A 72,089-nucleotide genomic window follows, 5' to 3' on the forward strand; every position below is an offset into this window, starting at 1 on the left:
AATGTGTTTCCAAAAGATAATGCTGTCCGAACTTGTATTTATGGTTCATTATTTGAAAGCCTTCATTATTAGGGTGAGTACTGTAAATAAATGTTTTAAGGTCACACTTCACTACTGACGTTGGTTCCAGTACAAAAAAAAAAAAGTGTATACACATGTTTGAAAAGTTTAGGCTATGAGGCTAAGTATAATGCTCCCAGAATGCTCTCTGATTAGATGCAAATGAAGTGTCATTTAGTAAAATGTGTTGATGCATGCTAGTATTTCCCAAAAATATTTCTAATGGAAAATCAGTGTAACCATTTTCAACACGATTATGGGAAGCATGAAAATAAACAAACACTGACAAACCCAACTGATCTGACATATTTTTTATAAGTCTTTTAGTTTCATCAATGCGTGTCTTGTTTTGACATGGCTTTTCTAACACTTTATTGTTGTGGGAGCTACCAGGCCCTCAACATTGTAACAAACACTGGCAAAACCCCCCCAAAAGTTTTTGAACTCTAAAAGCACACGTTGCCACCAGCGGCATAACAAAGGCCCCGCAGCCACCCTCCAGGGGGGCCCTTCAGCACAGCACCTGCCCTGAGTGAGTCTGTCCATGTTCTTTGCAAAGGGGCACCCTCCAGTTTCGTTACATCACTGATTGCCACTGTAGTTCCTGACACTGAACAAAACTACTTTGTGTGGCAATATGCTCCTTGTGGAAGAGCAGAATGCGATCACTCACAGTAAAGCCAGCCGAAAGAGAGAGAAATAGAAGTTTAATAAAAACAAAATGTCTTTGTTAACACCAGACCTAATTAGGGACCAAGACCCACATGTAGATAGCTTTTTGCATGTCGCAAACAGCACATTGCGATGCACAAACCCAGTTTTGCGATTCGGTAACCTGGTTGCCGAATCGCAAAACGGGTTTGCGACTCGCAATTAGTAAGGGGTGTTCCCTTCCTAATTGCGACTCGCAGTGCAATGTAGGATTGTTTTGTGACCGCGGGCGCAAACCAATCGTAGTTTGCACCCATTTCAAATGGGTGCTAACACTTTCACAAAAGGGAAGGGATCCCCATGGGACCCCTTCCCCATTGTGAATGTCACTGTAAAAAAAATGTCAGAGCAGGCAGTGGTCCTGCGGACCACTGCCTGCTCTGAAAAAATGAAACGAAAACGTGTAATTTTTCGTTTTTGTTATGCATCTTGTTTTCCTTTAAGGAAAACGGGCTGCTTTACACACACAAAAAAATGCTTTATTGAAAAGCAGTCACAGACATGGTGGTCTGCTGTCTCCAGCAGGCCACCATCCCTGTGAGGGCCGCCATTCGCGAGGGGGTCGCAAATTGCGACCCACCTCATGATTATTTATGAGGTGGGCATTTGCGAAGCCCTTGCGAATCACAGATGGTGTCAGGGACACCATCCTACATTCGGATTTGCGACTCGCAATTTGCAGGTCGCAAATCTGAACCTACCTACATGTGGCCCCAAATTCTTAAAGAAAGTCACAAAAGTGCACCCATGGTACATGTCGTACCCCTATAAAATATTTGTGAACTGTATTTTAGCATGGGTAAATACGATGTGTAGATTTGCTCATGGAAAAATCTATTGAGCATTTGCAAGTTCATTTGCCCTCCAGCCACTTTCTTCCCAACCCTGGAAGAAGTTCTAATTCTGCCATTGTCAGGAGTAAATGTCCAACCTTTCTTATTATGGGAAAATATTAGAGAGAAGCTGGTAAAAATCTTTAAAACATGCAGGTTAGTAGGTTTGCAGACTCAAAGGCATTCCAGCCCTGGAACTATTGCTTACTGCTTCCTCCAGCCCCAGTATGCAGATCTGCAGAAAGGTGGCAAAATAAGGAAATTGCTAAAGTAGGGATTGAAACTGCAAGTATTCAAGCCCTACTATGGTAGTAGCCCTGGCATAATCAGAGAGGCTATTATCAGAGCACTTACATAATGAGATTGCTGCCATAATTTGTCGCCACACTACATGGCACCAAAGGGACAAGTAGATCTTTTTACAGGACAAGTAGATTTGAGAAGCAACCTGTCCCCTGGACAAGTAGATATTTTAATAAATTCCACACCCCTGTTATATATATATATATACAGCCTCAGATTGGCAAGGCAGGCAATTGGGCATCGGTCGATGGGCCTGTGCCTAAGGGCAGTCAATGGGCCTCTTTTTCGGTCCATTAAACAGTGCAACCTGCTTTGGCCATCTCAGACGCCACCAAGTGCACAACTTGAAAGTCTGTTATAATAGCTTTTACGAATAAAGTCGGGGAAGCCGGCTAATTGTCAGAGGCAGAATGACAATGGGCTGCTCTGGCTATCACAGCATGCCCCCTGACTCCCTCCAGGTGTGACAGAGCTGCTGATGGGAAACAGTTCCCACTTGCTTTGAGGAGATCTTGGGCATGGGAAAGGACCTGAGAGATGGGTGGTGGGGGGTTGGTGCGTGGCGGAAAGGGATCTCTGTAGTTTATTTTTGTCCCCTCCACTTCATCGAACAGGGGGGGGGATAAATTAGTCTCTGCTGTTATTCTTTGCCTGCCCCATATCAGTTCCTGCAGTCAACAGGAAGAGGTTGTGGCCTTAGCAGACTTTGATACTCGGAACCCAGGTTTGAAGCCGAGCATCAGGTCAACATCCTGTGATCCTGGGCAAATCACATAATCCAGCAGCGCCTCAAAGGAAATTAATTTGACCTTCTGTAATGGTATCTGGTGCTCTTGTAAAGCGCTCCAACATCCCGGTGTCAGGTTTTAGCTGTATAAAATGCCTGTATGTGAGGAAAGTGACACTGTGTATATTTTTTTGTCCTTACACACTAGCATCAATACATTTGCTGGGCTTTCCCCATGATGCTACCAGCAAATAAAACAAAAATTACAATGTGCCTTTCGCCAGTGTCTGAGCACTAGAGGGGCTCTCTTAAGTACTGTAAAAGTTCTGTGCATATCTAAAAAGCCCTAGGTGAGGGGAAAAGGCCTAAGGATGAACAGGTCTCTCAGAGGATCTTAGCATGAGATACAGTGGCAGCTGCTTTTAACAATACTCAGGGGGGAGGAGTCGCACTGAAGAGGGGGGCGTTCGCGCAGGGGTGGAATAATTAAAATTAAAAAAAAAAAGACACTTACCTTAAGAAGGCTGCCTCGGTGTTCCTCAATAACTCTCTGCTTCTGTGTGTCCTCTCTCCCCATCCAATCCAGACACTTATCTCATGCTGTTACTCAGCATGAGACAAGCGCCTAGATTGGTCTGAGCGGCCTTGAGTTGCCCCTCAGATGGACACTGGGGACTGTACTGCACTGGTTCTTCACTCCGGCTGTGATACACAACCTAGGTGAAGAGTTTTAAGTGTGCATGTCTGTTTGGCTGGTCTTGGACAGCCGGACAAACCGACGTAAGCTTAGAAGTGCACACTGCTACCCCCTGCTGCTGATGATAACGATCGCCCCGCCCCGCCCTCCCTACAAGGAGGAAGCAAAACATAAACCAATAATACAATAGCTGTCTTATTGTTTTATTTTTCTGCTGCCTTTCAGCAGTGGGGCAACGCTCCTCCGGAGGGGCCGTCCAGTGAGATATATTCCAAGAGCATGCATGAGAATAATGTGGAATAATTTTGTTTTCTCTCTTGACAAAAGTTACTGGCCCTATAAGCTTTAAAATATTTTTAGTACTGCAGATGTTTACCAGCATTAGCTCCACGCTCCTAACTACACAGTATTTTGTGAAAGGTTGCGATTGTGGGCCACTTTTTTTTTTTTACTGCCCAGGCCTAAATGTGGAATATATATATATATATATATATATATACATCCATGGGGGGAAAAATATCAAAAGAAGTTAAAGTAACATTGTAGTTGGGTAATTTTTCCAGTAACAAAACGTACGTTTTGAACTAAAAAAAAAAAAACACAGAAATTCACCAGTTATTGTTAGCAACGCTAACTATAACCTGCGCCCCCGCCATGCACTGCTTACTACTTACGACCTCACAAATGACATCCACTTAAAATAACAAAGGTCTGAAGGTGCTGAAGATCATGCCATTTTAAACTAAAAAAAAAACACTGAAATTCAACCATTTATAATTTACTGAGCTAACTAAAACTTGCGCCCCTACCCTGCACTGCTTATGACAGCACATATTACATCTTTCAAGATATCTTCAAAAGCATAACTGATTACATCATCCACTTTACTGTTCAATTTACTCTACAAACTAGTAGAGCCTTTGAAATCTGTAAAACAGAAAAGTACTAAATAGTGCAGAATTGTGGAAAGCATAAATTACATAAACATGTGTGCTTCTTTAAAATAATTACACTTAGCCCACTCCCTCTAGACACACTAGCCGCATTTGGTTGCCAAGCCCCTACCATGCATATCCTTTGTCATGTGCATAGGTTTTCACAGAGTCCCTTACCTCCTGACCCTCTAGCCCCATTAGGTGTCAAAGTTCCTACTATGCACATTCTTCAACCTGTGCACAGCTTTTCATGGAAAGCCCAGGCTCTCCAGACACCCGAGCCACATCAAGTAATTATGCCCCTTCAACACACAGCATTCACCCTGTGCAGCAGTCTTCACGGACAGGCCACTCCCTCTAGATAGCAAAGCTGTGCTAGGTGGCCATGCCCCTACTATGCACAGCCTTTAACCCGTACACAACTCTTTACACAGAGGCCACTCCCTCCAGATACCACCCAGGCCTCTACTATGCAAAGCTGTTGCCCTGTGCACACCTTTCACTGAGAGACCCTACTTACTCTCAACCTGTTAGGTGGTGAAGTCCCAACTACCCACCCCCTTTGTCCTGTAGACAACTCTTTAGAGACAGCCCACCCACTCGGAACATGCAGGGTTTATAAGGAGGCCAAGCATGGTCTGAATGTATACACTCATCAACAGTACAAAGGATATAGAAAAAAATTGCTGTAGAAGTAACTCACTAAATACCTTACTGTGTCAGAAGTGTAAAACAAAATGTCACAATCATTGGATGATTTCATCAGGGATGTCATCAATGTTGTCATTTGAGATGTCATCAATAGAAGGTACCTAAACATCCCACCTTATACTTTCATGGTGTGTGCTGGTCAAATGTTGCTCCAAGATTATATAGACTATTAGTTGCCTGTCTTGGAAAGACTTGTCTGTATCACACAAAATAGTTTTACAACCTGTTTGCCTAACAAAGACACAGGATAAAAATGGCCTGCCAGAAAGGAATTTGTGATCTTTTCTAGTAGTCTGATACATTTCAAATTGTTCAATCGGTGGAAAGATTCTTCATGAGGCTGGGCCAAAGTTGGAGAAGTCAATAAAGACAGATTTTAAGGTTGCAGCCTACCAGATGGTGCAGCTGTCTAGTTTCCTAAAGACATCTTGGGGACTTTCAGAAAGCTGACCTAGGAATTAAATCTGCCCGTTGATTACCATTGGCTTTGTGGTTTCTATTTGCTGGCCTTAATTGCTTTATGCTCTCCAGGTTCACTTTGTCCTTCCTGTTGCCTAAAAAACAGGTTTACTCTATTCTTCTACATACTCCCTTTCTGTTAATCTTATTCTTATCTGATCACATTTGGTGTGTATTCCAAGAGGTTTTTTTCTATCACACAACAACATTTAAATGAAATATGTAGGTATTTCAGAATAAGGAACACAAATGAAGCAAATTTGTTATTTCTGAATTGTATTGGAAATAAATACTTTGATACGATCAAAACAAATTACATTAGGTGATGCAATTTCCACAATTTTGTCAGCACACTGTATAATTTTATTAGCAAAACTGTATGTCTGTGCAAACGTAATGGTCATTCCAATTGAAAATGTGTTGTCTGTAATGGCAGTTCATTGCCATACCAAGCATACTCTGCTCTACGGCACTCCACACCACTTCAAGCTGCGCCTCTCTAGTCTAACTTGTACCACTCTACTCTATGCCAATGCACTGTACACCACTCCAGCGTAGGTCACATCAAACTTCTCTGCACAACTCTACTCCATTCCACTGTACTCTACACCACTCTGCACTCTAAGCCAATACATGCAACTCTATGCCTCTGCACTCTACGCTAATCCACTGTAATCTATTCTGCATCACTGCACTCTACACCATCACACTCTATGCAACTGCACTCTACCATGCACCACTCTACTCTAAAAAAAATGTACTCTACGCCACTGCACTTTACTCTTAGCCAATGCACTCTACTCTGCATCAATGTACTCTACACCACTACTCTATATGCCACTTGACTATACTCTGCATCACTCAACTCTATGCCACTCCACTCTGCGCTACACCACTGCACTCTACTGTGCATCCCTCTAATCTATGACACTGCATTCCATGATGCTAATGCTGGATTGTATGCTGCTGAATTAAATGCCACTGCACTCTATACCACTATACTCTGCAACAGTATACACCAATGCACTCTACACCAGTCCACTCCACTCTTATGCCACTGTCTTCTACGCCACTAGCTTTTAGCCATGCTGGTGTACAACATGGCAAAAACATATTGGGAAAGCCAATAGCTATTGCATAGGCAAGGCCTATTGGCTTTGCCAATGCTTGTTACAGATGGCTGTTCCATGATTCTTGTGTTTTGGCCACCTGGTTTGGGCACTTTTCATGTCTCTTTATTTTAGAGATTGGAAAAAAAGATAGTACAAGATCTGTTTCTGTACTGTTCAACTATCACATGGATACGGAGAACTACTGTTCATTCTGAGTACGTTAAGGTATGCCCTACAGACAGCAAGATTCCACTTGAGGAACACCATCTCCATAAACGTTTGTAGGTTGGGAAGACCCAAATATCTAGCAAAGTCCCACCGAAGTGTAGTATTTTAAAGCAGAAAGTGTTTTTTGAGCAGGAAACTCTGTGAAGACATTACACGTTTCAGCCTAAATTCTGATTTGTTTGTCCACAGGAGTATCACATGGATCATAATTGGGTTGAGTTTATGATAGCTTCACAGTTTTCTCCTCATAGGTGCTGGCAGGTCAAACTGGGCAAGATTTATCGGGAGATGTGGAAACAAACAAAAGGCAAAACGTTCTGCATCTGGTATGTCAAAAACGGATCCTTCATGCTATGCCCCATTACCAGGTTGAAATCTCAGAATAGGAGGCAATTACCGTACTATTTCGCCCAGGGTGACATTATTTAAAAGGTGTGGTAAATACACCACCCTCTTCTGCACAGAATGTGATCAGGACGTTATAGCACGAAGCAACCTAATACCGCATCGTTTGTCTCCGGCTAACACTGAGCTATAATGATATATTAAAATTATCACACACTATAGAATTTAATCTTGCAACACGCATTTCCTTCTCTTCAGCGCCTGCCTTTTAACAGCCTCGTACACCACACAATGGTTGCGTGGGGTGGATTAAAAGTGCCTTTGTTAGCCACAATCTAATCAGCACAAGAGCCTAAGTAAATCTACAAGAGTTTAATTTATGGCGAGAATGATGTTGCTTTTGCATTTTAGAAGGTTAATTATAACAACGGCCACAGCAGAAGTTCGACCCAATAAGAACGTCTAAATTAATTTCCGTTTTCGTAAAAACATATTTAGGAACAATCGTCTGCTACTAGTGCGTTCAGACTAAATAAATACATGTTCTGTAACCCTCATGGACATAAAATTACGTTTTCAACGGGCGTGCATTCTTTCAAGAACTAAATACAGTTAAAGATCGAAGATTAACCGCCACCACCACCCCAACCTTATTCGGCACCAGTTTAGGTGAAAGGGGTATTATCACACACTGCTCTATACTGTGATCTCACGGCGAGCAGCACAAGAGGGGTCGATTGAAGCGTTACACAGACGGTGAAGTCCGATGTCGTTTTATTGTTTCCAAAGACAGCCAGAGCTTGAAACAGTTAACACAAAATGGACTTTGTTGGCACCCCATACACAAAATGGACGCTTCGCTTTTCTCCACTCCGAGCGGAGGAGGCTCCCGACATGCACTGCGGCAGAGCAGCCAAACGGCAGAGACACCAACATTTAACCAGCTAACATCAACGAAGGACAACAGCTTAAACACGCCCCAATGTCAATGTGCGAGTCGGAATGACGGCCATTTCAAGATATTATATTTTTAAAAGAAAAATTGAAAAAGTCAGGATTACTGAAGTCACTTACTCTAGACGTGATATCCCGCACTATTAATTGTTTTTTGCAAAGCTTTATCGTTTTTAAATTACACTATTTGGACGCACTATATATTAACCAAAATAACTTTAATGGGTTCTTCTATGGTATTTCAATCTCACTGTGAGTGCTAGTGTAGGCATAACCCTATATTTCAAGACTTTTATGGGCGCAAAGATCAAGGGTAGAGTCTCTGGTCCAAAATGACCTATGCAACCGAGCCTTCCCCGTCAAGTGAACATGTGCCGTCTTCCTGTCAACAATGTTTCAAATCTCAAAGCCCAGTTTGGCGAGAGCGGCCATTTTAGAACGGAGCAGTCCGATAGTCCTTTGCACGGGGCGTGGCCTCGGTTCGACCCTCTGTTGTCTCTGCCTATTGTAGGCGCGCCTGCGCTGGGAGGGCGGCGGCCATTTTGTTTTGCTTTTGCCCGCGCTCTGATTCCATTCGCTCCAGCGGGCGGGAGATTGAATGAGCGGCGGAGCCACAGCCGGGTAGAGGAGTCCACAGCACGCCGCAGCGCACCCGTTGGAGCCTCCGAAGTTCCTCCGCACCCTACCAGGCAGGATGGCGAGCCGCAGCAGCACCCCGAGCCGCGGGGCCGGGCCCGGCACCCCGCTCTCACCTACTCGCATTACCCGCCTGCAGGAGAAAGAAGAGCTGCGGCACCTCAACGACCGCCTGGCCGTCTACATAGACCGCGTGCGCTCCCTGGAGCTGGAGAACGACCGGCTCATGGTTAAAATCTCGGAGAAGGAAGAGGTCACCACGCGCGAGGTGAGCGGGGCTGGGGCGGTACCAGGTTAGACTAAGGATCTATAATGGGGTGACTGCCCCTATAGAATACGTGCCTTTCACTGTTAAAGGCGAAGCTCCAAGGCTCGTGGATCTGATTTCTGCAATGCATGTTATTATATATCTATATCTGTGTACTGGTTCTATACTGTTGGGGAGACCAAGAATCCTCAATTTAGGGGCGTAGGCTGGGCATCCTCGGGGAGATATATTTGAGCAATGTTAATATAAATGGAACACATTATTAAGGACGTTCTTTGACGAGATCAGGTTTTTGGGGGAGTTGTCCCGAGTGATTACATTTAACTGGGGGTCCTCGTTTTGTTGTGTTTAAGAATCTGCCGAAGTGGGCGTGACTGGTGGGGTTCATGTCTATAAGTGTGGGGTTACTCTTTAGGGGGGCACCGTAATCTGATCCTCTTTTATGGTGCTTATAAGAACAGGCTCCGCAGAGAGATTATTAAATTTGAAGTCACCCGTGGTAACAGTAACGACTAATCCTAGAAGTGAGCGGTTCCTGTGTGCCTAGCTGCTGCTGATCTCGAAACGTGAAAAAAAGCCTAACGTTTTTTAAATTATTTGATTCACTATTGTCGTTAACGGAGTTACAAGTTGTATGGCAAAACATAACTTTGAGCTCTTCGGATTACACGTTCTGGTATCCCAGATGCTCGCTACATTGTCTTCAAAGTACATTGCACTATGGATACATTCAGATGAAGGTGGTAAGAATGAGATACTCAGGAAAGTGGGGACTATTTGCTGTTGCCATTGTTTTTCTGAGCCTTCCTATTAAACTAGAGTTCATTTGTTACACGAATCTAGGAGAAGTTACTGTATCAAGCTCTGATTTGCCTGCATTCCCTTTGGTCACGTGGGGGCACACCTACAACCCTTTTGTAAAATGCAATTGAAAGTGTATGCCCGGACGGTTCGCTCGGATTTGATTGGCTAGCCTTGATTCTTGGTTTAGGTTTTGATTGCCAAGTTGTGTAGTGCAATCGTGCGTATTTCAGTCATGTCTTTATGGCCTTCATTGCATTTCTCTACACGTCTGTTAGTTCTGACGTATGAGTTGAGGTGGCCTCGAAGATCGTATGCTTCTCTGAGATAGTATCATTTTCATTTTGTTAATGTACTTTTTCCGGTAAACGAGGGAGAAGCCCCACTTGCTGTTTTATTCGTCTGCATTTACCTGCGATTGAAAAATGCAATATTTTATTCTCTAAGACACCATCATTCTACATGTATCTCGAGTGGTTTGAGGGAACTTTAAATCCTGAACAGCCCGCTTGTACTTCGTGGAAGGATGGTGTGCTCTGAAGGAATGACTGCGATCCTCGGTTTTCATAATGAGGCAGTCTGCCAAAATTCGAAAGTGGTATGAGTGGGCGTGTTCGCATCTCTGCAGTTTCTTGGATGCAATACCGCATGTACAAAACCTTATGATTGATAGTAACGTTTCATCGGTCCTCAGAGTCGGAGAACATTATTTACTGAAGACGCGCGCGATTGTCACTCGCTTTTATACGTCTGGTTTGACAGATGTCCAAAACGCATTATTGTCAATTCTTTAAATGCACATGCTGGTATTTGGCTCCATCTAGAGAAGTATTACCCCCCTAACGTCACGATATTATTTGTAAAATTCCTTCCTGCAGGAAGTGCTCAGATTAGAACGCACAAGAGACCTTCACAAAGGAAAAGTGCGGTTTCTCAAATTCCCGTTTTTTTAAACTTCGTTTTTTAAAGTCAGTTCTTAATCTCCCACCAGTCTTCTAAAAACGGGGTTGTAAAAAAAGCCCCCATTTGTTCTTTTCTCTGCATTTGCAAAACCAATGGAGTAGACCTTAATGTGATAAACATCACTGTTTCAGTATTTAGCATTTTTAAGTGCCTATGTTGCTTTTTCACATTAAGTTCGTGGCTATTTATTGGCAGCGCCAATGTAAGTGTTAAGATACTGCTTACGTGCATTGCTGCCCTTTCTCGTCTACTTCCACCCATGTGATGGCAAACCACGATTACAGTGTGCGTCTCCAGTGTCTTTTGTGATACGTTTTCAACTCACGTACGGATTTGTTTCCGTTTTATAAGTTTCTGATTGAAGGCCTTACTAAGACAGCACTTAGCCATGGGATTGTAGCTTCCTCGTTTTCTAAGCTAATTAAACTATTTCAAAGCATCAGTCAGGCCCACAGCACAGATGACAATTCTGTGTTTTTTTTTTTTTTTTTTTTTTTACCATTGGTGTCTTTAACCGAGCATAAACAATGATATGCAGCCAGAAGCAAAATTACCCCGGCTGCTATTTACTGAAAATGCTTAAAGGTAAATGTAAGGAAAGAAGCTGAAAGCCCGCAATCTTGGTCTTTTTGATCTGAGAGTGGCCTGGTGCGAAAGGCTCCTCCAAGTTTAACTGTGAACTCCCAGTGGTGGTAGTTGTTAATCCTTCACTCCATGCCCGTCTTTTGTTGCCATCATTAACTGAAGACCACTTCATTAGTCGTTGCAGAACCCTTGTGGTTCCCTCAAAGTTTTCAATTTGCATCTTTTCCTTTGCTAATCGCCTTTACCGTCTTGGCCACTGTCATGGTAGTTTCTGGCTGCTTGACCACCGCCCAGCAGCTCACCCTTTTGTGTCATCCATTGAGGGGGCTCCAGATCGAAATTGTGAACTGTGAATCCGCTTGCAACAATCTCGGCTGGTCACATTGTCACTCGCTGAAAATCTAAATGTTTTGCATCATGTGGGAGATGTTACAATACAGTACGTTTTTCTGACGGAAGATAGTGTGATTAGTATTAGTACAAGTTCCGCATAGTGACACCTCCAAGCAGAGACTTTCCCGTCCTAGGGCATCTTTGAGGTATATCGGGAGGTCTGAACATGGGCAAACTGGTATGGCTTGGACAATGAAGATGCCATTTGGGTAGAGAGGAATGGATGATAAAAAGTCAACATCAAAAGTAAGATGTTACAAGTGGATAGTATGCACATCATTCTCCAGCCATCTTCTGTAGCAAGGGTTCATCTGGGGGAGTTGGTCAAGTGCTTCCGGACCCAACTGGTGAGGAGTTCACCTTTTTATGAATATCCTTATCAAAACATTTCTCCAGCATGGAGGAAGTGTGGTGTGCAGTGTCTTGTCCTGGTGAACGTCTCTTAACTGTTGCCAGTTTCGTGCACCACTTGGTTCTTTCTCAGCTGTGCTAGTTATTATAGTCTAAATTGAAATCACTTATGGTTGTCGTATGAAAATTTCTTTAGCTCTAGATCGCCATCTACAGCCTTGCTGCATGTGTTCAGTTGGATACATTTTTTAAATGTTATTATTAATCAGTTGGTCTCAACGCACTTTGTTAGGATGCTTGGAGGAACAGGGAAGTCACTGAAGCCTTTCTCTGCCCGTGTCTTCATTCTTCTGACCCGGATGCCACACACTGGAACCCTAGCGTTAGTACCGTGACGTGCTCTACTTTGGTCTTTCAGTTCCAAGGGGCTTAGAGTGCACCATGTAGGGCTCACCCCTGCTCAAGGCTTGGTGTCGGCACCGCGAATGACTCCTAAGAAATTCATTCCATATTCAGTGCCAGAGTAGTTATCTGTCGCCCCTCTGTGTCCATGGCAGCAGGCCCCCTGGGGCCTGAATGGTGTTCATTTATACATGCGACAGATAGGCACCTATCCGAATTGGAGATTAAAAAAATACCTCTCCTGGGAAGGTGGTTTAGCATCTGTGCTCCTTCAAAAAGTACATTTTTACAAGTGTAACTCAGTTAAAAGCTCAACCCACCAGGAGTCGCTTTGACATCCGCTTGCCTCTTCACTCTACTACGCCTCCCTCCCTAAAAAAAAAATGATCACGGAGTGTCAAAAGCATGTCAACTATTTGACCTTCGGAATACATATATATTTTAAAACAGCAACGCCAGAATTATTTTAGGAATGCAGATTGTACCTTCTTTCTACAAAGCGTTTAGAGCAGCAATGTCCAAAGAATTCAATTTCTTTTACCTGCAGGGGTACACTTTGCAGTATAGCGAGCGACACCGTCTGGAGTACCATCAGGTCATTTGTAAAACACCTGTGCACACAGTGGCCTTTCTCTGTTTCCAGGTGACTGGAGGCAGCCTGCCACCGTCATTACCTGCTCTGAATCAACGGCCAATGAAACAGACCAGACAAAAATGGAAGCACAGGTTAGCTGTTGACTTCATGCAGTCATCAAGGCATAGGCACTGCCTGGTGGTAGCAAAAGCAGACAAAGGACTCCTGCTAACTTGCGCCTCTCCATCTTCTGCGGTTCTTCCTATTTGTCAATTCTTTGCATAGAATCCTTGTCTTGTCAGCAGGGTCGGAACTTTCATTTTGTAACGCTGTTCATACAATCAAACCCTACAGTTTCCCATATTGTCTACGAGAATGCCACTTTCCCTGTAGGGTGATGGCTCCTGCAGTTCTTAATGGAAGATAGAATTTACTTTTCAGTGCGAGCCAAGCCGCCAAACGCAGTCCACCTTTTTACTTGTGTGTCCTTTATTCACATCCCCTAATGCTTGTTAGTGTGGTCAGAGGGCTGCTGTATTATAAAATGTTTGTGTATCACTTGCTAGTCGTCTCAGTTTCTGTTCTAGTGATTTACTCTGGTTAGTTTTGTGTATTGATTTCAATACTTTTAGGACTTCAGGCACGTACATCAGTTTTTTTTTTTTAAAGGACATTAGTCATCAATATTTGTTTTTATCCCCTTTTAGGTATCTGGAGTCAAAGCCTTGTATGAGGGTGAACTGGCCGATGCTCGACGAGTCCTAGATGAGACTGCTAGGGAGAGAGCCAAGCTTCAGATTGAACTTGGGAAATTCAAGTCTGACCTGGACGAGATAACTAAAAAGTAAGTACATTCAGATATTAGGACAAAGTCCTGGCCATACGTCAGGGTGAGAGAGACCAGTGTTTGCAGGATAATTTCCATTGTAGCTGTGGTAAGGGTGGCCGGAAAGAGAAGTGTGAGTCTTCGCATGCTAAAATGAATGTTGTGCCAGCTTTATCTATTGAGCCTCTCTTTGCCGGAGTCTCGACATTGCCATTAGATGTGCCCAACAGAGCCATTTATCCAGACCTTCTACTGCTTGTCTCTAAATTTCTATTTTGGTAAGTCGCGTACCATAGAGTATCCATCTGGGTACGTGGACTCCGCCTGCACTAGGGATTGTCATTCTGATTGTGTTCCATCTTTCGATCCACATGCCAATTTATTCATTGGTAAAGAGGCCTATGGCTTACCAGGATTACATCAGTGACTTTGCCTCTGCATGCTGCCTCGCACATCCTCTTACATTGTTTTTAATCTAAGTTTTAACTTCCTTTGAAACTGCTTGTTACGCTTGGGAAAAGTAAACACCTGACTAGCTCTTGTGTAAAGAAATGGCTCCCTGTTGCAGTTACCCCCCCACTTTTTGCCTGATACTGATGCTGACTTGACTGAGAAGAGTGCTGGGACCCTGCTAACCAGGCCCCAGCACCAGTGTTCCTTCACCTAAAATGTACCATTGTATCCACAATTGGCACACCCTGGCATTCAGATAAGTCCCTTGTAACTGGTACTTCTAGTACCAAGGGCCCTGATGCCAAGGAAGGTCTCTAAGGGCTGCAGCATGTCTTATGCCACCCTGGAGACCTCTCACTCAGCACAGACACACTGCTTGCCAGCTTGTGTGTGCTAGTGAGGACAAAACAAGTAAGTCGACATGGCACTCCCCTCAGGGTGCCATGCCAGCCTCTCACTGCCTATGCAGTATAGGTAAGACACCCCTCTAGCAGGCCTTACAGCCCTAAGGCAGGGTGCACTATACCATAGGTGAGGGTACCAGTGCATGAGCATGGTACCCCTACAGTGTCTAAACAAAACCTTAGACATTGTAAGTGCAGGGTAGCCATAAGAGTATATGGTCTGGGAGTCTGTCAAACACGAACTCCACAGCACCATAATGGCTACACTGAAAACTGGGAAGTTTGGTATCAAACTTCTCAGCACAATAAATGCACACTGATGCCAGTGTACATTTTATTGTAAAATACACCACAGAGGGCACCTTAGAGGTGCCCCCTGAAACTTAACCGACTATCTGTGTAGGCTGACTAGTTTTAGCAGCCTGCCACAAACCGAGACATGTTGCTGGCCCCATGGGGAGAGTGCCTTTGTCACTCTGAGGCCAGTAACAAAGCCTGCACTGGGTGGAGATACTAACACCTCTCCCAGGCAGGAATTGTCACACCTGGCGGTAAGCCTCAAAGGCTCACCTCCTTTGTGCCAACCCAGCAGGACACTCCAGCTAGTGGAGTTGCCCGCCCCCTCCGGCCAGGCCCCACTTTTGGCGGCAAGGCCGGAGAAAATAATGAGAAAAACAAGGAGGAGTCACTGGCCAGTCAGGACAGCCCCTAAGGTGTCCTGAGCTGAAGTGACTCTAACTTTTAGAAATCCTCCATCTTGCAGATGGAGGATTCCCCCAATAGGGTTAGGATTGTGACCCCCACCCCTTGGGAGGAGGCACAAAGAGGGTGTACCCACCCTCAGGGCTAGTAGCCATTGGCTACTAACCCCCCAGACCTAAACACGCCCTTAAATTTAGTATTTAAGGGCTACCCTGAACCCTAGAAAATTAGATTCCTGCAACTACAAGAAGAAGGACTGCCTAGCTGAAAACCCCTGCAGCGGAAGACCAGAAGACGACAACTGCCTTGGCTCCAGAAACTCACCGGCCTGTCTCCTGCCTTCCAAAGATCCTGCTCCAGCGACGCCTTCCAAAGGGACCAGCGACCTCGACATCCTCTGAGGACTGCCCCTGCTTCGAAAAGACAAGAAACTCCCGAGGACAGCGGACCTGCTCCAAGAAAAGCTGCAACTTTGTTTCCAGCAGCTTTAAAGAACCCTGCAAGCTCCCCGCAAGAAGCGTGAGACTTGCAACACTGCACCCGGCGACCCCGACTCGGCTGGTGGAGATCCGACACCTCAGGAGGGACCCCAGGACTACTCTGATACTGTGAGTACCAAAACCTGTCCCCCCTGAGCCCCCACAGCGCCGCCTGCAGAGGGAATCCCGAGGCTTCCCCTGACCGCGACTCTTTGAACCTAAAGTCCCGACGCCTGGGAGAGACCCTGCACCCGCAGCCCCCAGGACCTGAAGGACCGGACTTTCACTGGAGAAGTGACCCCCAGGAGTCCCTCTCCCTTGCCCAAGTGGAGGTTTCCCCGAGGAACCCCCCCCTTGCCTGCCTGCAGCGCTGAAGAGATCCCGAGATCTCTCATAGACTAACATTGCGAACCCGACGCTTGTTTCTACACTGCACCCGGCCGCCCCCGCGTCGCTGAGGGTGAAATTTCTGTGTGGACTTGTGTCCCCCCCGGTGCCCTACAAAACCCCCCTGGTCTGCCCTCCGAAGACGCGGGTACTTACCTGCAAGCAGACCGGAACCGGGGCACCCCCTTCTCTCCATTCTAGCCTATGCGTTTTGGGCACCACTTTGAACTCTGCACCTGACCGGCCCTGAGCTGCTGGTGTGGTGACTTTGGGGTTGCTCTGAACCCCCAACGGTGGGCTACCTTGGACCAAGAACTAAGCCCTGTAAGTGTCTTACTTACCTGGTTAACCTAACAAATACTTACCTCCCCTAGGAACTGTGAAAATTGCACTGTGTCCACTTTTAAAACAGCTATTTGTGAATAACTTGAAAAGTATACATGCAATTTTGATGATTTGAAGTTCCTAAAGTACTTACCTGCAATACCTTTCGAATGAGATATTACATGTAGAATTTGAACCTGCGGTTCTTAAAATAAACTAAGAAAAGATATTTTTCTATACAAAAACCTATTGGCTGGATTTGTCTCTGAGTGTGTGTACCTCATTTATTGTCTATGTGTATGTACAACAAATGCTTAACACTACTCCTTGGATAAGCCTACTGCTCGACCACACTACCACAAAATAGAGCATTAGTATTATCTATTTTTACCACTATTTTACCTCTAAGGGGAACCCTTGGACTCTGTGCATGCTATTCCTTACTTTGAAATAGCACATACAGAGCCAACTTCCTACATTGGTGGATCAGCGGTGGGGTACAAGACTTTGCATTTGCTGGACTACTCAGCCAATACCTGATCACACGACAAATTCCAAAATTGTCATTAGAAATTCATTTTTGCAATTTGAAAAGTTTTCTAAATTCTTAAAAGACCTGCTAGGGCCTTGTGTTAGATCCTGTTTAGCATTTCTTTTAGAGTTTAAAAGTTTGTAAAAGTTTGAATTAGATTCTAGAACCAGTTGTAGATTCTTAAAAAGTATTCCAACTTTTAGAAGCAAAATGTCTAGCACAGATGTGACTGTGGTGGAACTCGACACCACACCTTACCTCCATCTTAAGATGAGGGAGCTAAGGTCACTCTGTAAAATAAAGAAAATAACAATGGGCCCCAAACCTACCAAAATACAGCTCCAGGAGCTTTTGGCAGAGTTTGAAAAGGCCAACCCCTCTGAGGGTAGCAACTCAGAGGAAGAGGATAGTGACTTGGAGGAAAATTCCCCCCTACCAGTCCTATCTAGGGAGAACAGGGTCCCTCAAACCCTGACTCCAAAAATAATAGTCAGAGATGCTGGTTCCCTCACAGGAGAGACCAACACCTCTGAAATCACTGAGGATAACTCCAGTGAAGATGACCCCCTGTTAGCCAGGATGGTCAAAAGATTGGCTTTGGAAAAGCAGCTCCTAGCCATAGAAAGGGAAAGAAAAGAGATGGGCCTAGGTCCCATCGATGGTGGCAGCAACTTAAATAGGGTCAGAGATTCTCCTGACATCCTAAAAATCCCCAAAGGGATTGTAACAAAATATGAAGATGGTGATGACATCACCAAATGGTTCACAGCTTTTGAGAGGGCTTGTGTAACCAGAAAAGTAAACAGATCTCACTGGGGTGCTCTCCTTTGGGAAATGTTCACTGGAAAGTGTAGGGATAGACTCCTCACACTCTCTGGAAAAGATGCAGAATCTTATGACCTCATGAAGGGTACCCTGATTGAGGGCTTTGGATTCTCCACTGAGGAGTATAGAATTAGATTCAGGGGGGCTTAAAAATCCTCGAGCCAGACCTGGGTTGATTTTGTAGACTACTCAGTAAAAACACTAGATGGTTGGTTAACTGGAAATGAAGTGTGTGACTGTTGGGCTTTATAATTTGTTTATGAAAGAACACATTTTAAGTAACTGCTTCAATGAAAAGTTGCATCAGTATCTGGTAGACCTAGGTCCAATTTCTCCCCAAGAATTGGGAAAGAAGGCAGACCACTGGGTCAAGACTAGGGTAACCAAAACTTCCACTGGGGGTGACCAAAAGAAAGGGGTTACAAAAACTCCCCAGGAGAAAGTGGGTGACACTAGAAACAAAGAAAAAGAGTCCTCTGTAGGCCCCCAAAAACCAGAACAGGTGGGTGGGCCCCAAGACACAACCCAAAACAAAGGTGGGTACCAGGGTAAGAACTGGGATGCCACTAAAGCATGGTGCCACAACTGTAAACAGTCTGGGCACCACACCAAGGACACTTCTTGTCCCAAAAACAAACCCCAGAACAAAATTCCAGGGGTAACCAGTGTAGCCATGGGAGATGACTCCTCAGATGAGGAGGTCTTCATAGCCTTCAACTGGAAACAGGGCCCAACAGGTGAGTTGGAGATTCCAGAGGGAAGTAGACACTTCCACCACCTACTGGTGAATGGAATCCCAACCACTGCCCTGAGAGACACTTGTGCCAGTCACACTATTGTGCATGACAGGCTGGTGCTCTCAAACCAGTACATCCCAGGTGAGACTGCCAGGGTAAGAGTTAGCCTAGACAGGGTCACTAAGAGGCCTGTGGCTTTAGTGCCCATAGAAGTGGGTGGCACTCTTAGCTGGAGAAGGGTAGTAGTCAGTACAGACCTCCCCCTTGATTGTCTCCTTGGAAATGACTACCCAGAGGTTAGTCAGAGCCCAAGAGAGGAACTGGTCCAGTGCCAGTCCTCTCCCAAGGATTCTGGAAATCCTGCCTCTGCAGTAAATGCAAGCAGGCCCCAGAAGAAGAAGAAAAGAAAACAGAGTAGGAGGGGTGGACAACCTTTAGCCAAGGTTACAGCAAGCCAGGGAGATTCTGCTCCAGTAGGGGAGAACTCCAAAAATGGCCCTGATAAAGTCCAACCTGACCCACCAGAAGTCCTGGCTAGTCAGGCAACTGTTAAACCTGAGTGGGTGGCTCCTCAGCTAACAGAAGAAAGAGTGGAAGAAGGGTGTTTACTACAAAATGTGGTAACCCCCCACTCTAATACAGCAGACAGGCACCCTGAACCCAAAGAAGCCTGTAACTTAGCCCCTTCCCTTATAGGTGAAGAGCTAAAGGTGTGGTTCTGGGCACTGACAGCTGTCAGTGGCCTCTGCTGGGTGTTAGCCTTTATGGCTGCACTATCCTTGGCATGGTGGTCAGACCCCATGCCAAATAGCAAGTTAGGCCCCCTGACCCTGTTGGTCATGGTGGGGTTACTCCAGCTCTGGGTAACCTCTTTGGGTAAGCTAGGGATGACCCTGGCTAAGATAAGATTAGCAGAGGTGGATACCTCTAAACCCAAAATAAAAAGAATGGGTGGAGACATTGAAGAGGCAGACAAGAGGCAATTCAGACTAGGTCCTATCACTGTGGAAGTGGGTCAGTTCCCCAAAGGGAATGACCTGAACAGAAGGATGTAAGGCAGAGTAGGCCCTGCAACTAACCAGCCTATTTCTCCTACTCTTCCTCGCCTGACAGACTAGGAAGACTCTCCCAGCTTGGGCTGAGTCTCCTGGCCTGTGGGCTGGGGGGGGCTTGTGTAAAGAAATGGCTCCCTGTTGCAGTTACCCCCCCACTTTTTGCCTGATACTGATGCTGACTTGACTGAGAAGAGTGCTGGGACCCTGCTAACCAGGCCCCAGCACCAGTGTTCTTTCCCTAACCTGTACTTTTGTATCCACAATTGGCAGACCCTGGCATCCAGATAAGTCCCTTGTAACTGGTACTTCTAGTACCAAGGGCCCTGATGCCAAGGAAGGTCTCTAAGGGCTGCAGCATGTCTTATGCCACCCTGGAGACCTCTCACTCAGCACAGACACACTGCTTGCCAGCTTGTGTGTGCTAGTGAGGACAAAACGAGTAAGTCGACATGGCACTCCCCTCAGGGTGCCATGCCAGCCTCTCACTGCCTATGCAGTATAGGTAAGACACCCCTCTAGCAGGCCTTACAGCCCTAAGGCAGGGTGCACTATACCATAGGTGAGGGTACCAGTGCATGAGCATGGTACCTCTACAGTGTCTAAACAAAACCTTAGACATTGTAAGTGCAGGGTAGCCATAAGAGTATATGGTCTGGGAGTCTGTCAAACACGAACTCCACAGCACCATAATGGCTACACTGAAAACTGGGAAGTTTGGTATCAAACTTCTCAGCACAATAAATGCACACTGATGCCAGTGTACATTTTATTGTAAAATACACCACAGAGGGCACCTTAGAGGTGCCCCCTGAAACTTAACCGACTATCTGTGTAGGCTGACTAGTTTTAGCAGCCTGCCACAAACCGAGACATGTTGCTGGCCCCATGGGGAGAGTGCCTTTGTCACTCTGAGGCCAGTAACAAAGCCTGCACTGGGTGGAGATACTAACACCTCTCCCAGGCAGGAATTGTCACACCTGGCGGTGAGCCTCAAAGGCTCACCTCCTTTGTGCCAACCCAGCAGGACACTCCAGCTAGTGGAGTTGCCCGCCCCCTCCGGCCAGGCCCCACTTTTGGCGGCAAGGCCGGAGAAAATAATGAGAAAAACAAGGAGTCGTCACTGGCCAGTCAGGACAGCCCCTAAGGTGTCCTGAGCTGAAGTGACTCTAACTTTTAGAAATCCTCCATCTTGCAGATGGAGGATTCCCCCAATAGGGTTAGGATTGTGACCCCCACCCCTTGGGAGGAGGCACAAAGAGGGTGTACCCACCCTCAGGGCTAGTAGCCATTGGCTACTAACCCCCCAGACCTAAACACGCCCTTAAATTTAGTATTTAAGGGCTACCCTGAACCCTAGAAAATTAGATTCCTGCAACTACAAGAAGAAGGACTGCCTAGCTGAAAACCCCTGCAGCGGAAGACCAGAAGACGACAACTGCCTTGGCTCCAGAAACTCACCGGCCTGTCTCCTGCCTTCCAAAGATCCTGCTCCAGCGACGCCTTCCAAAGGGACCAGCGACCTCGACATCCTCTGAGGACTGCCCCTGCTTCGAAAAGACAAGAAACTCCCGAGGACAGCGGACCTGCTCCAAGAAAAGCTGCAACTTTGTTTCCAGCAGCTTTAAAGAACCCTGCAAGCTCCCCGCAAGAAGCGTGAGACTTGCAACACTGCACCCGGCGACCCCGACTCGGCTGGTGGAGATCCGACACCTCAGGAGGGACCCCAGGACTACTCTGATACTGTGAGTACCAAAACCTGTCCCCCCTGAGCCCCCACAGCGCCGCCTGCAGAGGGAATCCCGAGGCTTCCCCTGACCGCGACTCTTTGAACCTAAAGTCCCGACGCCTGGGAGAGACCCTGCACCCGCAGCCCCCAGGACCTGAAGGACCGGACTTTCACTGGAGAAGTGACCCCCAGGAGTCCCTCTCCCTTGCCCAAGTGGAGGTTTCCCCGAGGAACCCCCCCCTTGCCTGCCTGCAGCGCTGAAGAGATCCCGAGATCTCTCATAGACTAACATTGCGAACCCGACGCTTGTTTCTACACTGCACCCGGCCGCCCCCGCGTCGCTGAGGGTGAAATTTCTGTGTGGACTTGTGTCCCCCCCCGGTGCCCTACAAAACCCCCCTGGTCTGCCCTCCGAAGACGCGGGTACTTACCTGCAAGCAGACCGGAACCGGGGCACCCCCTTCTCTCCATTCTAGCCTATGCGTTTTGGGCACCACTTTGAACTCTGCACCTGACCGGCCCTGAGCTGCTGGTGTGGTGACTTTGGGGTTGCTCTGAACCCCCAACGGTGGGCTACCTTGGACCAAGAACTAAGCCCTGTAAGTGTCTTACTTACCTGGTTAACCTAACAAATACTTACCTCCCCTAGGAACTGTGAAAATTGCACTGTGTCCACTTTTAAAACAGCTATTTGTGAATAACTTGAAAAGTATACATGCAATTTTGATGATTTGAAGTTCCTAAAGTACTTACCTGCAATACCTTTCGAATGAGATATTACATGTAGAATTTGAACCTGCGGTTCTTAAAATAAACTAAGAAAAGATATTTTTCTATACAAAAACCTATTGGCTGGATTTGTCTCTGAGTGTGTGTACCTCATTTATTGTCTATGTGTATGTACAACAAATGCTTAACACTACTCCTTGGATAAGCCTACTGCTCGACCACACTACCACAAAATAGAGCATTAGTATTATCTATTTTTACCACTATTTTACCTCTAAGGGGAACCCTTGGACTCTGTGCATGCTATTCCTTACTTTGAAATAGCACATACAGAGCCAACTTCCTACATCTTGCTTTTAGGTTTTTATGCATTTTGGCCATGGTGCTTTGCAGGTAGCTGCTTTTACCTGTTTGCAGGTTGCCCTCCTGAAAGTTGTTTAAGCTTATTTTGCTTCAGACCCTTTACCTGGCATCTGAAAGAATTACTTAGCCGAAGCCTCAAGCCCCCTGTGGCTGGGTTGCCTCTGTGCTACTTATATTTTTGCGGTCTCCACACCTTTTGCACAGGTGGTTCATTTGCTCAGTTGTATAGTGTGTGCAGCTGTTGAGTGATCGAATAATGCTGAACAGGTGCAGAGGGTTTGTGCAAATCAGATACAGTCAATGCTAAAAAGAAGCAACAGCTGAAAACAGCTACTTGCCAGTTGCAAATGAAGCACTTTCAGTTGGATTATGGAACTAAGTGGGAAAGAATGTAGGAGTCGGGAAAACAGCCACTGATGTCAGCGCTGCAGCTGACTGTGCTTTTCATTGAGATTTTCTGTTTCAGAGTGAAGTATAACTAGTAGAAAACATGTGATTGGAACTGCTTGTCAGAGGTCAGCAATATCCCAGTTAATAATGCCTTCTCCTCTGCACACGCTTTTCTCTCCGCTCCCATTAGACGGTTCAAACTTGTTGCTTACTGTGTCAATGCTATTACATTAATGCTAGGCTTTTTTAAACTTTCTGAAGGAACCTTAGTGGCAAGCCGGACTATACGTTTATTTGTTTGATTCTGTAGCGCATGGTAGCGATTGCTGCTGACCAACAGAGATCCTGTTCTAGATTAGCGAACTTGTGTTTTGTCAGCTCTTCAGGTGCCAGAGACCAAAGGTAAGATATCTGCTCTGTGTTGGCCCCTCTCTGTACGATGCAATCTACGAGGCTCTGCATTTACCCTCGTGGATCTGGGCAGGTTATTACTGGTTTCTTAAGATGCTGGGCCTTATCACAGTCTGTCCAGGCCTGTCATACTGTCCCAGCGATAGCAGCGGTGCTTCACTGCTGTCTCTTACAGGTGTTTTTTGCTAGATTCTTTTTATAAGCCTTTTCAGCCCTGTGTAGTGTAAAATCCCTTCAAAATACTTCTAATTCACTGCATTAAAAGACAAATGACATTAACCTTAGGAGTCCCTTCGGAGTCCCCGAAGGTACAAACCCTCTTTAAGTTTAAGCATAATGTTGAGATTGTACAAGTCTACACAACCCACAACAAATGCCAGCATTGATGTCCTCGTTTCTTGAGGAATCGATATTTTATTCTGTTCATGCACATTGAGATTCATTGCTCAAGGCCGTGCAGTTCTTTGTTTGATTTGTGAATACCAATGCACAGACAGTATCACAGATGATTCTAGCTATTATGGCTTATTTCCTACTTTTGAAGACTCAAGCTATCTAGTTGTGATGTTCCAACGATAGTTGCAGGCTGATTATCAGATGTAAAAAACCCAAGACTATTCTAATCAGATGGCTTTCTGTTGGTTTCATAGGACGAGTCTGGATGAGTCACGGAGGATAAGCTTACTCGTTGAGCTAAGATGAAGGTCCTGACCTTAAATAACATGGCTACCTTCTTACCCTTTGTTATTTTATCTGTGTGTGTCGTTTCAGTTGACTATTGTAACTATATACCCATTCACTTCCAAGTAAAGTGAATCATAGCCAGTGTTGTATTTCAGAACTAAAAGGATTTTTTAAGCATGAAGTATAGAAACATTGGCTTTGATTACAGCTTTCTCTATACATATATTAGCAGAGCTATTTGGAATACCCTACGATGAAAATACCAAAGTATTAAAATTGTAAAACCTAATGCTCTACATCTCATTCGGTCAGAACTGCTCACCTTCACCCTTTGGCAAACTGTGCTCTTGACATGCTTAAGATAAAAATGGAAACCCTCAGAATGGTCCTTGATCCCCATGTACCTCACGGTGGAACCTTATGCATATAAGGGCTTCTGGCCTGCTATAAATTGTGGCTTCAAGTCACAACTTTCTTGCTTCTCTGCGGTTTCGTATGTTTGTGACCGTTCAGTTTTTCATTACGCCTTTGGCGTTTTCAGAATCCCGGATACTTGCTCCTGTGATGTGTAACTTGATTGTTAATGCGGTCATGCCCTTTACAGTGTGTTTAATGGGTGGAGGTAACACGTTTATGATCAAATTATAGTTGTATTCTTTAGTAGATATATGCAGTGGTGGTCTTATTTGCTAGGATACGATTCTCATATGGCACCTTAGTTGCGCACAACCCCCCTGGTCTGTAAAACACATGCTTACCCCGGCACGCATTTAATGCATAATATGTGAAGAGCAGACTTCTAGTGTTATCACTTTTAAAATCTTGCTATATTAAAGATTCTACTGCTTGATAGCCCTGGTCAAATGTAGTTGTAAATCAGTGTAATGCTTTCTAAGAGTGGGGGCAGAAGAGAAAGTTAAAAGAAGGGCAGGTCATGTCACATGCTGGCTGCATTCTCTTTTATTGGATTGGTTTTTAACCTCATTACATGGCTTAATTTGTCTTGTTTCCTTAATGGAAAACAGATCCTGGCAATTGGCTGTGACTAGTTGAAATAGGGCTTATGAGGTTTAGTTTACGTTTAGACTTCGAAGATAAATAAAATAAGTTTCTAAATGATTCTGTTTTTCGAGCTGAGGCTACACAGCTGATTAGAATGCCTAATCGTGTTAAAAATGCACACCCACTTCAACCACATTCTAGGATAACTGGAATTGTAGGGAAGAAGCACATGCCTGAGGTGATGCCAAGCCCCCGATTCTCCGATTTGTACTGGAGATTAGTGAGAAAAATAATCTGTGTCATGCTTGTCTGCTTCTCCCATAACGTAGTTGTTCCTATTACAAGTAGCTCTTCTCTTTCCTTAAATGTTATTGATTTAAGGCTCTCTAGGAACATATCTCAGTGGACAGAAGATGCTTAGTTAGGCCTTTATTTTCCATGGTGTTGTATAGTTTTAGTGGAACCCATAGCTTAATGTGCTGGCCTGTTTATGTTCAATATGAAAACAAATATTTTCAATTGGAAAAACTATTTTTGATCTTCCTTTTGTAATGTAGCAAAATACATTTAGCTGAGGAGATGCAATAGAAAGTAGTATTTTGTTTTGAAGAATGATAGAGCGCTGCTAATCCTTTTTCTTTTTAATTCCTTAGTTATAAGAAGAAAGAGTCTGATCTGGCCGGAGCTCTCGCCCGCATTAAAGATCTTGAAGCGCTCTTCCACCGGAGTGAAGCTGAACTCAATACTGCCCTTAATGAGAAACGGACTTTGGAAGGAGATGTTGCTGACCTACAGGCTCAGCTTGCTAAGGTGTGTTTAAGTATGCACACTTTTGTTCTGTGCTTGTAAGAATGTCAACTTATTTTAGAGGCAACACAATCTTTTCTTCATGAGTTGCTTGGCTGAAGTGCGTGTTACATGTTTCTAGCACGTGCTACTGAGCTCTGTATATATGTATACACACACGGGTACTCACATCAAGACAAACATTTTTCAGTCTTGGAGTGCTACATAATTTATTTTTAAAAAAGGAAGTAGGAAACTAGGTAGTTCACAAGTTTTAGAGGGAGACCAACCAGCTCCTTCATATGTTGCGCCTCACAACACCACTGACAGTCTAAATCCACCCACCTCAAATGTCTGGTTTTCCAGCTGTTTTTAAGCATAGTTTTACCATCGTGCCATCAACACTGCATACAAAAAGGACAACATTCTAGCTTTGGATTGGTAAAATACCACCCATGGCAACTGGAAATGAAAGAATGAATGAAAGCAGCCTCTGATGTTTCACTTTTAGAGCTCTTCGGAGCTAATGCTTTGTCCAGACGCAAAGGCGCACATGGTATGTCAAGACATTACTCTTTCAGGCTTAAAGTGCTGCACAAATTATGCAAAAACTAAGCAGGGAGCTCTGGGTAGGCTGCTCCTTCAACCATGCTCACATATTGGAGCACCATCGTGGTGTTATTTTACAAAGTGTACTACTAGTGCCATCCAAATAACCAACACAAAAATTCTATATAATTAAGGAGCAGAGCAGCAAATTGAGTCATGGCAAAAATATTTGCACAACTGGAATACAGTAGACGAGTGAGTAATTCAAACAGAACAAACTCTGTTCATATATGAAAACGCCCCATTCTACCAGGCGCACAGCAGTGGCTAGCTGTACTAAGGATTTGAATGTTTCAAGTGCATTTATAAATATAGACTTGCCTCCACCCCAACAATGGCACCCACCATAAGATTGCAATATTTAACAGCTAACTTCACATTTTTGCGTCACATCTTTCAATTTTGTCTCCTTAATATTTTACTAATTTCTAGAAAGCTTTATTGAACCAATAGGTGTTATATCATGTTTTACACTTGGCTGAAATGTGCTCTGACTATGAAGTTGTTAATTTGTGTGCAGCACAGTTGCATTGCTTGGTGGATACAGTCAGTGTAATACTATCTTTTAAATGTATGCAGGTTGAAGATGCACTTGCTGTGGCCAAGAAGCAGTTGGAAAAGGAAACTCTTATGCGGGTGGACTTTGAAAATCGCTGTCAGAGTTTGCAGGAAGAACTGGACTTCCAAAAGAATGTCTATGCCGAGGTACTGAAACAGTTCATGCCCCAGCTGCTCTCAAGGGTCAATGCTTTGCTTGAGTTTGTGATTTCCTGACGCCTGGGCTTCTCAGCTATGTACACGTTTGCACTGCACTACACTATAGGATGTAATGTATGTCCTCGATAGCTGAAGCTTTTTTAAGTATCCAAGTAGAACTGTATTCCAACTGCTCTTGAGTTCAACTGTCAAGTACACAACTTATATGTACCAATGGAGTCTTGATACATACCAGCTGCCAAATAAAACAAGGAGACACAAACATAAACCATTTACCAATATCATCAAAGGATTTTTGAAGGGCACGCCCACGAGCCAGTGGTAGTGAGGAGCGTGAGGTGGGCGTTGATACATACCAACACGTTGAAGAAGCAGCGCTTGTGCGCTGCTATGCTCGACCTAAAAAGGGGACCAGTCTCTAACAGCTCCCGGTTATTTCCTTTCCTCTTTAGGAATCCCGCGAGACCAGAAAGCGACAAGAACGGCGCATGGTTGAGGTAGACACTGGCCGGAGCTTTGATTATGAATCTAAGCTTGCTCTGGCTCTCGAGGAATTGAGAAACCAGCATGATGAGCAAGTACGGATGTACAAGGCCGAACTGGAGCAGACTTTCCAGGCTAAAGTAAGACTGATTGCACTACTACTGTACTTTGAGTTTTCTAATACTTTTAATGTACAAAAACTATTCAATTTTCACTTTGGATTTTTTTGTGTAATCTTTAGGGTGGGAGATGAGGCTCTTATGGGGTTGTGTCCATGACATTCTTAGTATTAGTCAAATCCACATTTATCAGACGCTGTTGGAGGTATTGGACACAGATTATGTGGATAAGAAGACTATCTAGTTGGTGCTTTCTTCCAAATGCACATGTTTTGAACAACTTAATGTCTCATGCAAGGATCAGTCTTCACGACAGACATACTTTTACTTGTAAATGGTGAACTTGAAGTAGTATGCAGTTCCTTTCAAAGTGAATTTAAAATGTTTAAACTGTTAGATTACTAGCACTTTATCTGACAGTCTAAACAGATCAGTGTGATCTTGAGCCCCTCTAGTAACATTATCAGGACTTGTTTATTTGTAGTAGGTTTTGCAATGTGAATGTAATAAAATACATTAAATGTATTTCCCAGCGCATACTTATGAATTAACACTTCCACTTCTAGAATTAGAAAGTCAAAACAATCTCCTGTGGCCACTTATTTGTATGAAACCCACTGGTGGTGGGCAGTCCAACCACAGAACAACATCTAACAGTATATTAACAAAAAGCAACCTACTAAAAATTGAGGGCCCTAAACTCTTGACATAGGAAAGAGGTCGACTATGGAGCATCTTCTGCTTCCAAGCTTCATATTGTTACTCACCCCCCACCCCTTCCCAAAAATAAAGCAGTGAATTTTTTTTTATGCGTCCACATTCTTTTGCCCTCAATTTGCCCTCTGTGAATGGCCGCACAGAATGTAGGTATCATAAACAGAAGTACTTTAGCTATGTCTCTCACTCTTGCATAAGGCCATTGGTGTTTTTGGGCTGCACTGTTTTTCCCTGGTGCAACCCGTTTTTGTTATTTATTATTTTTTTTTTTATATAAAAGCTCATTAGTTCTCTTTGGAAATGATATTGTCAATACAGAATTGCCCTGGATTGCGTGCTGCTATTGTCTTCAACACCGGCAACCGTTACAGATGCAGTGAACTGTAGACATATAGTGATATACCCGATGCGTTGAAGATCTTTTTCCTTAAACCTTTATATGCTTGGTAAGCAAAAGTTTGAAAGGAGTCACAATTTCTTCCAAACAAAGTTGCAGACAGAGCTTGGATGTTCATGATCACTTAATGTTATAACAGGGCATTTTTTTCTTGCATTTTAAAAAGGCCTAGTTATTGCAATATGCATAAGGGTTCATATCTGTGAAAACAACTGAACAAAAGAGACTTGTATTGATATTACTAAATAAGTAAACTTGTAAGCTTTGATTTGTGTTCAGGGCATCTGAAAGATATCTTGTTCGTTTAGTGGCCCTTACATAGCATATATTTCTGTTCAGGCAACAAAGCTAATTTTCGGACTATCTCGTGGATAATTTTATTTAATATTTATAGAGAACGTTTTCCCCAAGGGCAATAATAGCTTTAGAGAAAGTGAATGTAGGGAAGTACCCCTCTTCCTTTCATGGTTACCCCCATTTTCTGCCAGTTGTCAGTGTGTTTGACTCTGTTCACTGGGATCATGCTAAACAGGATCCCAGGAGCCACTTGTATGCTTTGAAGGGGACATTTGGTGCCCTCTGTGCATAAACCAGACCACACCAGTTCAGGGGCCGCAGTCCCTGCTCTGGCGTGAAACTGGACACTGGAAAGGGGATTTCACCCCCCCTGTCTATCACCACCCCAGGTGTGGTGCCCAGAGCTCCTCCAGAGGGTCCCTAGGTTCTGCCATGTTGAATCCCAGACTGGCAAGGACCACTAGAAACATCTGAGTGGTGATGCAGGTGATATCAGAGTCCCCTCCTGATAGGTGGTGACCTGGCTAGGTGACCAGTCCCCTTTTCAGGGTTATTTAGGGTCTCTCTCTCGGGTGGGTCCTCAGATTCGGCTTGCAAGATTCCAGCAGGACTCCTCTGCAACCTTACTTAGACTTCTAGCCACTGGAACCGTGACTGGACCCTCTAGGAACCGACAATCTGCATCCACGAAGAAGGCACTGGCAACATTGTTTCCGCAGCTCCTTCCAGGTTCTGCAACATTTCCCCCGGCTGTGCATCCTCTGAGGGCGGCAAGTCTTCAGTCGGCACGAAAAGGAAAGGAGGAATCTTCCTTGGCGTGAAGGAGTCACTCACCTCCATCCGCAGGCACCTACTGCAATAGCGACCAGTTGCGTGGATCTCCTCTCATCCTGAACTGCGTGTATCCTGCATCGCAGGTGTTGGCCTGGAGTACTCCTCTCTGCCAGCTGTCAAACTTTAATGGAGGTAAGCCCTTGCCTTCCCACGCAGGACAGTACCCGTGCACCACATCTCTTGCAGATGCCAAGGCTTGTTTGCATCTTCTCCAAGGGAACTTCAGGCTACGTGCAGCTCCAGCCCTCTGCGTGGTTCTCCTGCGGCATGGGGCCCTTCTGTGTGCTGCGTGGGCTCCTTCTGTAACTTCTGTGTCCCCGTCCTGTGGGTGCTGCCTTTGCTCCTGTGGGCTCTGTGTCACTGAGGATCTCCTCTGATTCCCCCTCCTTGGTTGAGTCCTCCTGGCCCTAGTTGGTCCCCCGCAGTACCACTTTCTCTCAACTGCAATATTTGCCTTGGCTTGTTGGTGGAATTCCTGCACCGACAACAGACTGCAATTCAAAGACCCTAGGACTTTATGAAGGAAAGCTGTCCTCTGCCTTCAAAGTGTTAGAAAACCATGTGGAGGACACCATGGTGATCTGTTAATTTGGAGTGTTTCATCACTTGAAAACCTCAAGAATTTACGCATTGGCAGAGGGGATAGAAAGTTACCCTATTGAAGGGAGGCAGCTATACTGTTACTGTTGTTTACGGCTACCAGGAAGCACAGTCTCCTTGCCATTGAGCTTCAACCCCTTTGCTGCCAGGCCTTTCCCCCTCCTGTGCCGAGCCTTTTTTTGGCTATTTGGGGCAGTTTGCATTTAGGCCCTCATAACTTTTTCTCCACATAAGCTACCCATGCCAAATTTGCGTCCTTACTTTTTCCAGCATCCTAGGGATTCTAGAGGTACCCAGACTTGTGGGTTCCCCTGAAGGAGACCAAGAAATTAGCCAAAATACAGTGAAAAGTTATTTATTTATTTTTTTCCCCCTGAAAATGGCATCAACAAAAGGTTTTGGGTGCTAAAATCACAATCTTCCCAGTTTTCACGAACAGTCAGACTTGTATTAGAAAACTCAATTTTTCAACACAATTTTGCCATTTTACTGAGAAATACCCAATTTTTACTATTGTTTGTGCTTTCAGTCTCCTTCCAGTTAGTGACAAATGGGTGTGAAACCAATGCTGGATCCCAGAAAGTTAATTCTGAATTCAGCAAGGGGTAAATTGTGTAGATCCTACAAGTGTTTCCTACAGAAAATAACAGCTGAAATAAAAGAATATTGAAATTGAGGTGAAAAAAAACAGCAATTTTTCTCCCCGAAAACTGTAACTTTTCCTGCGATGTCAGATTTTTTTAAAGCAATATGTTACATCTGCTGGGCTCTTCTGGTAGAGAAAGACAAGGGGCAATAACACTTGTTTTGCTATTCTGTACTCCCCAGAGTCTCCCAATAAAAATGGTACATCACTTGTGTGGGTAGGCCTAATGATCAAGACAGGAAACACAACCTGAACACATCACATTTTTACATTGAAATCTGATGTAACAAGACACCTAGGCTAATCCAAGATGGGGTGACTTGTGGGGTTACAACCAGGTTCTGTTACTCAGAATCCTTTGCAAACCTCAATTTGTCCAAAAAACACTTTTCCTCATTCCGGTGACTGAAAGGTCTGGCATCTGAGAGGAGCCACCCAGCTTTCCCCCCAAGTCTCCAGATTAAAAAAATGGTACCTCACTTGTGTGGCCTAGTGCCCGCGACAGGAAATGCCCCAAAACACAACTAGGACTGCATTTCTGGTCCTGGGCTCAGCAACCATATAGGGAAGCCTACTAAACCCAGACATTTCTGAAAAGTAGACACCAAGGGGAGTCCAAGGAGGTGTGACTTGCGTGGTTCCCCCAGTGTCTTCATACCCAGAATCCTCAGCAAACCTCAAATTTAGCTTAAAAAAAACAACACATTTTTCCCACATTCTTTGTGAGATCACTGCACCTGGACAAATTTCCTACCACCCAATGTTCCCCTCAGTCTCCCGGTAAAACCACCTCACTTGTGTAGGTGGGCCAAGTGCTTTTGACAGGGAAGAGCCAAAAACATGTCGAAATTGAAGGGGAACCAAAGCGGGTCCAAAAGGGAAGTTTGAAAAAAAACATTTTCAGGCTGAAAAAACCAGTGCAGCAGAATATTTATCAGTATAGATGAGGCAATGCTGGGTGGTAGGAATTTTGTGGATTCCTGCAGATTCCGGAAGGTTCCATCACAAAAATGTGGGGGAAATGTGTGATTTCCTGCAAAGTAGGAGGCTTGCAGGGCATTGTGGGTAAGGAAATGGTGCGGGGGGTGCATGTGAAGTGTAGCCCTCACTGTTCCAAGTGGGACGATTTTGAGTTAGTTAAGCTCTCATGGCCCAAATGTAAAACCAAAACCCACGATAATCAAATGTCCTCTCGCTGACATAAGATGTTTTAGTGTGTGGGGAGAGCTGAAAGACTGTTTCCCCCCTCGGTTGGGGTGGGGGCATAACCAGGCCCATACTGGTTGGTAGCCACCACCCCACTATTTTTCCCAATCAGGGATAATTGCCCCATCTGCAGAACAACTTTGGCCCCATTTATTTGGGGTGGGGGTATGGCCATATCCCCATCCTCTTATTTAAATAAATAAATAAAATATATATATATATATATTTCTCATTCTCTCTGGTGGTACAACAGTGGCCTAAATAAATTGAAGCCCACAGTGGGACCCGAGCTCATGTGCCAGGACGTAATGGTTACGTCCTCTGCACAGGAGCACTGTGCCGGTGGACAGAACCATTACGTCCTCGGCACAGAAGGGGTTAAAATAATCTTAGCTGTCCCATGTTCGGGTGTTTAATAAGCTTGCATTTGCGTTCGAGGGTGATTGTTGAGCGCCTTTTACCACTGGGGAAAAAGAGTTTAGTGTCACCTTATCCATAATTGGGTAGTGGTATGATTTTCAAAATACGAGTTAAGTTTATTTTGGGTTGTTTGAGCAGTATTGTTAATCATTTTGCTTGATGTAATGGATTTATTCTTAAAACGTGGACTATGACCCACACATCAGCAACCTCATTTAAGAAAGAATTGTATACAGGAAAACTGTGAGCTTGACACTAATAGTGATTTTTTAAAAACTTTTTTTTAAAGCTGGCAAATGCCAAACTTAGTTCTGACCATAATGACCAGATGGCCGGCGCTGCCCGTGAAGAAGTGAAGGAAGCCCGAATGAGGATAGAAAGTCTCAGCCACCAGCTCTCGGGCCTGCAGAAACAGGTATTGTCACACTCTGGGTTTAGATGAAGTGTCTTAACTGTTCTAAGTTTTATCTGAAATAATTGTAGGGTATTTTTAAGGTCGCCAGGATGAAGATAAACGTTAGCTCTTGTTATGTGAACGGGTAAAAATAGGCCCTGCACCAATGGTGGAGAAATATGCAGGTGCAGAGTCAAAAATAGGCACTTACTGCGGAGTGGGTGAGCAGCTAAATCGTGCATGGTAATGTGAAGATAAATTGTGCAGATGTGACCCAAACGTTTTTTTTTCTTTTCTTTCATGTAGGCTAGTGTTGCTGAAGATCGCATCAGAGAATTGGAAGAAATGTTGACCAGTGAACGAGATAAGTACCGGAAGATACTCGATGGAAAAGAACGAGAAATGACCGATATGAGAGAACAGATGCAGCAGCAGCTAAACGAATACCAGGACTTGCTTGATGTGAAGTTGGCCTTGGACATGGAGATCAGTGCTTACCGGAAGCTCCTGGAAGGAGAGGAAGAACGGTTGGTGGACACATTGAACTTTTAAATAATTTAATACCCGTCACTCGTTGCTTGTTCTTGTTTAGGCCCATTTTCGCCTGTAGTTTGTAGTGCGTTGCATTTTTGTATTTCTATTGTATATAAAAGTTTTAATTTGTTCTTTTTTTTCATACATTTTTGGGAGTCTCATCCTGAAGATTTTGTTTTCTGTTCAGATTTGGTCATAATAGTTTGGTAACAGATTCCTTACTTAAAATTTGATGATGCAGCTTTATCTTCTGAACCTTCACGTACAACCTAATCCAAGGACCAGCCTTCTGTGACCATATTAGTGATGGACAGCATATTTCAGAATAAAATATCCGAACTATAATTTTTGGGTAAACCATGTGTCCTGCCATAGATTGGAACCACTGCAGCTATTGGGATTGATTTGATGTTGCAACATTAAAATATAATGTTAAAGTTCTATCAATTTTGTTTTAGCTTAAAATTGTCCCCAAGCCCATCTTCACGTGTGACAGTCTCTCGGGCTACCTCCAGCAGCAGCAGCTCAACTGCTGTCCGTTCTTCCCGGACCAAAAGGAAACGTATAGAGACGGAAGAACTTTCAGGGAGTGGACTACATTCTGGCGTCGGAATTGGGGGTGGTGAAGCTGCTTTTACTGCAACAAGTGTCAGTGGTACTGGTGCAAGTGTTGGTGCAAGTGGAGGCAGCAGTAGCTTCCATATGTCACAGCAAGCAAAAGCCATTGGGAGCATCAGCATTGAAGAAGTGGATCTGGAGGGGAAATACGTGGAGCTGAAAAATAACTCCGAGAAGGTAAGTTGCGATTGGTGTACATTGGAAACGTACTTTGGCTTACCATCTCTTTAAACTCCTGATGTGTAGTGGATAATTAAGATTCGATTTTTTTCACTTTGGAGTGAATATTTATGATGGCTGAACACGAATAATTGTAGATAATATGCAGACTACCTCGAAGACCCAAAGTAGCACCAAGACTTAAATCCCACCAGAGTTCTGCTGCTGAGAGGCTGGAAGGACAGAGAACTACTTGTCTAACCATGATTGTTGCAAATTGAACTTTCGCAGTAGCACCACGCTAGCTGGAATGTCCTGTGATTGCCTTGGCAGCTGAAGCAAAAATCTTGGTGGTCGTAAAGGATGACACATCTTTTTGTAATATTGGATTATAGCCAGTCTTATGTTGTTGGGTGGGTGTTTTCATATTTTGAAGCATGTTTTGGTGCTTAGGTTGATGTTTGTGTTTTTTTGACAGCTTATGTATTGTGCAGAGTTGACTAGCACCACTGAATCCTGTAACTGGGACAATAACAATGTGGAGAATGGGTTCAGATGCCCCATGCTGATCTAGCAATAATTCTTGGCCAATTGCGGTAGCCTTATTTGAATTATCTGTGCTATTACCGGTCATGGCAAACAAATGAACAGCATGGGATGGATGGAGCTGCTTGTTCCAGTATGTAAACACTGGTCTTTCCTGCGGGTAGCATTCCATTCAGAAGTCTTAGTTTGTCTGGTGAACTCCACACCCTCGCATAATTTTGGAACTTGAGCAGCCTCGAATGCTTGACTGCTACCGTAGCTTGAGCAGAATTGCACCCCGAGACTTACTAACGATCAATGCTACTTTGAGTTTCTTCCACTTCGGTGCAGCCTGTATTTGTCGTTATAATTCTTGTTGGATTTCTTTTTTTGGCTTATCTTCGACTTCTGTCTAGTTGTAACAGTTCAGAGGTGACACACAAACCTAAAGAAAGTAGCATAATAGGCTACCTACTGGCACTTTAAATTATTATAACTTATTGGTTTAAGCATTTTATGATCTGTCCGCATTAGTCATTCTGAGCCCCCTTTTTTACTGGCTCTTGAGTGCTTTGATTTACTACTACCCCAGATTAAATGTTTATTTTTATTTTAGGATCAGTCTCTTGGTAACTGGAGACTGAAGAGACAGATTGGAGATGATGAAGAAGAAATATCGTACAAATTTACACCCAAATATACTCTAAAGGCTGGGCAGACTGTGAAGGTATGGTGCTAAGTTTTGAAAAAAAAAAATATATATATATATATTTTTTAAATGTGTTATTATTTTAATTTGTCAGCATGCTTTTCATTCGAAAGTTTACAATAATCCGGTGTCTCTTCCTTTTGTTGTATTGCAGCTTAGAATGTAGTCAGTTCATCAAAGAACGTGATGTTTTACTTTTTTTTTGGCTGGTTCATCTCCAATGATTTCTGCTTACAATTGTCACTGACTTGATATACATGTTGCCTTATGGCATGTTACCCTTCCAATGTCCTAGGAGACTGCTTATTAGAAAACAAATTACATAAGTAGGTGATAAGAATTATGGAAAAAAACAAAGGGTGAAGTCTTGGGCTTTTTTCTAAACAGTGGTTCAAAGGCTGCAGAGTGAAGCTCATAAGAGACCTTATTCTAGGCTAAAGCTGCCAACAAAAACAAGCATTTACAATGTAATGGGTCTCACGTTTGCTTGAGTGTGCTGTTCGTGTTGTAAATTCCTAACTTTCCAATTTCAGTTTATGTGGCAAGTAAAGTAAAACAGTTGACGTAAGCAAGTCAATTCAAAAGGCCATGGCCACCGTGAGCGCAAGTGGTATTGGCTCCCTGTATGAAAGCCTGGAAAGGTTCGCAGCTGGAATGAAAGGCAAATCGAAACCGGAGGAGGAGCCATCACACGCTGTAACAGGAGGATGCATGACGTAGTGTGATAGCCAACCAAAATATTAACTTAGTGCAATCACCTGGGAGGGAACTCTGCACACAAAGGAGGGACATTTCACGAAAAGCACCAATAAAAGTGAAGCATTTAAAACAGGCGCAACAAAGAATGAATAGCAAGAGAGGGCGTGGTTAAAAGCCCACAGAGATTACAACACGCCAGAGCGCTTGCGCCCTAAAAAGAGCAGCAGCCCTTTCTGGTTAGCCTTGCTCTAGGAACCTCAGCCAAAGCCTCATTGGACGAGTGCAGCTTTCTCACTGGAAAGTAAAGATTATTTTTGGCTTTGAGATATTGAGGTCCAGAGTGGAAAATAATCTGTCAGAACCAGAGCTTGGTTGGCAATCTGCTTAACCTGGGCCGGTGAAGAGAGCTAAAACAGGGGGATACTGCTGCTCTGAAAGAGAGTTTAAGAATGTGCAGAATGAGGCCACCCATCTTAATCTGGAGTGTCTGAATCAAATAGCCTTGGGTGCCCAAATAAAGAACATTGTCATAACACAGCTTAGATGTAATTAAGGTAATGGTTGTCTTCCTAGCTGAAAAGGGACGAAAGTGCAGGAATTTATTCAGTGTCAGAAAGCGGACTGAAGCATTTACCTACCACAGACACTTGTGGCTGAAAAGAAACTTGGTTGTTGTATTTGACCAAGGGATTTTAACAACTTCTGACTGAGGGGGGGGCTCCATGAGGCCAACACTCAGCCCACTTGTCGGAAAGAATGACCCATATAGGAGGGATCTCTTGTCCATATTGCACATCAGGTGATTACAGGACATCAATTCAAAAACAGCTGAGACGCAGACTGTAAAAGACGGAATCCACATCTCCTCCACTGATAGAAGAAGTGTGTCAGCATAGGAAATTACCTTGACTCCAATGGCTCCACAGGCTTTGCTAGATAAACATTAAAAAGAGTGAAGCTGAGTGGAGGTCCTTGCGGCACACCAACTGAAAGAATCTTAGGGTCTAACGGAAAAATCTTTTGATACAGTGCATTTTCAAAATGGGGTTCAAAAACCAAATTGTTGGAGCTATTAAAGCCAGTTTTGAGTGGTTACATCCAACAGGGAATTATGATGGCGCCTGTGAGGGGCTGTAATAAATGTAAAATACTGGTTTGCTAAACCTGATGCCTATTCCCTGTTCGCACGGTGTACGTGGTTCTTACCTTCAGAGTAGTAAAATATTGTTGGGTGTAGGTGGTCCTAGAGCTCACAATCGTTATAAACCTACAAGCATCTACTTTTGCCTTCCTACCAATCTTTTCTCAAATACATTTTGGTAAACTGCTGAGTGACAAACCCATGCTAATCTAGGAACAGGGCCTTGCTGGAAATTTCGTGGAGATACACCGGGGGTCATTCTTCATCACACCACTCAAATTCCTTCAGTCTTTTGCCCTCTGTACCCACAGCAGCACTTTCGCCTCGCTCCAGCTGATGCGCCCAGTTAAGTTTTAACTATAGGACCAGCTTTTCAAATGGCTTTGACCGTCTTAATAATCCACTTATCACCTTTCAGGTCAAATAGAAATAGCATAGTTTAAAGTTACAGTGTAATGTTCACTTCCAAATGTATCATGACTAAATCCATATCATGTACATTAAAAGCACCTAGAAAAACCTGTTATGCCAAGCATCTCCCTTGGAGACTTTCTGCAGTATTCGAGGATCCTTGGGGGTCCGCAACTGTCTTAAATATAAAAACTGATACATTAAATTTATATACAGACAAAAGCAAAATTCGATATTTTAAAACTTTATATTTTTGAATTAAATATTCCAATATTTGAGCACTTGTTTGGTGCACACTTTTTTGTATGTGTATTGTTTTGAGATTCATATAATAGAAATTGCTTAGACTGGGAGTCCTAATTTCAAATTGATTCAGTGAGGTTCCACAGTAGTCAAAAATCGCTGTTTTAGAACATACCATTTATGCATTAAAATGTTCATATCCGCTACACTAAAGTGGAAAATGCATTCTTACTGTGAAACTGAAATACAGTGACTGATAGTTGGACTGAAAAGTTACGTTTCAGGATATGAAATAGTTTAAAGCGTTTGTAGGATGCTTCCCTCTTGCAACTGCAAAGAATCCCTTTATTCCTCAAATCATGTCTAGTGGAGACTGTCAGCATTACCCTGCCGTGTACTTGGGTGCATTTTGGTATTTTATCTTGGTTGCTTTCATATGCGAAAGTGCTTTTGTAGGTCAGATTGAGGGGTTTCGAAGAAGGATATTAAGGAGAAAGTGGCTTGAGATGGATCTGCTTTGACTTTCTGTAATTTGACCATTTTACTACTGCACTTTCACTGTCTTTGCTTACAACAACCTATGTATAAGTTTAAGCCCGCTACCCCCAGTTCACTCCAAAATAGTTTGTAATCTATTTTTTTTCACCGTACTCACTAGAATCTGCATTTGATCTAATATAATCTTGTTTGGGAGCTTAGTTGATGGTTAACCTGTGCTATTTGCAGAAAGATGAAAGGTGTTAAACGTTCTTTGCTTTACAGTCCTTCTGTCTGTGTGTGTTTTGGGGGGGGGGGGGGTAATATAGAGCCTGGATTGTTATGTTGATATAGTTAGGTACAAGATAAATGAGTGCTATTCTTGCCCATGAGGTGGTGGCATAATTAGATTTTGTAAATGCTGGACCACCTACTGAACGGCATGCCATGTATTGACATGTTTATAATCGAAATTGCGTGTTACTGATTTTTAGTTTTTTTTTTTTTTTTTTTTTCAGATTTATGGTGCGGATGCAGGCGTTACACATAGTCCACCTTCAGTTCTTGTATGGAAAGGCCAAAGTAACTGGGGCACAGGGTCCAATATCAGGACGTTTCTTGTTAATGCTGACGGAGAGGTAAGTAATTATGCTGAGTCTTCATTTATATGATGAGAATTCTGCACTTTTTTTTTTATGTGGTGTCTTTATACGTCACTGTGTTCTACACCGCGCTCTTAAAATTAGCCTAAAGGTGAAACTAGTTAGCGGTGCCTTCAGAGCAGTATACTCTCTCATGTGCATACTTTCCGGTTATTTAGGAAGTTGCTGTAAGAATTGTGTCAAAAGCCACTGAAAACGGAGAAGAGGAGGAAGATGAAGATGAAGCAGATTTCGGCGATGAGGACCTCTTCCACCAGCAGGTGACTTAAAATTCTATAGCAATAGTTATTGAATTAGCCGTAGGAAAACACTATCACAGCTGTGAATATGGTTTGATTTTGGTTGCTCCCTTCAACTCATGAACATGAGCTGGATACTTTTAAATACAGTTCTGTCCAGTGAATGATGCATTGGGCATTAAGTGTGGCCACATACTGGCGAAGTTCTGAGCTTCTTCTCTGTGTTGCTTAGAAAATATGTATTGCCTAAAATCCACTGGGGTAATGATGGTCTGATCATTAAGGAGTTAAATATTTTTAAAAGTCTCCTTTCAAGGCAGACGTTTGACTAAATTGTGATGGTGCTTGGACCTGTTGATCACGCTTTTTCATGGGTTCTTGAGCACTGTATAGGTGATGAATGTTTACTTAGGCTGTTGGGAAGCAATAATTGTACATCTGGCATCTGAGTTGTGATAATGTGGAGTGTCTAGTGAGGTGTGATCAATCCTTGAGTTCACAATGTTTGGACGTGGATGGAGATTTGTGATGAATGCGAAACTGTCTTTTCTGTACTTGTTTTTGAGTTTTGAAAGATTATGTAAGTCTGTTAGCTGTCAAATAGCCTAGAGGCTCAGGTGTCTGCTGTTTGGGAGGCTTACAGGAAACAATCATTGGGATAGTGCAGGAAAATTATAATTTGAGTTTTTTTTTATTTATTTTTATCAAGGGTTATTCAGTTGGGAATGGGTTCAATATAGGACCAGTTTCTGTCTTTGACCACTTGATTCTAACTTGGCTGTGTTTTTAATTTCTAATGAGTATTACATTTTACCTTCCAGCTTTTAATGATTGTCGCTTTCTTTTATGGGTTACTTTTAAGGTTGTGTTGAGGGTATCATTTTCTCTAGATTATGGATCTTTAGCACTGCTATGTAGATTCAGTACCCTTTTAAGGTTCTTTGCAGAGAATTACACACAATATACCCATGGATGCTATATGCTGTTTCTCGAGAGCTTTTGACAAGCTCGCCAGTTCTCTAGTTCTAGTCAAGATATCAGTGTTGCAGTGAATGTGTCAGACCTTGAGCTACTTGATATTAATGTGGACTTTCCATGAGGGGGATATTTGCTGACATTGACAGGTGTCAGGCATGATAAACTACTTAAAGTGGATTTGTAAGCTTTAGATATGAACTAACGCCAAATACAACATCCTACCTTTAGTCTGCCACACCTTTGGAATACATAGCAGGAACCTTTCTGCTACAAGATTTTGGCTTTCAGATCTTCCTCAGAAATCCCCAACGAGCCAGTATAGAAAAAATCATTTCTGAGATGGATTCTGGTCCCCCCCTCAGAATTTTTCACAATTATTTTAGAAAGATGGCAATATTTAAATAGGTCTAAACCTATTTAAACATTGCAGTTAAGTACTGTTACCTTTTTAAAACTGCAATAACATGCTTCTGCTTAAAACAAAGGCATGTTATTTGTATAATAATTCTTTTGACCAGAGTTTAGCCCCCCCCCCCCCCCCCCTCCTCCCGGGATCACTTGAGGCCCCCCAGTTTGAAGACCTGCATTAGCATAATGTGTTAGTGATACTATACTTGAAGTATTTTCTTATTGTTTTTGACGTAAACCTTTTTTCTTTTTTCTTTTAGGGTGATCCTAGAACAACATCGAGAGGCTGTTCTGTGATGTAAAAAAGTGTTATATATGATTTTATTTTTTATTTTTGCGGACTTTGATTTGTTTGCATTTTTCCTTCGGAGCCACTGAAAACTATTTTTGTATGTCTTTTTTTCCTTTATAATTTTACTCATGTTACATTTTTGTAGAACACATTTTTAATTCAAGAAAACTGCCAGAACTTTTAAATAGCTTCCATCTTCCCTCCTGAAAACACTATTGGAAGGTAAATCACATTTTTTTTTTTATATAGATACTGTTCCAGTAATACTTCCTTTTAGGAAAGGAACGAATGAGATCTCATGGAGTGCAGAATAAATCTTAGCCTCAGTTGTGCTTTGGATAAGGAGATAGATTTGATCAGATGTGCTTAGAATTGAAAATAGCAGATGCATAAGGTGCACATCTCTACAAATCTTAATTTTGGAGACTGAACCTCGAGATGATTCTCGTGAATGTGCAAGTTCTCTTGGTCTGCTTTGTGCCTTGTTCTCAGGTTGAGTCCACATCGAACTAAAAAGGAACCAGTCTGCTTATGCTGTTTCTGCTGCACTCTGATCTTTTAGGTTTTTGTTTGTGGTAAGATCAGTAACATCTGATTACCATTTAGAAAACCTGAACAAGAGACTTCTGCCAAATGTGGCTGCTTTAGAATTCCATGCCCTAGCTATGGAAATTCTAAGCATGCAGGTCAAATTGCAATATATTTTCCAAACCACATTCTGATTCAGTACATATATACCGAGAACACTGGCATCCCCTATTATCCAGGCACCCAAGTTGTAATGGATAATTCGTTCAAGTAACTTATTTTAGACAACTTGCAACAAACCCTTATCAAAACCATAGAACTTATGTGTTCTGGGCTAGTCTCCGACCAACACCTATCTGAAAGCGGCTGTTAAGCCACAGATTCTTGCAGAGAGATTTTAAGTCCTTTTCTTTAAAATTCACCTCTCCAGAAAAAGCTGTAGATATAGGCTTCGCTGCTCCTAGAATCTGGCTGTAAACAGCCATAGTTCTACCATCGCTCCTGATGGTGCTATGTTGTACATTTTGGAGATTGTGTGCATGTTTTTTTTTTTGTTTGTTTTTTTGGGTGGCATTTGGAACGTTGCTTCAATGAAAGGTTAGACTGAAATTATCTAGATAGTCCATTTTCAGAGCTTAAATAATGTCTGCTGACATGCTGGTAGGGTGGAAACATAATAGTGCAAAAATGGCTGTCAAGTAATAAGAAATGTCAAATGAGTTGATGGTGCTCAATATCTCAAGAAGCAGAATTTTGGGATCCGTTAAAGAAAAGCAGTAGCAAACTCAAAACAAAGTAATTTCTTGCAAGTCAAAAAAAGTTTAATTGTGGCGATTATATTGTCAATCGGCCCTCTTTTTTGCACTACACTTCTCACCCTGCTTGGGTAAATTGCTCGAAATGTTGTATAATCATGCAACTGTATGTATGTAAAATATATCCAACTGAAATTATGTTTCTCAGAGATTCAATTGATTAGCCTGATATGAGAATCTGTGATTAAGATGCTATTTTTTATAATACACCTTCCAACTGCTGTACACAAGTTTTCCTTGCTAACGTACCATGTTAAAACATCATATGTGAAAATATTTATAACCTATATTTTTTTAACATTTTTTAAAATCTGTGCCAGTAAACTGGTTCAATTGTGTGCTTTTCTGAGGAATGTATGGTCAAAATTCAGAAATTGAGAAACACTTGATTGCTTCATTTTGATACTTTCATTCTGCAACATGCTCGTTTTGTGTCAGCTTAGTTTCAAATGGCTCGAGTTGAGAAATATGCTTTACCATTAGAAGCATCGAGTTAGTCAAATATTTCTTCTAATTCTCAAACCATCACATGAGCAAAGGAGAAGTAAAACAACGTTTTGCAGCTCTAATTTCGTACAAACCTTATTGATCAGACCCCAATTTTCCTGGTTGAATTTAGGAGACTTTACTATAATCCTTATTGTTTTTCTTTTGGGCGCTAATGTGGCTCTTGTTAGTAATTTTGAATCCGTTTCTGTTGTAGGAGAAAATAGGTTCAATTTTAGATTGTAAGATCATTCTTCATTACCTTCACAGATGCAATTCTTTGTCAGGTGTTTGAAGCATTACTACAATCTAGGTCCTGATGATGCCATTTCACATTAATGAGATGAAAAGTAGGCTTGGTTTAGATGGTAATTCGATTATATCCTGAGCCGACCGTCAAAATAAGTGCAGCCATCTAATATTGGCAGGTGCTATCTAAATAATGGGACGTCCAAAAAACTGACAGACTGCATTGTTTAAAAAATGTGCCCTGTTTGCACATTCTTAAATCCTAGACTCACAATGGGGCGAGACAGTAATTTGTTTGCCTTTCGTGTAACAGGTACAGGGAGGGCATTGTGGTCCAGTATCCAAAGTAGACTGTCCAATTTGGCTACCCAAGGACAGTCCAAAACTTTAGATGGGTAAGGTAGATCTTCTAAGGTTGTATTTCTTTTACATTGGTTTCCGAAAAGTTCTGGCACAAGCTAAATCATTTACTTATGAAAGTTGAATGCTTTCATGCACATTTACCTCATTTCAGCTTTCGATTAAGTCAATACAAATTCATTTATTCATGTACTTTAGTTTAGGCGATTTGTCCTGAAACACTATCTTGGCCACACCTCGCACTATGTTCTCTTTTGCTCTTGATGGACGTATGGTTGGTCTTTTGGCTATCTTTGCATTTTTGCAGTTGAAAGAGATTCTGCTGTCTAATTCTGACATGAATAACATAATTATTACTCTGTTTATGGGGCATTCATTTAACCACCCATATGCAAATCTACAAAACAAGGTGTTTCAGAGCTGTTCTCTGCAAGTACATGTTCTTCCAGTGGAAGTTTCCGCTTCAGGTATGGTATTAGTGCAACTTATTTACCTCCAAAGCAGGCAGTGTCCTCTTCCTGACCATAACAGTTTTCAATTTGGCACCATTTAACCCATTCACGTTCCTGAACTACTTACAATTTGCAACAGCTGTAATTGTGCCACAAATTTTTTCTGAATGCTCTTGCCTGGAAAGGGGTGCAAATTCTGAGGTTAAATTGTGGTCTAGTTTTCAAAACCACATATTTTCTTCTATGATGGCGGTAATATCAGCTGGGGAGAAATTAAGGGAAATTATTTTACATTTGAGTCAAACACAAATGTACTTGAACATCCACTTAATTATGTTCTGGTCCTCATTTTAAAAACGTTTGGATCCGTCTAATAGGCACCAAAGCAATTTACAATTTTTTTGTGCATGTTCTATGCAGATTTCCAGCTGTTCGACAGTGTGATCTGTAGAGTAAAATTGCCATTGTGCCCACTGACGATTTATCAGAACATATTTCTTGACATTTAATACTAGTGGCTAGTAAATGTAGTCCTAAATACAATTTTGGTCGTATGTTCTCTGCTCTGGCGTCATTTCTCGTTTACATGAATTAGTTGAATAATCAATGTATAGAAAAGCAGGTATCATTTAATAAATACCAAAATGCTTAATAACATTTCCACTGTCAATGGTCACTAGTTTAGCTGTCCTCAGGCTAATGTACATTAAAAAAGATTATGCATTAAAAATTGGGGGTGGGTTATCTTTAAATTGGTACATACAGGAAGCTGTATCAAATCTTGTTTATGATTGTAATTTATTACTTATATAAGGGAGTCTTTAGGTTTTCAGCATAGTATCAGTTCCAGGTGCCTCTGGGCACTCTTAAATAAGAATCCTAAACGAATCCCACATATTTAAAGTATTTCATGCACCTAATGGAACAAGGCTGCATGCATTCAGTGCATCCACTTACTTTCGACACCTAACACATGCTAGTAGCAATCTTAAATACACAAAATGTAGTTCACTTTTTATGTTTTATTTGTCTGAACCAGGAGTAACCTGATAGTATACAACAATTTTTTCCTTAGCCACGTATTTTGCACCTTTTTCACAGGTGTTATTGAAATAGCTAATTGCACCGTTGTTTAAATAAAACTATCAGCAGTTTCTCACACTTTAAAAAAAAAAAATACCCTACAGTTCTTTTCAACGTAAAGTGGTAAGATACAAAATTAAAGTTACGCAGGTTCTTGTCTTCCAGTTGACTTATTACCCTGCTATTAGCTTTTTTTTTTTAACAAAAAAAGTATATGCACACAAAGCCAAGCAGAATTTTTGCACCTATAATTGCACTGCTCTGTCTTGCGGTTTGGCTGTAGAGAGCAGATCCTGCTGTTTTTCTCATCTGCTGTGCTGCGCAGAAACTATAGAACATCAGAATTGCCTTACGATACGGTACTGTAGTGAGCCTAAACCTTTTCTTCTGTTGTAAGCAGCCTAGTACCAGGTGACAACATTTCATCTTTTGACTCCAGAACACTAGCAGGAATCACCTTTTCTTTCACCATTGTGAACGGTTTCCTGGATTTCCTCTTGACAGTGCTGATTTATGAACTCTGAAACTTGAAAGTGGTGGTAATTAATTTCAAACAATGCTACCATATACCTTGAGGAGTCGCAGTTCATGATTGATTGGTGTTCCTGGTTTTGAAGCTTAATTCAGAACTTGTATTGGACAGGCCAAACAAGTTGAATTGTAAGCATGCTGTGGTGCTAATTTGAAATCAAGTAGAGCTTCAAAGTCTGTGAATCTTAAAACTGTCATGCATTGATATAAAGGATGTTTTCTTGCATTGGCATTTTTTACATAGTATTTTCAGTTTATTATACATCAGAACTATCATTTTTGCTTTTCGGGCCCTTATTAAACCAGTGTGGCCATACATATATATATAAAAGGTGGTCTCAGACCATCTCATATAGGGCTCAGCACTAGGTTCCACATTCTCAACAGTTTCTCTCTGAAAATGAAAAGCTATGAGAGACATCAGATTGCAGAGACTGTAGAAAGGGATGCAAGAATGCAGTGGAAGAGAATAACATTCAGAGTGCAATCATAGAGGTTAGTTTAAGCAGCCTACAATGTTGTTTGAAGGCTAGACATCAGGCTGGTTGGAGTTGAAGAATAGGGTCTATATGATTGTCTCCAGAAGTTAAACTTTAGTGTTAAAGGGGGGTGTGGGGGGTGGTTGTAACAATACATTTCTTAAACTTAAATCATTTTGCAGACTTTGTCAGGCATTCGCTGTACATTTTACTTTAGTTGTGCTGTGAGGTTGACTGGCGTTCTAAATATCAGCTTCAAAGTAAGGTAAGCCTACCTTTTGATTGCATCATTTAAGACTTAGCAGGACTGTACTTTCTAAAGAGGATTTGTCATGTAGCAGTTAAACACTGGGTAATTTAAAGCTGTGAACGGCTTTTTTTAGCCACTTTTATAGAAAGTTCATAATTACTGCATTAAAAATTGAAAGGTTGTCTCTTGCAATAAGCGTTGCTTCAGCTCATCGGCTTCATGGTTCCTAGGTAAGAACCAACTAGCTAAATTTAGCTATCTTTAGGTTAGAGCTGCCACATAAATGGTTTTATCTTGCAAAATCCACACACAATCTTGAACCTCTAGTTTGGATCAGAGGATCATGAGTGTTTAAAATCTAATTGCAGCGTCTGTTTTTAAATTTGACTGACTTGAATTCTCAAAACGTGATCTGTAACTTTTACAGTAATCTATCTTGAATCTCACATGTTATAGTGAGTGATCAGTGGGCTTATTTCTGTTGAATCTAACAGATAAGACATTACCTCAGTCAGCCTATTATTTTGTTGCACACAGTTAGTGGCAGAATAACAAACCTCTAAACACTCTCTAAAACAGTCTTGTCTGCAGTTCTAACTGATCTTGCATTTGCAGTACATGCTCTCTAGCTATAGAGTGGCCTCCATCACTAGTCAAATGGCAAGGACTTGTGACTTCAGAGTTCTGTGCTTGCTTCCTGGCCAGGCACAATTTCACTGTGAATCTACAAAACTGTGAAGTGATCCTCGATTCTACATAATTTTTTTAATGACAGTCCTATTGAGTTGCTACATTTACGCTAATCAATCACGTTTGGTTTTTACAGCAAAACAAATTTAAAACAGCGAATGGAAGGTTGATTGTACCATAAAATGAAAACCATACTGGGATGAAAGGATCCCTAAATAACCAAAAGCTTCTTTAAATGGTTTAAAACGCCTGGGAAACAAAAAATGTTGTTTGCTCTCCTGTATGCTTAGCCTTAGACTACTTAATTTAAGGGATTTTTATATGATTGTATTAGCATATATTAAATATTTTGTAAACATAATGCCTTTATTGAAATGCTAACGTCTAGACAGAATGAAAATGTATCCTCTTGAGAAAGTAAAAACTAAGGGAAGCACAAATTGAGATAACCTGTCTGAAAGGGTTTATGCAATAGCACTTAAATTGACTCTTTACATTTCCATTGACATTAAGAGGAAGAAGTTGAGGAAAACTAGCTACTGTGGGTCTCCCAAGGCACTGATTACAGTATTCTTTATACTTTTAACAAATGTAAGGTCTGTACGCATGTTCATTTACTACAAATATCCCATGTTGACCAAAGGTAGCACAAAATGTAAATTGCTCATGAAACCTGCTTGTCAAGCCATACCATTGGTTTCTAATGTCCATGCTTGGTTGTCTCTGCATAGCTGCACAGAGTAACATCTGCCGATGCTACTCGGGTAGCCAAGTACAGGATGTAAACATTGGCTTACTTAGCACACAATAGGAAGTTTTAATATGTTGATAGATGCAGAAGAAAGGAATTATTGCTTCTGCTGCTATCACTGACAAATGTGTTAACCATATGGCTGGGTAAAGGAGCTTCTATTGGCTACCAAAACAGTCAAAGTAAACCAGCAATAAGCTTTTCTAGGTGGAACTTAACCATGCGGCTTAAAATAATTATTCAGTACTTTATTTGAGATCTATTTTCATAATTGATACATTCTGACTTGAACTCTTGTTTTTTTAATTACTCTTGAGTAGCTGATATTCTATTTATACAGTGGTTACCACAATTGTAAACTTATCAAGTTTTGTTTCTCAATTTTACTGTACAAGAGCTTTTGTATGGCTTATAAAGTTTTTAACATTTGTAGGCTTGTACAATAAAACCTACAAAAAAGCAGATGAAATTTAAACTGCTAGCGATATTCGCACACATTTTTAAATCTACAGGAAAATCTAGACTTTATCATTTCAATGTTTTTGTTTGAATACTAGTATGCATGCCAAATGTCTATCAATGATTTGTAAAATACATATTGACTGGAACCTTTTTTGTACAACACTCCCAATAAATGTTTTGCATTTTATCTGACCTAAGCATGTCTCTGTATTGAGAATTATTTTAGTTTACTGTAATTTTATTGTAAACGTTTCGGTTCTACTAAAGCTGTATATTGCAGAATCCAAACATGATGGCTTCAATACCTTGTATGGTAAAAAATGTGAATTGCAAAATTGCCTGTTGCATGTTATTGGCAGTCCCAATTGTGGATGGATGGGACCCACTTTAGATTAAATGAAATGTATGGTTTGGTATCCAGGGTCAGAGAATACACTTTAGTAGCACACCACAAATAGAACCACCAGCATAATGAACAAATCAAAGTACAAGGTAAATCTTTGTAAGTTCCACGTGTGCACATATATTAAGAACATAAGAAGCTTTCAAAAACTCACATGGGAAGCACCCAACCCCCACGGCACTTACTAAGAACTCTCATGTTCACACAGAACTCGGATGAGCACTCCACATGTCCTCTTTGTACACCAACGAGTAAACTGACCTTTATAATTAAATCACTAAAACATTCACCAAACATGTCTATAAAGCACACTACAGCTAAGAAAATACCACATGCATGGAAAAAGCAAACACCAACTCCAAATCATGAAACTATCCCCAATATCACAGAATATAAGGTAGGCTCCCATGTTAAACATCACATGAACAGTTTAATGCTCTTAAATACCCTGCTTTGGTGATACTCCACCGTGTAGAACCGAGCACAAAATGCAAATCTTTTCTTAGAACTTTTTTTTGCTGAAACATTGTAGCATTTTCCAAAACACCAATTATGCTGTAAAATAACTGTGTGAAAAGACTTTACAGAACAAACAAATCTTCTGTTTCTGGAGGCAACCAACTCGAGCACTGGTGGAATATGTTTATCTTGTTTTTTTTAAAGTTGTTCTTTCACTTTTATTTCGGTTGAGGTAAGATCTTGCTGCTGCACTCCTTTCGCATCATTCTCTGTACTGAAATTACTTACCAGAACTTTAATCAAACACTACATTAAAGTCTACAATCTTCTGTTAGACTAGCAGTTGAATGCTTTTAATAACTGAGAAAATATTGAGAGGATGGAAGGCTGGCACTGCATAAGGCCCTTCCTGCTTGTTGCAAAACTCTTGTGAACAAATCTCACTAAAAGGAATAAAAGAGGAGGGGCTATTGTCCACAAAAAAATACTACCTAAAAAAGAATCCTTTCTAAATTGTAAGCTTCAAAAATTGCCCCATTAACTTCCCAGGCTCTGCATAGCAGGTTATTTTGATAACTGGGTTGTCATCCAGCAGTTGCTCTCATCCAAAGGCCTGCCATCCAAACGTCATTCTAAAATCTAGTTCTTTGTGGCTTGACCCACCCAAAAAGCTGGGTATATCCCATATACAATTTTTGTCCCCACAAGCCATTCACAGCCAGCAATTGTCACTTTTCCTCGATTCTCATTTACGTCAGCAAAACCTCAACTTACTCTATCCTCCAGCCAAAGCAACAGATACTTATTAAAGCTTACACTTAAGCTTTCCTCAAGAAATAGTTTTACAGCAAAGCTTGGCAGTGCTACGTACCTGTCTGAAGTGTTTCAAATACAATTGTGCTGCGGCGTGCTTTTCTGCCTCCCTAGCCAAGCAGTTCCACCTGCAATATCCACACTTTGGTGGCTTCTCCAGGAATAACCGTCCTGCTAACATCAGCTCTCAGACGGTGCAAATTCCATGTTCTTCATTCAACTCAGTTGACTAGAGAGGTCGATCTAATCAATGCTAACAATAGGTAGAGTCCCAACCCCTTTTCTGCTGGTTGGTAACTTTAGGCAGCTTTTTTTCTGATGGATACTTCCAACAGCAGATTTCTCATCTTGTGACTATTCCCCAGGCATCAGAAAGTCATACTCCTGCAGACCAGTACGTGGCATTGTGGCTTTGCACGTTTTATTCTGCTGTGCGCTATCGTCTGTTCCGCTGTGCGCTATCGTCTGTTCCGCTGTGCGCTATCGTCTGTTCCTTCCTCTCTTTCCAAGCTTGTACACGTAGATCCGGACTTACTCCTAAGTATTTTCAAACCTTTTTTCATATTTTTTTTCCAGTGTGCTAGGACAAATTGCATGCCAAAAGACAACAGAAATGGGTTTAAATTGTGCAAGGACTGTTGCAAAACGGAAGTGTGTGACAGACCTTCATGCGGTATGCCAGGGGTGCCTTCTGTCAGTCACAACAGGCCTATAGCTAGTCTTGTCTCAGTCTACAGGATACTCCAAAAAGAAGTCCATAAATCAAAGCAGAATTCTGCTTCTTGCTGCCACACTAACTTTGGGGAGGGAACGAAGGCGTCCTTGTGCCACCAAGTCTTGCTCATGATCTCTGACCTGAGCCTACTTCCAATGTATTCTGAATTTCTGGATCCATTGGCCATATCAGCAAGTAGAGGTCTTTAAGGGGCCATGCTGCATTTTTAGCACTTTACCTGTTCCCTCTAACACAATTTCTGCCCCCAAAGATCTGAACGGGCCTTTATTCGGACTTAAGCTCGTGAGTAAACCCTCTGTGTGGTCTGTGACCTTTGAACAGCTTCTAGTTCAGCACCGGGTACTGTCGACTTTGATGTGGTGGGCACTTAGCGCAGTAACCAATGTCAATACTGGCGCTGAGGGAGGATATGCAACATGCTGTGTTTTCAGACTGAGCAGGATCACCCTTGACTGATCTGCACCCTGATCTCAAGGGAGTGCAGCTAGCTGGAAATTTACCAGATACTGATTCCATGACACTGCCATTCAGTAGGGGCCAGACTTAAGTCGTTTTGGAACAGATTCCAACAATGATCATTCTAATGCATGACTTTAACTCTGCCATTGGTATATGTCAACTGCCCTCCAGGCTGCTGCTCCCACCCCCATAGGGCACGGTTGCCTAAGGTTTTATGGTATGCGTCCCTAATGCAGGCTGCCCAGATTTGCATTTTTTGCAGCAAAATTTAATCCACTCTTCCTTGCATGTGACCGATTGCTTAAGTCTGGGAACTGGCCCGTGTGGTGCCGTGGCGCCACACCTGGATGAGGTCAGTGGGCTTCTCGATGGCTTTAGCCGTTTTGACAGAAGGCAGACTTAGCCCTAGAATGTTTTTAGGAAAGCAGGTCTACGTTCCTTGGGCTTTCCCAACCAGCCCCCCCACCACACCCCACCAGTTCCCTCAACAATTTTGCATCCTGTTGTAATACGCTTTATTTGTTTTTTTGAACAAACCATAAAAGCAGCATCTTAAAAACAATTCATAAACAGAGACAAAAAGTAATGTGCACAACAATGTAAATAAAATTATTTTAAGATTTCAAAATTAAAAAACATGAATACAAATCGTGTACACATGAAAACATTAAAAACATACAGGAAGGACGTGTGGCGAATACAGATGAGCAAAATCAAGAATAAGTGAAGTCATTCCTAAACATGACATATTAGTGTTCATAGCTGTTTCTCAGTCTCACAGCAGTTTTCACAAAACTGACTACGTTCAGAATTATTTCTACTGGGAGCACCTGAAGGTACATAAGAGCAATGTAATGTGTCTTGCAGAGACACATTGTCGCAGAAGCAGGACCCCCACATATGAGATCCCTAGATCTGCTCCGCGGAAAATGCTAGCAAGTAATTAACTCATAATAATACTAAAACTGTGCTAATTATTTCCCGATACTAATCCATCACTAATTCTTGTTGGGTTCCAGAGTAGCGTGCTACTCATCGAAAAGCGCTTTGATGCCTCGTCAGGGGTAGTAAGAGCTATATAAATACGATTAAAATACAATAATGCAGCAAATCCAACCTTAATCTAGTCAGTAGGAAATTACAGTTTGTGACTTCAACAAAAAAATGATTACATACATGCAGTAGGAACTGGGAGGCCAACAACTCCCTAGACAGCTCCCAGTCTGTCTTCCGCAGAAATTAGCACTGAGACAGCACTCCTGGCAGCCACCAACGACACTCGATTACTCCTTGACCGCAGCCACACTGCAGCACTCATTTCCTCAACTTCTCAGCAGCTTTTTACACAGTCTCCCACAGCACTCTGCGCACCACACTCCGTGACATAGGAATCTGCTTAAGAACCCTGGAATGGATCCATTCCTTCTTCTCCGGGAGGACGCAGAGGGTCAGACTCATGCCCTCCACCTCCAGACCCACAGGAGTCAGCTACAGGATCCCCAAGGATCCTCACTGAGTCCCACACATAGTCAGAAGCCACGGTATGAACATCATGTCCTATGCCGATTCCAACTCATTATTTACCTCACCGAAGACCCAGACAAAAGGAACTCTCACACAGGAATGGGAGCCGTTGCCACCTGGATATGAGAAAGCGGCCTCAAGCTCAATTCCGACAAGACTGAGCTCTTCATCGTCGGAAATGCCACCTCAGCTTGGGACAGCTCATGGTGGCACACACCCCTCAGTCCCCCACCCACCATCCCTCCCTTGTGTGCCGACTGAGCACACCTGTAAACTTAGGAATCATGCTAGACTCCTCCCTATCCATGACCTGCCAGGTAAACTGTCACCTCCTCCTGCCGGCACACACACACTGCAAACTCCGGAAGATCTTCAGATGGATCCTAGCAGTCTGTTGCAGGACAGTCACCCACGCCTTAGTCACGAGCAAGCTTGACTACTGCAACGCCCTCTACGCCAGCACCTCAACTAGGGACTTTAAAAAAAAAAAAAAAAAAAAAAACTTCAACTCATACAGAATGCCGCCGCCAGACTTATTCTGGACCTCCTTCACCAAGCACACATCTCTCAACACCTGAGGACCCTCCACTGGCTACTGGTCGAGAAGTGAATCACCTACAAGCTTCTCACCCACATGTATAAGGCCATACACAATGCAGGACCAGCTTACCTGAACCACTGCGTCTCCTTCCACACCCCTGCTAAATCTCTCCGCCCCGCCCAGATGGCCTTGGCCACCGTCCCTCGCATCCGCAAAATCACTGACGGAGGATGATCTTTTACTTACACTGAAGAGGTGGAACAACCTCCCCCTGCACCTCAAAGCCCATCCCTCACCATCTTCAGGAAGAACATCGACAGGGCTCTTCGGATGAGGCACCCCTGCCCCTTGAGACCCTCACGAGTGAGTAGCTGTGCTCTACAAATACTGATTGATTGGTGGTACTACTGATACTCGTTAGAGACATCTGTTCTCTAGCCAGAGCTCTTGGCCGCATAAACTGTTTTTGAAGCCAAGTCTGATCAGCCATGACTATACGCTCAGATGTATTAAAAAGCTCAACCCTACCTGAGTTCTGCAAAGTTGCCTTGATGTGCTTAGGCCAAGGGATGTAGTGAGCATGATCGAGGGACAGATAATCCTTTAAATCTTAGTTCAATTTTCTCTCTGGCCTGGACCAAATGTCTAATTAGAGGAAAAGAGGTTGAAATGCCGTAATAGCTGTGATATATTCAACCCCCAGGTCTTAATGCACTGAAAAAGTAGGGACACAGAGGAGGAGTGTCAGAAAGGTGTTTTCCAAAGTCTGCAGCGTGGTCTGCTTGGTATATCTCCAAACACATTTAGGTCTGTACACCTGTAATAAGGGCCTAATATTTTTTTTTTTTTAACTTGTGAGGTGAAATCAAAAACCGCTGTATTAGCTCGTACTCATTGCCTTTTTTTTTTTTTTAAATACCTCCTACTTACCGGAGAACGTAAGGTCAAATAGTCAGTATTCCCAAATATGAAATTACTGTGGCAAAGCACTAGCAACTAGGTGAAATTTTTGTTTTAGTGGAATGAGGAGCAGGCAGCATGACAAAGATTTTTTTATTTTTTAACATTAACCGAAAGGTCCAATTTTTCCATCAAAGTAGCAAAGGAATTCAGCAGGGACTGCAGACCAATTGCTGTCTTGGCCATTATCATGGCGTTGACTACATATAAAAGCACTGCTAAATGGGAAGTCCCCACCAGTAGACAATTGGCATTAGAGGCAAACATGGCCGCCTCTAATTGGTTTACATATAGATTTAAATAAAAAGGGCTAAAATACAGCTTTGATGCACTTCACTACGAATACTAAAGCCATGCATACATTTTCAATCTTTATAACACCACTAATGCCATGGTGTTCCTGTGTAAATCCCTTTGGAAAAGGGCCTTTTTTTTTTTTTTCCCTCCACTCCACCCTCGTGGATAGCATGACTTGCCATAATTTGTCTGCTTACCCGGTTAAAGGCTGGGGTCATATCCATGAACGATAGGTGGATAGAACCAGGGCGGGCGATTTGTACATTTACCAAGAGCCAAGTACAGATTTAAACACTGATCCACTGTTGATCGGCCAGGTTGAAAAACCTTACTACTCATCAGATAAAACTTCCTCAGCAAATATCCCCAGTCTTTCCAAAATGACGCGCCCCACTTTCACAGCAGAATTGAGCAGTGAGATGGGCCTGTAACATTGAGATTTGTCCCTATCCCTAAATAAAGGAACAATGATTGAGGAGGCCCACGATTGTGGAGGACTCTTGATGACCTCTGCGTTAATGACTCGGTTCAAGGTGGGGGCCCAAACCTCAATACTGTTGATGTAAAAATCTTTGGGAATTCGGTCGGGTCTGTGTGTCTTATTCTTAGATAAGCCCATTATCCCTTTTGACTTTGTCGAGGGAGAAGGACAGCTTAGAAGTCCACCATATTTTCCATGCTGTAGTCAATTTGAGATGATAAATTGTAGGTCTCCTCAAAATGGAACAAGCAACTATCCTCTGTGATGTGCAACCCCAATGAAGCTACAGGTTGTGGAGCTGAAAAGGGGGCTATTAATTATACTCTGGAATTTGGAGGTATGTTTCAGTATGCTTGCCTCTAAAAGATTCTCCCAGGAAGTGTCCCTTAGAGCAGTCTTGTGCCTCACTACTTCCTGTTTACAACTAATTTCAACTAGAGCAGAGTCCCTAGGACTAGCGCTCAAGGTGTGCTTTCGGTTTCTTAACATCATGGAGCATTACTTATCAAACCTTTGGGGTGGGAGGGATCTCGGAGGTGTTCCCAGGCACCCTTATCTCCAAATGGGAGGACGCCAGTGTGGGGATCATTGCAAAGACCCCATAAATGTCACAGTGGCTAGAGTTGGTAGACCAACATGCTAAATTTGTTTCACAGCCAGAACGGAGGACAACTCGGACCACCTAAGTCTTTTCCCTTAGTTGTGTTTATGACCTGCCATTTCCTCAAAGGTTGGCAAGCCATTACGTCAGACTAGTCGATCCACCAAATTGACAATTAAGCCACGGCCTCCCATTTCTTTCCACCTCGCTGCACTTTCCAGTAACAGGACGGCTGAGAGGGGACTCCAAGTCCTCTTGCGGCGGGAAGTGCAGGGCATTCTGGCCAAGGGGGCCGTCACGAGGATTCTGCTCTCGGAAGTAGGAACTGGGTGGTACTCCTGCTACTTTATTGTGCCGAAGAAGGATGAATAAGGACACATTCAAGATGCCTACTCTATCTGTGTTCCCGTCTGCCCTATACCCTGAAGACTGGATGGTGGTGTTGCCCTGCAGAATGTTTGTTCTGCAGGGGCAACACCCTTCCCACAGGCACTTCCTGCGGTTCACAGTGGGCCCAAAGCATTTTCAGTCCAAAGTGCTCCTTGTTTGCCTTACCAGTGCCCCTCAGGTATTCATGAAAGTGATGGCAGTGGTTGCAGCACACCTCTGAGTGTATGGGTCTTCCCCTACTTAGAAGAATGGTTGTTGAAGGTGGGCTTACCTCAGCAGTTGTCATCTTCCTCAAGATGGCGATGAACTTACTGACGTCATTGGGATTCACGGTCAGTGTACTGAAATCACACCTGATTCCTTAGTAAATTCTCCTGCTCATCAGAGGTGTGCTGGATATGGTACAATTTTGTGCCTTCCCCCTGGAGAGGAGAGTCCAAGATGACAATGTGTCCGCCACTGTCCTGTATCTCGTAAGGAGACTGATGCTGCTGGGATTGCTAGCCTCCTACATCCTGCTGGTGAAACATTGGAGATGGCCTATGCAGTCTCTGCAGTTGAATCTAACATCCTAGTGGCACAATGTAGGTGAAATCTGTCACATTGTATACAGATTGTTAAAGATCTGCAGTGGTGGCTGCTGGGGGTTGATTGAGCCGGTCGCAGACCCCTCTCCTTACCACATTCAAATTTGTCAGTGGTATTGGATGCATTGCTTCTGCAAGCGGTGGAGATCAATGTTGTCTGATCTCCGGATGCAGCTTGACTCAACAGTTTGGAGTTAAGGGAAATTTGTGTTGATGGCTCTCCTGCGGACCATCAGTGGAAGGCTGGTGCAGGTGCTCACTCACCACAACACTTCCATGTGGTACTCCTGTAACCAGGGGGGTTGGGGTCTTGGTTCCTGTGGCAGGTGGTTTTATGCCTCAAAGTAGCTGTACGTCCAGGGCAATTTCTCAGGTGATCAACTAGTGGGATCTCTAAATACCAAAGCAGATAAACTAGACACCTAATACACTGCAAGTGGTGCAGGGTGTCTTCCATCAATGGGCAGAACCTTGACTTGATCTTTTCGACACTGCTGAGTGCGCAATCAGCACTTTTTAGTGTGCAGTTCCTGAGGGGGGTCTTTCTGAGTTGCACTCTGCCTAAAGGGGAGTTTGGGACTCCTGTATGCCTTTGAGCCACTGCCTTACCTGAATTCTAAAGAGCAGGGTTCCAGTCAGTCAGTCAAAATAACTTTATTCGGCGTTTTGCCATAAAACTATACATGCATACATAAAAGTCATCATAAAATACAGTACTTATAGCATTCATAAAAAGCAAATCTATTAAATCTAAGCTTACCGCCCAAGCTTACTAAAACAGTATAAGATAATAAATACTTATAAAAGCGTATATAATGATAAGACAATATAGTAGTAAGACTATGCCTAGTTTCTCTTAATAAATAGTCACATTACCAGTTCATATCGGTTTCTAATGGTGATAGTGGATTTAATAAAACTAAGAATAGAAATGCACATTTGTTTGGATGAGAGGCTTTGGATGCCAGTCAATCCTTCTTTATAAGAAGTGTGCAAGTTACGCAAAATGGGTAATAGAAAGGATTTCCTGGGAACTAAGTAAAGTTTACAAAATAGAATAAAGTGGCAAGTACTTTGTTTCGAAAAGTTATCACAAGGGCATGGCGGTAATGTTTTCCCACACGCATTTTATAGGAAACGCCACTCTAAAATGGATCAGGTTAAATCTAAAAAGTACGAATAAAGAGTATAAAGAAGGGGTCAGGAACCAAACAAAATAAGGTTCTAGCAAGTCTGATGATAGAATTTGTATGTATGAATTAAAAGAACTCAATTTCTCTGCCACTTGGTATCTAAGATTCATAACATGCTCTTTATGTCGAAGTTTAACAATTTATTTCGCATTAGCTGGCAGGAGCTCTGGTTTAAAATACATATACTCCAAGTATCGGAAGCCATTGTGAACAAAATTTAGCCATGGAATTTTGTTACAGCTTGTTAGTGAAATACAATTTTTTACGCAATCGTGTGTTAAAGTAGCCGCCAGGTTTTACCATACTTTTATCCATAGCAAAAGTGGGGCAATATCTATCAAATCTGTAGTGTAGCGAATTCCCAGGTTCTCATGGCATAAAATGTTCGCTATGTTCTTAGGTACCATAAGTAACCGATGAAGGAATTTATTCTCTGCAAGCTGTAGAATGCTTGGACTAGTATATCCCCAAAGGCCACCCCCATAAATCGCCGCCGAAACACATTTAGAGTTGTAGAGCGTGAGGATCTGGTGGACCGGTCTATGCCCTAATCTGCGGGCAAAACGAAAGATTGCCTCAACATTTCTTGCCAGTTGTTGAAATTTAAAATTCAAATGGAATTTCCAAGACGGAGTGGAACTTAGATACAGACCTAGATAGCAAAAGTCTTTTACCTTTGTCAAAGTGTCCCCCCCCCCCCATTCTAAAACTTTTGGTACGAGTGTTTTTAGGACCGCAGGTCATAACGTGTGATTTTTTAAAATTGACTTTCAAATCAAGCTCTCGTGTATGTGTTAAAAAAAGATCCAGGAGAGACTGTAGACCATTGGCCGTGCGTGCAATTAAAACAGCATCATCGGCATATAATAAAATTGGCAATTGTCTAAAACTCATCCTTGGGAAATCCTTACCATTTTGGACCAAACAATTATACAAGCCGTTTATGTACAGTAGAAACAAAAAAGGTGCCAGTGTGCAGCCCTGTCGAACACCTCGATTGGAAACAAGGGGATGAGACCTTTCGCCGTGTTGTCCAAACTGAATTAAAATAGAGAGGTCAGAATATACGCGTTTGATCAAATCCAGCAAATCTTGTTCAGTCCCCATTATATCCCACAGTTTTGCTCTGTTCACCATATCAAATGCACTGGACAGATCTATAAATGCTAAGTGGATAGGTTCCCTTTTGGCAATAACATATTTACTGAGGATAAGATGTAAATTTAGGGCCTGATCCACTATGCCTAATCCAGGCCTAAACCCATATTGAATTGGCGATAAAATGTTTGTCCTTACAACCCAATCCTCGAGCGTGGTCAGAATGACACTCCCCAGTATCTTTGCGGTGGAGTCTAATATTAAAGAGATGGGTCTATAGCAGAAAGGGTCAAGCCTATTACCCTTTTTGAAGATCGGGACGATTATTGCCATTAACCATGAGGAGGGGATAGCACTTTGAATAGCACTGTTCAGAACATTTGTGATTAATGGAACCCACAGACCCAAATGTAAGCCATTATGCAAGAAAGAAGCCATTTTGCAGAATGGCCTCCTAATTCCATGATAGTGCATGTTAGGAATGATTGGGTCTCTAGTTGGCAGTCTGTTTTGCCCCTTGTCCAAGTTGGGACTCTCTCTCTAGTCAGGATAAGAGAGATACCCGCTCAGATAACCCCTGCTCACCCCCTTTGGGACCTTGGCACGAGCACGTGGGATTATCTTGGAAGCAATGTGTAAAGCATTTGCACATAACGCACAGTAATACAGTGAAAAACTACAAAAAGACACCACACCAGTTTTAGAAAAATAGCCAATATGTTTCTGTATAAAACAAGACCAAGTACAATAAAAATCCAACACACAATAAATAAGATACAAATTTTGCAAGAATTACTTAAAAAGACAGTTCCTCGAAGTCAATAGCTCCGTCTGGGGGCTATCACGGCGTCATGAACAATAAATCCACCAGTTTAGGCCGGCTGCAGCGTCACGGGCCCGCTACGGTGTCAGGAACACCCTGCAAACAGTACTGTTTTTCAAATTGTGATCCTCGTGATGAGGTCTGGAACAGTGTCATGGTGTTGGTTCAGAGATCAGTGCGGGGGTCGTCAGGTCCTTGAAGACACATCTGCTTTGCAGATCGGACTCCTGGCTGATGAACTCAGGAGCGCTGGCGTGGATGGCATCGGGGCTGTGGTGCAAAGCGAGACGATACGACGTGCGGTCCCCAAGGGTCATGGTGCAAGCAGCGGCTTGGTGATGGTGTCAAGCTGCGTCTGTGAGACCAGGGCTGTGGTGTGAAGCGGGCAGTGCAATGTGCGGTGTGACCAGATCACGGTGCAGGCAGTGTCCTAGTCGTTGCTGAAGTGCTGTCGACGGTAGGCCCAAGTCGGTGTTCAGGACAGGCTCCATGAGGTGTCCACAGGTCGCCGTGCAGACAAGGACGCCTGTTGACAACACTGGAGTCGATGGTGCTGGTGTTGGTGGAAGGGGCTGCGGTGCAGGACAGGACGGTGCTTTGTGTACATCATGAGCCGTGTCCAAAGGCCACGATGCAGGCAGCGGCAACGGTGTCAGCAGGAGCTTTGTCGTTGGGGATGCTCAGGCTGCGGTGTGAGCAAGGCGATGCTGGATTGCTGGGCCACAGATCACTGCAAGCACCGGCTCGGTCACGGCGTCGGTGACACCAGGGTTGTGGGTTGAAGTGGTGCGGCTCCATGCGACGTCAGCAGGTCACGGTGCAGGCCAGCGGCGTTGCATTGGTTTTTCTTTATGAACAGCACAGAACACACTTGTGGTACTCATAGTACGCCCACGGGCTGCCAGCGGCCTGGCAGACCTTCCATGGCGGCCTTCATACCTTGCAGGAAAGTTACCACTTAACATAGATACACACAAGCGTCCCTAAACACAAATGAGGGCTGCTGGAGCATACACAATAGCAGCTTAGCTGCGCATGCTCCCGATCCAGGGGCCCTGTTCTGTGTTTCCTGTCCTGAAGCCGTGGTGACATTACACGCTTGCAGTAGCGGGAAGCAAATACCCTTTAAAAGTCAGCTGACTTTTACGTGGTCTTTTGGTAGCTTCCCGCTACCTTCGACGCCTGGTCTCCCGCATCCTTGTTTGTGCCCCTGCCTGCCGCCAGCTCCTGCAACCACCAAAGGTAAGCCCCATGATCTGCTCAACAAAGAGGGGAGCGCTTGCTCGCGACGTTAGGTTCTTACCAGCTGGCTCCCCACGCTGTAATTAGTTTCTCCGCGCTAATCATAGCACGGAGAACCAGCAGGTAACTCATTCAAACATTTTGTCGCCTCTCTAAGGGAGTCTGAGGCGACAGGTTCTTACGGCCTTTCGTGAACACTACTCGGAGCTTACCTAGGAAAATGAGATTTCAGTTTCTTATTGTTCCTGTTCAAGAACGTTTTACCACACTTCAGGACCTGCGAGACAATCTCGGGCATTGCTGTAATGCAGGAAAATGTCCCATTGACATGTAATTGGCCACTGCCAGGTGGAGACAAATTACAGCCCCCATTATAAGCCTCGTTCGTGGCCACTGCTTGGAAGGCAGGAGTCAATAAGAAGTGTCCACAATCATGGGCCATGAACCAGAAGTCTTGAGTTGTCTTCAGGGCTTCTACAGAGAAGTTACTACAAATGGCAGCCAAACCAGCAAGAATCCAAAGCATGCACCACCTCATTTTTCCAAGTAACCATTATTCAAAAGAGGTAGAAAACGGGGCGCTGAAATCAGTGATTTTTTTGTTTTTTGATTTTTTTTTAAAAAGCAGGCAGCAATCGCAGCTCATAACTTACAGAGTTTATCTATGTCAGTGTGTCAAATGGTCCAACACTCCTGGGGTAAAAATAGTTCATGTGACAGAATGTAAGCTTCCCGTTGGACAACCACTCAATGGCACCAGAGTAGCGTGTTGGACCTGGGCATAGATGGCAATTGGTCATTCCATTTTAGTGCAGATTACACCAATCCTTTGTACATGACAGCAAGGCAAGTCTATATTGAACAGCAGATACTTGACAAATATGTTTAGATTTTGACACAGGCAACACCCTTGTACAGAACTCACAAAATGCATAACAAGGAGAATGCTTTGTAGAATCATGTTTCACATTGTTGTTTACAAATCCCAGTACCAACATCAGATCTACTAAAGTAACAGCACTTTCAGCAAGGTAGCAACAAAGTTTGTGTTTGAAAGGCTAGTTCACTCATTTGGTTTAGCTGTCGGATTGGGGAAGGAAGCTTGTGGATATGCTGGAAATCTCGGACAGAACAGCACAATAATGTGCCAAACCTTTACAGTGGATTGTGGTCCTTGGTGAGGTATAACCTTTTCCAGGAGACCATATATTATACAATGTGGAGAGAGTCACAACTGCTATTTCAGAAACCGTTGATAACTAGGTTCATGAAAAGAAGTGAGCTATTTTGGTTAGGTTCTCAATATCAGTTAGCACTGCTGTAACCCTTTGGTTTCGGAGTAGGCGTTTGATGAAGTCTCCTTAAGAGCTGTAGAAGGGCTGTGAGGATCTGTAGTATTCCCTGCAGCATGAAGCAATCTACTTGTCTCCTAGAGCAGATGTAACAAATAGGATTTACTCATTCACATTATCCTTCTTGTTGGAGGACCAGAGGTATTGAGAGGCAACGTTGCATGTATTGTACTAGCCTGAGTGGCATGCACAGGTCGATAGATTACACTCTTTTGACACTTGACAGGTCTTTGACTCTTTCAATATTGCTCATAATAATTAGGTTCACAAACTACTTTAGTAGCATGACTTCAATATTGCTCATCGAATCTTTGGACTGTCTTTGGAGAGCGCATAGAGAGCAATGGGTCAGGTATGTCAAATAAGTAGACTTCTATGTGAAAGTGTGTTGATGAGGAATACAACTGCTGAAATACCGCTGTGGCACGAAGGCACGAAATCTGTGTGTGTATGTGTATGTATATATATATATATGTTCGATGGCATGTGTAGCTGCAGATACACATGCTTTGCACATCCCGCCATCTAGTGTTGGGCTCGGAGTGTTACAAGTTGTTTTCTTCGAAGAAGTCTTTCGAGTCACGAGATCGAGGGACTCCTCCCCTTTCGGCTCCATTGCGCATGGGCGTCGACTCCATCTTAGATTGTTTTTTTTCCGCTATCGGGTTCGGACGTGTTCCTTTTCGCTCCGTGTTTCGGTTCGGAAAATTAGTTAGAATCTCGGAAAAGTCGACGGTATTGTTTGCGTTCGGTATCGGGTTAGTTACTACAGATCGACACTGACTTTTGAAGAGCTCCGGTGGCCCTTCGGGGTTTTTTCGATTCCCCCGTCGGGGCCTGGTCGGCCCGGCCACGTGTCTCTTCAAGGCTGACGGAACGGACCACATTCTGCTTCTGCCCAAAAGGTCACAACAAGTATCTGTGTACAGATCAGCACCTGGTCTGTAACTTGTGTTTGTCTCCAGAACACAAAGAAGATACTTGTGAAGCCTGTCGAGTGTTTCGGTCGAGGAAGACATTAAGAGACCGAAGAGCGAGAAGACTGCAAATGGCGTCGGCACCGACAGGACAAAGCCATTTGGAGGAGGAAGAGGAAACCTTCTCCATCCAGGAGTCGGAGTCGGACGAGCTCGATCCCGAAGAAAGGCCTAAAACCGTGAGTAAGACGTCCAAACATAAAACTCACGAGAAGACCACAAAAGCCCAGGGGACGCCACCGCCAACAGGCCATGGCTTAACCCGTAAAATAGGTGACCGATCATCGGCACCGAAAAAGGGCACGCTTGTGTCGAAGTCATCCGACTCCGGTCGAGATACCGGCACCCAGCAATCTCGAGCCCGAGACAGCGGCTCCGAGCAAGTTCGGCACCGAGACAGCGCACCGAAATGGGTCGGCACCGAGAGACCACGACGCCGAAAATAAAGAAAGTGTCGTCTGAGCCGAAAAAGGCTACCGAAAAGGTTTCCATTCCAAAACATCCAGCCTCGGAACCGAAATCAGGTGCCTACACAGAGGAACAGGGTTTGTCCTCCCAAATGCAAGGACATAAGTTCGGACAAGAACTGGAATCAATGGAGCCAGACTACACTCAAAGGAGGCTCCACATTCTAAAGGACACAGGGAAGATGAGCACTCTTCCCCCAATTAAAATGAAAAGAAGACTTGCCTTTCAAGACAAAGACAAGCAGCCACAGGCAAAGGTGGCAAGACAGACAACTCCGCCACCATCAATGCACACATCACCGGTAGTCACTCCACCACTGATGCAATCCCCAACACATACTGCAATGAGTCAGGACGATCCCGAAGCATGGGACCTTTATGATGCGCCAGTATCGGATAACAGCCCAGACTGTTACCCAGCGAGACCGTCCCCACCTGAGGACAGTACATCCTACACGCAGGTGGTCTCTAGGGCAGCAGCTTTTCATAATGTCACCCTGCATGCAGAACCGATTGGGGATGACTTTTTGTTTAATACACTATCCTCCACTCATAGCCAATATCAGAGCTTACCTATGCTACCTGGAATGCTAAAACACTCCAAACAGGTGTTTCAGGAGCCTATAAAGGGCAGGGCTATAACGCCAAGGGTGGAGAAAAAGTACAAGCCACCGCCTACAGACCCTGTGTATATCACGCAGCAATTAACACCAGACTCTGTGGTAGTAGGGGCAGCTCGCAAGAGAGCAAACTCTCACACCTCGGGAGACGCACCACCTCCAGACAAGGAGAGTCGCAAATTTGACGCTGCTGGGAAAAGGGTTGCAGCACAAGCAGCAAACCAATAGCGCATTGCCAACTCACAAGCGCTTCTGGCAAGATATGATAGGGCTCATTGGGACGAAATGCAGCATTCCATAGAACACTTACCCAAAGAGTTCCAAAAAAGGGCACAACAAGTGGTGGAGGAAGGACAAAGTATCTCAAAAAATCAGATACGGTCAGCAAAGGATGCAGCAGACACAGCTGCAAGGACAGTAAATACTGCAGTAACAATAAGGAGACACGCATGGTTGCGTACGTCAGGATTCAAGCCAGAAATACAACAAGCCGTGCTGAATATGCCTTTTAATGGAGAGCAGTTGTTTGGGCCGGAGGTGGACACTGCTATAGGAAAACTTAAAAAAGACACTGATACGGCCAAAGCCATGGGCGCACTCTACTCCCCACAGAGCAGAGGCACATTTCGCAAAACACAGTTTAGAGGGGCGTTTCGAGGACAAGCTACAGAACCCACAACCTCACAAACAAGGCCCACTTATCAAAGTCAATATCAGCGGGGAAGTTTTCGGGGGCAATATAGAGGGGGACAATTCCAAAAGAATAGAGGGAAGTTCCAAAGTCCCAAAACTCCTCAAAACAAGCAGTGACTTCCAAGTCACAAATCCCCATCACATAACCTGTGGGGGGGAGACTAAGCAATTTTTACAAACATTGGGAGGAGATAACAACAGACACTTGGGTACTAGCAGTTATCCAGCATGGTTATTGCATAGAATTTCTCAGATTCCCTCCAAACATTCCACCGAAAATACACAATATGTCAAAACAACACATGGATCTTCTAGGACTAGAGGTCCAGGCATTGCTACAAAAAGGAGCAATAGAATTAGTACCAATTCAACAGAAAGGAACAGGAGTTTACTCCCTGTACTTTCTCATACCCAAAAAGGACAAAACACTGAGACCCATATTAGATCTCAGAACATTAAATACCTATATCAAATCAGACCACTTTCACATGGTGACATTACCTGGCAGTAGTAGCTGCGCATATCAGAAGGCAGCAAATAAATGTGTTCCCGTACCTAGACGATTGGTTAATCAAAACCAACACACTAGCACAGTGTTTACAACACACAAAGTACGTCATAGAAACCCTGCACAAACTAGGTTTCTCAATCAACTACACAAAGTCACACCTTCAGCCGTGTCAGACACAGCAATACTTAGGGGCAACAATCGACACAGCAAAAGCGATTGCCACTCCAAGTCCACAAAGAGTACAAGCATTTCACAATGTAATACAGGTTATGTATCCAAACCAAAAAATACAAGTCAAATTAGTAATGAAACTCCTAGGCATGATGTCCTCATGCATAGCCATTGTCCCAAACGCAAGATTGCACATGAGGCCCTTACAACAGTGCCTAGCATCACAATGGTCACAGGCACAGGGCCAACTTCTAGATCTAGTGTTGATAGACCGCCAAACATACACCTCGCTTCAATGGTGGAACAATATAAATTTAAACCAAGGGCGGCCTTTTCAAGACCCAGTGCCTCAATACGTAATAACTACAGATGCATCCATGATAGGGTGGGGAGCACACCTCAATCAACATAGCATTCAGGGACGATGGGACTCTCGGCAAAGACAGTTTCACATAAATCACTTAGAACTATTGGCAGTATTTCTAGCGTTAAAAGCATTTCAACCAATAATAAGCCACAAACACATTCTTGTCAAAACAGACAACATGACAACAATGTATTACCTAAACAAACGGGGAGGAACACACTCAACACAGTTGTGTCTCCTGACACAGAAAATATGGCATTGGGCGATACACAACCACATTCGCCTAATAGCACAGTTCATTCCAGGGATTCAGAATCCATTACCAAACAATCTCTCTCGGGATCACCAACAGATCCACGAATGGGAGATTCACCCCCAAGTACTACACACTTACTTCCAAAATTGGGGAACACCATAAATAGACCTGTTTGCAACAAAAGAAAACGCAAAATGCCGAAACTTCGTATCCAGGTACCCACAAAATCAGTCTCTGGGCAATGCGTTATGGATGAGTTGGCCAGGGATATTTGCATACGCTTTTCCCCCTCTCCCACTCCTTCCATATCTAGTAAACAAGTTGAGTCAAAACAAACTCAAACTCATACTCATAGCACCAACTTGGGCAAGACAACCTTGGTACACAACACTACTAGACCACTCAGTAGTGCCTCATATCAAACTACCAAACAGACCAGATCTGTTAACTCAACACAATCAACGGATCAGACACCCAATCCAGCATCGCTGAATCTAGAAATTTGGCTCCTGAAGTCTTAGAGTTCGGACACTTAGACCTTACACAGGAATGTATGGAAGTCATAAAAACAAGCTAGAAAACCAACCACTAGACATTGCTATGCAAATAAGTGGAAAAGGTTTGTTTATTATTGCCATAATAATCAAATTCAACCCTTACACGCATCTGCTAAAGACATCGTCAGCTACTTGCTACATTTGCAAAAGGCAAAACTAGCTTTTTCATCCATTAAGATACATCTTACTGCAATTTCAGCTTACCTGCAAATTACCCACTCACATTCACTGTTTAGGATACCAGTCATAAAAGCCTTTATGGAAGGACTAAAAAGAATTATACTACCAAGAACACCACCAGTTCCTTCATGGAACCTCAACATTGTCTTAACACGACTCATGGGGCCACCTTTTGAGCCCATGCACACATGTGAAATGCAATATTTAACATGGAAAGTTGCATTTTTAATTGCTATCACATCTCTAAGAAGAGTCAATGAAATCCAAGCATTTACCATACAAGAACCATTTATTCAAATACACAAGCATAAAGTAGTTCTACGGACAAATCAATTTTTTTTACCGAAAGTCATATCACCGTTCCACTTGAATCAAACAGTAGAACTACCAGTGTTCTTCCCACAGCCAGATTCTGTAGCTGAGAGGGCACTACATACATTAGACATCAAAAGAGCGTTAATGTACTACATTGACAGAACAAACAAATTCGGAAAACAAAACAATTATTTGTTGCTTTCCAAAAACCTCATACAGGAAATCCAATTTCCAAACAAGGCATTGCTAGATGGATAGTTAAATGCATTCAAAACTGTTATCTCAAAGCAAAAAGAGAACTGCCTATTACACCGAGGGCACACTCAACTAGAAAAAAAGGTGCTACCATGGCCTTTCTAGGAAACATTCCAATGACTGAAATATGTAAGGCAGCCACATGGTCTACGCCTCATACATTTACCAAGCACTACTGCGTGGATGTGTTAACAGCACAACAAGCCACAGTAGGACAAGCAGTACTACGAACTTTGTTTCAAACAACTTCAACTCCTACAGGCTGAACCACCGCTTTTGGGGAGATAACTGCTTACTAGTCTATGCAAAGCATGTGTATCTGCAGCTACACATGCCATCGAACGGAAAATGTCACTTACCCAGTGTACATCTGTTCTTGGCATGAGACGCTGCAGATTCACATGCGCCCACCCGCCTCCCCGGGAGCCTGTAGCCGTTTCTAAGTTGATCTTGAACATTTGTACATTTGTAAATATATCACTTTAAACTACATTATGTACATACATGTTTACTCCATTGCATGGGCACTATTACTATGATACACAACTCCTACCTCACCCTCTGCGGGGAAAACAATCTAAGATGGAGTCGACGCCCATACGCAATGGAGCCGAAAGGGGAGGAGTCCCTCGATCTCGTGACTCGAAAGACTTCTTCGAAGAAAACAACTTGTAACACTCCGAGCCCAACACTAGATGGCGGGATGTGCAAAGCATGTGAATCTGCAGCGTCTCATGCCACGAACAGATGTACACTGGGTAAGTGACATTTTCCGTATGTGTGTGTTTGTGTGTGTGTGTATATATATATATATATATACACACACATATAAATGGATAGATGTGTATAATGTCCATTACATATGAAAAGTGAAAATGTGTGTCTTGAATTCTTATCTATCACCCCTAAAGTATGTTGCAGTCCTGCATTAGTATGTTTTTCTGGCATTTCGTGCACATTTGATTTCTATTGCTGCGTCCCCTAGCATGCTGAAAACAAAATCTAAAAAAAAAAAGGGCCCACTTACCATTCATTGGCCTCCTTATCACTGAATGATGTCTAGCAAGTTGCAAGCATAATTGCAATAAAATCTTTTTTTATAACCTGCTCCTCCGGGAATGGACAAAAGCCAGCAGTTGCACGTTTAATCACGATGTGCATCCTTTTCTTTTTACACATAACTTTGTATGTATAAACAAAACGTTACTTTGGTGTTGCTCACAGACGTCTGTCCGTTGGTTGTGAGGTGGTGTCGGTCCATTGGTTGTGAGGTGATGTCAGTCCATTGGTCGTGAGGTAGTGTTGGTCCATCGGTCGTGAGGTGGTGTCGGTCCATCGGTCGTGAGGTGGTGTCGGTCCATTGGTCGTGAGGGAAAAATATGATTCTGGGTTGTTATTACTCATTGCTCAGTAACAAACCTGCATGAGAGCTCTGCAATGGTCTACAGTCCAGTTACCAAGCCTTGCAAACGACCCAGATCCATACTGAATGAACACAGATCATTCCAGGCAGCATGGGAAGAAGAGTACTTGGTTGTTGAATGGCCAAAAGAGAAAGCCACATGTTTGCTTTGCAAAAAGAAAGTAAATGTTCTTAAGAGATATAACCTGGAACAGCACTACAAAACTCGACAAGTGGGATATACAGAGAACTTCCCCAGGCACTCAAAACTGTGTTCAGCAAAAGTGGCTTTGATAAAGCAATCACTTCTTTCCCAGCAGGAGCTCTTTCTTTGCCAAATGAAGGCACCTGAGGCTGTTACAGAAGCATCATTTAAAATATGCTACATGCTTGCCAAATATAAGAAGCCATTCACGGAGGCAGAGCTGGTGAAGAAATGTTTCCTTTCAGCAGCTAAAAATTTGTTTGAAAACACAGCCAGCATTTTAAAAGAAATCAATGCATTACAGTTATTGGATTCCACTTGTGCATGCAGAATAGAGGCAATGGGTGAAAATGTCCAGGGACAGGTGATCAAAGCAGTCAGAGAGTCACCGTTCTTCAGCATTGCCACGGATGAGTCCACAGATATAGGCGATGTGGCCCAGTCATTAGTTTAGGTGAGGTATTCAGACCAATCTCTTAACCCCAAAGAAGAGCTCCTGTGCCTTCTAATACTGCGAGGGCACATGAGAAGAAGATATACTGGACAGCATCTACAACTACTTTGAAACATATCACATACCACTGGACACTCTTGTCAGCATCACAACAGATGGGGCTCCTGCCGTGGTAGGCAATGCCAGAGGCTTTGTATCTCTGCTTAAAAAGAAGAGTACTGGGCAGACTGTGATAAACTACCACTGCATTATTCATCAGGAAGTTTAGTGTGTAAAATTAAAGCACAGAGACCTGAATAATGTCCTAAAGCTTGCAGTGAAAATTTATAATTTTATTTGTGCCAAAGCCCTGAACCATAGACTTTTTAAAGCTATGCTGCAGCATTCTGAAGCTGAATATACAGACCTCTTGATGCACACTAAAGTGCGATGGCTAAGCAAAGGGAATGTTCTGGAGCGTTTCATTGCTTTGCTTCCTGAAATTGAACACTTTGTAAACAGTAGAGGTCAATCATTCCCAGAACTAAAGGCTGTGAAATGGCTTTTAATGATCCATTTTCATTCAGCTCTATTTGCACACTTCAATGCTCTCAATTTGATGCTGCAAGGCAAACAGCTTGTGTGGTCCATGATGAATGATATTTACTCATTTGAAAGTAAGCTTGCACTCGTCGAATAACAACTGGATGTTGCTGACTTCACCCACTTCCCAAAACTGTTGGCTGTGACTGAGAGGTTTCCAAATACACAAGAAATGCTGCAGATGCTCAAATTTGGTGCATATCTTGCAGGAATTTCTGAGGAGATAAAAAGTTGATTTTCTCAATTCAGAGCCCTCACCCCTCTGTTCTGGCTGGTTGAAAACCACTGGGTGGTGAGTGCATGAAATCTTGATGTTGTCAAAATTATTGACATGAAAAAGGGACAAGCACAAATGGAGCTGATAGACATGTAGCACAATTCAGCTCTCAAAGCATCTTTTTTGGGGCAGGCACCTTAAGAATTCTGGAACAATGTGCCTTCTGACAAATTTCCTGTTCATTTTACAGTGGCCCAGAAAGTAATTTGTAAGTTTGGGTCAACATATGTTTGTGAAAGTGTGTTTTCCACAATGGGACTGCTGAAGAGTAAACTCAGAAATAAACTAACAGACTTACATCAGGATCAATTCTTAAGGCTTACTGTTTCAGACATAGTACCAGATTACAGGACACTAATAGGAGACATGAAGTGTAAAATAAGGTTCGATGGCATCTGTCGCTGTAGATACACATGTTCTGCATAGCTCGCCATCTGGTGTTGGGTCGGAGTGTTACAAGTTGTTTTTCTTCGAAGAAGTCTTTCGAGTCACGGGACCGAGTGACTCCTCCTTTTGTCTCCATTGCGCATGGGCGTCGACTCCATCTTCGATTTTTTTCTTTCCGCCATCGGGTTCGGACGTGTTCCTGTCGCTCCGAGTTTCGGAACGGAAAGTTAGTAGATTTCGGAAGATTTTCGTCGGTATTGTTGCGTTCGGGATCGGCGTAGTTAGATTCAACACCGCATCGAAGATCGACGCGCTCCGGTGCCCTTCGGGGTGCTTTTCGATCCCCCGTCGGGGCCTGGTCGGCCTGACCGCGTGTCCAACACCGCCGATGGAACGGACCCCGTTCCGTTTTTGTCCCAAATGCCACAACAAATACCCGTATACAGACCAACATTTGGTCTGTAACCTGTGCCTGTCACCTGATCACAGTGAGGAGACTTGCGAAGCCTGTCGCGCGTTCCGGTCCCGAAAGACACTCCGTGACCGTCGAGCCAGGAGACTTCAGATGGCGTCCACGCCAACAGCGCACCGAGAGTTCGAGGAACAAGAGGAAGAAGAAACCTTTTCGATCCACGAATCGGACTCCGAGGAATTCGGCGATCAAACAACCGTGAGTAAGACGTCGAAAACAACACATAAGAAAACTGACAAGGCCCAGGGGACACCACTGCCACCAGGCCATGGCTCCACCCATAAATTCGGTGACCGACCATCGGCACCGAAAAAGGCCCAAACAGTGCCGAGATCGTCCGACTCCGGTCGAGACACTGGCACGCAGCCTTCTCGGGATCGAGAAAGTGCTGGAGAAAAGCAACGACACCGAGATAGCGGTGTAGAAACGGCTCGACGCCGAGACAGCGG

The 72,089-nt window shown here is 43.3% G+C and overlaps 1 protein-coding gene across 1 annotated transcript; it reads left to right on the forward strand.

Moving 5' to 3' along the window:
* The first annotated feature begins 8,575 nt into the window (after positions 1-8,575).
* On the forward strand, positions 8,576-48,730 carry LMNB2 (lamin B2). The gene is made up of 12 exons (XM_069218198.1): positions 8,576-8,979; positions 13,756-13,892; positions 25,731-25,887; positions 27,052-27,177; positions 27,642-27,812; positions 33,198-33,323; positions 33,609-33,829; positions 34,295-34,631; positions 35,755-35,865; positions 39,337-39,456; positions 39,639-39,740; positions 41,366-48,730. Exons 1-12 carry the CDS (start codon positions 8,770-8,772, stop codon positions 41,405-41,407), a joined length of 1,860 nt encoding a protein of 619 aa, XP_069074299.1. The 5' UTR covers positions 8,576-8,769; the 3' UTR covers positions 41,408-48,730.
* The last annotated feature ends 23,359 nt before the right edge of the window (positions 48,731-72,089 follow it).

Source organism: Pleurodeles waltl, chromosome 12 (assembly GCF_031143425.1).
Source record: "Pleurodeles waltl isolate 20211129_DDA chromosome 12, aPleWal1.hap1.20221129, whole genome shotgun sequence".
Lineage (NCBI taxonomy): Eukaryota > Metazoa > Chordata > Amphibia > Caudata > Salamandridae > Pleurodeles > Pleurodeles waltl.

Bases quoted from the DNA above. Each gene is read 5' to 3' on its own strand.
- LMNB2 (XM_069218198.1), top strand. From the start codon at position 8,770: ATGGCGAGCCGCAGCAGCACCCCGAGCCGCGGGGCCGGGCCCGGCACC. The intron at 8,980-13,755 runs GTGAGCGGGGCT...ATCCCCTTTTAG, and splicing joins AAGAGGTCACCACGCGCGAG to GTATCTGGAGTCAAAGCCTT. The intron at 27,813-33,197 runs GTAAGACTGATT...TTTTTTTTAAAG, and splicing joins AGCAGACTTTCCAGGCTAAA to CTGGCAAATGCCAAACTTAG.